The sequence below is a fragment of the Lolium rigidum genome, chromosome 6 (genome assembly GCF_022539505.1).
Source record: "Lolium rigidum isolate FL_2022 chromosome 6, APGP_CSIRO_Lrig_0.1, whole genome shotgun sequence".
NCBI classification, from domain to species: Eukaryota; Viridiplantae; Streptophyta; class Magnoliopsida; order Poales; family Poaceae; genus Lolium; species Lolium rigidum.
This window is the reverse complement of record NC_061513.1, coordinates 5061809-5133897: the sequence shown is the minus strand read 5'-3', so window position 1 is coordinate 5133897 and position 72089 is coordinate 5061809. Positions and strand designations below refer to the sequence as shown.

The window sequence follows — 72089 nt, the reverse complement described above, 5'->3', positions numbered from 1 at the left end:
CGGCCTGGGGGCGGTCGACCGGGCCTGGGGCCGGGCCAGTCCGGTTCAAACCGGGCCTGGCGCCGGATGGCGACCGGGGACGTGTCGTGTCTTGCAGTATAGCTTCCGGTTGGCATAAGCGCAGCGTCCGGTTGGCGCCGGGGCGAACCCGGCGTGCCGCCCAGTTGGACCGGGCCAGGGACCGGGCGCGCCGGCGTGGCGGCCGGTCTGACCGGATACTGGGCCGGCATGGACTTGGGCTTCCTCTCTCGCGCATGCCTCCCGCTCCTCCCTAGCGCGTCCATGGGATGTCTTCATATCCAGCTCCATGTCCAGCTTCACGTCCATCTTCACGTCCAGCTGCTCCTCTCCTCCTGGTGCGATGCTTGCTCCTTCTTCATACCTGATCATACATAAGTAACATTACTTAGGCAGTATAAAGTTCTCATCAATCAAAGTATCATTTAGGAACAAGTTCACCTGTTGTTTAAGTAGCTTCGCACGAGCCCTTGTAATAGGTCCAATCCTAACTTCATTGTACTTGAGCTTCACAGCAGCTTCATCTTCATCTTGCAATGACGGAGGTAGTTGTGTAGTAGGAATGTCCTCATCATTACTTTACGGTCTTGCATCAGAACACATCCAAGTCCATTATTGGAACCGTCACAGTATACCGTGTAATCCTTTTCAGGTTCTGGAACTGCTAACACTGATGCTATGGTTAACTTCCCCTTGAGTTTCTGAAAACTCGCTTCACATTCCTCACTCCACACAAATGGAGTGTTTTCTTGAGTAACTTGGTCATTGGTCCTGCAATCTTTGAAAATCCCTCGATGAATCTTCGATAGTAGCCTGCCATTCCAAGAAATCCTCTTATTTCCTTCGCATTCTTGGGTGAATTCCACTCCAACACCGACTGAACCTTGCTTGGACTTACAGCTATCTCTTCTTTGGTTATGACATGTCCAAGAAATTCGACACTATCCAAACAAAATTTGCACTTGCTAAACTTAGCATACAACTGATGTTCTCTCAGGATTTGCAAAAGTATCTTCAAATGCTTTGCATGTTCTTCTTTATCTTTGGAATATATCAGAATATCATCTATGAAGACAATCACGAACTTGTCCAAGTACTTCATGAATATCTTGTTCATCAAATTCATGAAAATAGCTGGTGCATTTGTTAGTCCAAATGGTACAACCAAATATTCATGGTATCCATACCTTGATACAAAAGCTATTTTTGGAACATCTTCCTTTTTAATCTTGATTTGATGGTATCCTGACCTCAAATCTATCTTCGGGAAGACTCCTGCTCCTTGAACTTGATCAAAAAGATCTTGGATTCTAGGTAAAGGATACTTGTTCTTGATTGTTACATTGTTGAGATTCCGGTAATCTCCACACATTCTCTTGCCTCCATCTCTTTTATCCACAAAAATGACTGGTGTACCCCATGGTGATACACTTTCTTGGATAAATCTCTTCTGTTCCAGTTCATCAATCTGAGCTTTCAACTCTATTAACTCCTTTGGTCCCATCTTGTAAGGTGGTTGAGCTATTGGTGCGGTGCCTGGAATCAGGTCAATAGTGAATTCTATCTCTCTATCGGGTAGCATACCCGATAACTCGTTGGGAAATACATCTTGAAACTCATTTACTACATGGATTTTTTTTCAATTTTCGCCTCCTTCAAGCTATTAAGCTCCAATCATATCTCTTATTGAGTATATTTGTCCCCCTGAAACACTATCTGCCCTCCAATGGAATTGTGGAGTGATACTGTTTTGTCTCCACAGTTGATCGCTGCTCCATTCTCCATCAACCAATCCATCCCTTGGATGACTGATATATCTTTCATGGAAATGATGAAAAGGTCCGCGAAATAAACACAGTCACATATGGTCATGACCTGTGCCTTTTTCACGTGGGTTACTAAGATCGTTCACCCCGCAGAAAAGACAGTTATGGGATACTCTAGCTTAGAACATCTAATCCCGTATTTCTCCACAAACTCCCGTGCAAGAAATAATGTAGTGGCTCCCGTATCAAATAATACTTTTCCAGGATGAGTAAGAATGTTGAGCGTACCTAGGACTGCTTGATCCGACAAAAACCTTGTTCCAAGGTTGTTTCCACCTCCGGCTCGTCCTCCTCCTAAGTTTTGTCCACTCCACGATGCCTTGTTCGGACAATCTGGCTTGATGTGTCCATCCTTCCCGCAACCGTAGCATATGATCCTAGGCTTCTGACAGTCCTTCTGCACATGTAGCATAAGATAACCCACGGTGTTTGCAAATACTCCCCGAGATATTGAAATTTTTCTGGTTGGCGCCCGTGGTTTTCTCCCCTCTGTTGGAGGGATTTTCCATGTTAAATCTTGTGTCTCCGCTGCGATTTCCTTTTTGTTCTTCGTTATTTGCTTGTCGCGTTTATAACACTCCCATTACTACATTTTTTCATATCCTCTCGCGAATAATCTAGCGAGCTCATTACCCCTAGATTTTTGCTCCACAGTTTTCACCTGTTAAATGCAATACATTTTCCTCTATCATAAGGATTCCTCTCACGTCAAGATGAAGATCTTCTTGTTGCTTGCCTTATTCATATGGCCGGAGCGTCAAGTTTCGGAAGGCTTCGCTGGTGAACTCCATTGGGCGTATCATGCCTGGAACTTGTTAGATCGGATGAGATTCGGTCATGCTCACCCGTGTTTTTTCCGGCCGTTTGGTTTTAAGAGGGAGCGGCGTGAAGCTCTGCTATCATTTGCCATCTTGGGACATATCTTCTACATTCGATGGTGAAGTTAGCTGCGGAGAATGTCATGAAAGCTGAGATCCGAGGACTAGTAATGGTGGTTTAAGTCTTCGCGGCGATGAGGAATTTACTTGGTGATTCAGAACTCATAACAGCAGTATGGAAGTGAGGGCGACAACATAGGAAAAGTTCAAAGTCTGACTTTTCGAGCTGAAAATCCAAGGTCTGGCCTTAATTGGTTGTGTCTGATAATGGCCTTGTTGAAGGCATCGTTTTGAGACTATGAACTTTCTCAAGAGTGAAAACCTGTGATTTATGATCGCGCGACTACGGTGTTTGTGCACCGTTTCCTTCTTGAAGGCGTCGCTTTTGGAGAATTTGGATTTTATGTGTTATCTTGATGGTGTTTGTACTGCTGCTACAAGGAGTAGATCACTGTAGCACTACTTTCCTTTGTAAAAGTTTTTAGACTGTGTGCATCCGTAGTGCTATATTAATATGTTTTCTTTACCCCAAGAAGAGTGCATGCCTGCAGCCGATGCTTCATTTACAAATGCTGGCCTTGCACACTCTCAAATTGGATCCGACAATGAAACACAGGTTGCTCGCTAAGCTGGAACCATGCCGTGCCAATTTTGTATTTTCCTGAAAAGGTAGACTTTGTCAAAACCTAAAAGTAGGCCGGCCCGCATTACATCCTCCAAATAATAGACATTTGGAAGTCCAAATGAAATGCATCCGTTGTACATAACACACAGTTCATGACACGTCCAACTTTCTAAATCACTGTTTGTTGACTTAGTAAACTAGAAGTTTTTGAAGAACCTAACTGCCGCTCTCCTTGTAGTGTGTGGACTATATGAAAACGACATCCATATATATTAGCCTGTTGATGTGTTACTAATTAAATTAAATTAACCTATAGAGAAGTGAACTGCATACTCACTCATCATTCTCTGGGTAGAGATCAGTTGTAAGTAGTAACCAAACAAGAGCACACCATCGTGCCTTAGCTAACCAAACAAGAGTACTCGATCAGCGCCAAAGTCCTTGCATCATTGCATGGCTTCCCACCTTGTACTTCTCTTTCTCTCCGCCGTCGTTGCCTTGCTCTGCGGCGCGGAAGTTTGTCACGGCGGCCGGCTGCCGTTCTGCTCGACAACCGGCAACTACACCGACGGAAGCCAGTTCAAGAAGAACCTCGAGGAGCTCCTCCACAGCCTCTCGGAATCCGCCGCAAGATCGAGCTGGTTCAACACCACACTGGTGGAAAAACAGGCTTCCGGGAAGCCCCATAAGTCGCGAAGGTAAAGGAACCGCGACTAATGGGGTCTTTAGTCGCGGTTCGTGTGGCGAACCGCGACCAAAGGCCTGGGCCCAGGGCGCACGGTGGCCAGGCTGGTGCACGTGGGGGGCTTTAGTCGCGGTTGGCCAGCCACAGCCGCGACTAAAGGTGCCCGAAGGCCTTTAGTCGCGGTTGGCCAGCCCAGCCGGGACTAAAGCCCCTCCCCTATATATACCCATCCAGCAGCCAACAATTAGCCATTTGGAGCCATTCTCTTCACAAACTTCACAAGTGAGTGTTAGGTTTGCTTTTGGTTCCTCTTATGCACATAAGGTGTTTGATGAAATGCCCCAAGAGCATGAAACAAACATGATATGAAGTGTTGGAGTCACACTTGAGCTTTCTCATTTATTTTTCCTCCTCGATCGCGGTTAGCAACTTGAACCTTTGATGTGTCATTGATAAAATATGCATGTGTGTGTAGTTCATTGTTTAATTTATATTGTTTGTAGCTAGTTAGTTTAACAAATGCATGATGGTTAATTATATATTTTATATTATAATAATGCGGATGAATCGGCAATGGATGTACGGTAACCGACTCTCCGGCGAGTTCAGTACGGGTTTGAAAGATTTCCTCGTAGTGGCTAATGCGAACAAGCAGGGGGTTTTGTTATCTGTCCATGTGTTAAGTGTAAGAATCGGAAGGGTTACTCTTCCTCAAGAGATGTTCACATGCACATGCTCGGCACGGTTTCATGCCAAGCTATAATTGTTGGACCAAGCATGGAGAAAGAGGGGTTATAATGGAAGAAGATGAAGAAGGGGATGATTTCAATGATGAAAGCTATCTTTCTCATTTCGGTGATACTTTCATGGAGGATGCTTTGAAGGTGAAGGGGAAGGTGAAGAAGAGGCACGTGATGATCCCGTTGATGATCTTGGTCGGACCATTGCTGATGCACGGAGACGCTGCGAAACTGAAAAAGAGAGGGAGAATTTGGATCGCATGTTAGAGGATCACGGGAAGGCGGCTGTACCCCGGATGCGACGATGGTGCGAAAAAGCTGGGCTGCACTGCTTGGATTTGCTGAGATGGAAGGCACGAGCAGGTGTAGGCTGACTCGGCATTTGAAAACTTGCTGAAAATGTTGAAGAATATGTTTCCAAAGAATAACGAGTTGCCCGCCACTACGTACGAAGCAAAGAAGGTTGTACGCCCTCTAGGTTTAGAGGTTACGAAGATACATGCATGCATCAACGACTGCATCCTCTACCGCGGTGAATACGAGAATTTGAATGAATGCCCGGTATGCATTGCATTGCGTTATAAGATCGAGGCGATGACCACTGGTGACGATGTTGAGGGCCGAGAAACCCGGGAAGAGGGTTCCCGCCAAGGTGATGTGGTATGCTCCTATAATACCACGGTTGAAACGTCTGTTCGGGAACAAAGAGCATGCCAAGTTGTTGCGATGGCACAAAGAGGACCGTAAGTCGGACGGGGAGTTGAGACACCCCGCGGATGGAGCGCAATGGAGAAAGATCGACGAGAGAGTTCAAAGATTTTGCGGTGACGCAAGGAACATAAGATTTGGTCTAAGTACGGATGGCATGAATCCTTTTGGCGAGCGAGCTCCGGCCATAGCACACTGGCCCGTGACTCTATGCATCTACAACCTTCCTCCTTGGTTGTGCATGAAGCGGAAGTTCATTATGATGCCGGTGCTCATCCAAGGTCCGAAGCAACCCGGCAACGACATCGATGTGTACCTAAGGCCATTAGTTGATGAGCTTTTACAGCTGTGGGGCAGAACTGGTGTCCGTGTGTGGGATGAGCACAAAGAAGAGGAATTTGACCTACGAGCGTTGCTTTTCGTAACCATCAACGATTGGCCTGCTCTTAGTAACCTTTCGGGACTGTCAAATAAGGGATACAATGCATGCACGCACTGCTTACATGAGGCCGAAAGTGTACATTTGCCAAATTGTAAGAAGAACGTGTACCTTGGGCATCGTCGATTTCTTCCGAAAGGTCATCCGAGTAAGAAAGAAAGGCAAGCATTACAACGGCAAGGCAGATCACCGGCCGAAGCCTGCGGAACCTGCCTAGTGCTGAGGTATTTGATATGGTCAAGGGTTTGAAAGTCATCTTTGGAAAGGGTCCTGGCGGACAATCGGTTCCGAAGGGAGCTGGCGGGCACGTAGCCATGTGGAAGAAGAAATCTATATTCAGGAGCTAGAATATTGGAAAGTCCTAGAAGTCCGCTCTGCAATCGACGTGATGCACGTTACGAAGAATATTTGCGTGAACATCCTAAGCTTCTTGGGCGTGTATGGGAAGTCAAATGATACAAAGGAATCACGGCGGGACCGAGCAAAGTTTGAAAGACCACGATGACAAGCATCCGGAACGGTTTCAAGGTCGTGCCGGCTACGCTCCGACCAAAGAAGAGAAGGTCATCTTTTTTGAATGCAGAGCGGTATGAAGGTCCCGTCGGGATTCTCGTCCAATATAAAGGGAATAATAAACATGGCGGAGAAAAAGTTCCAAAACACTGAAGTCTCACGGCTGCCACGTGATTATGACGCAATTGCTTCCGATTGCTTTGAGGGGCTCTGTCGGAAAAATGTTCGAGTAGCCATTGTGAAGCTATGTGCATTCCTCAATGCAATCTCTCGAGAAGGTAATCAATCCGGAAGTTCTACCACGGTTACGGAACGATGTGATCCAATGTCTTGTCGGTTTCGAGTTGGTGTTCCCGCCATCCTTCTTCAATATTATGACGCACCTCCTGGTTCACCTAGTCGATGAGATTTCCATTCTCGGTCCTGTATTTCTACACAATATGTTCCCCTTCGAGAGGTTCATGGGAGTATTAAAGAAATATGTTCGTAACCGTGCTAGGCCGGAAGGAAGCATCGCCAAGGGCTATGGAAATGAGGAGGTAATTGAGTTTTGTGTTGACTTTGTTCCCGACCTTAAGCCGATTGGTCTTCCTCAATCGCGGCACGAGGGGAGACTAAGTGGAAAAGGCACGATCGGAAGGAAATCAATGATATGTATGGACGGCCATTCTACGGCCGAAGCACACCACACGGTTCGACCAATTCCAGCTTGGTGGCTCCGTGCTTTGAGAAACACAAGAATATTTTACGCTCGGACAACCACAGGAAGCCTGAATCCTGGATTAGGAAGGCCCACATGGAGACTTTCGGCGGTTGGTTGAGAAAACATTTAATGAGTGACAATAAGGTTGTAGATCAGTCTGTACATGTTGGCCAAGACACCATCTTCGACTATAACGACTTTCCAAGGGTACGAGATAAATGGGAATACATTTTACACGATCGCCCAAGATAAAAGAGCACCAACCAAAACGAGTGGTGTCCGCTTTGATGCGACAACCGAGAATGGGCAAAAGGTCACATATTATGGTTACATAGAGGAGATATGGGAACTTGACTATGGACCCTCCTTTAGGGTCCCTTTGTTCCGGTGCAAATGGTTCAAGCTAACGGGAGGTGGGGTAAAGGTGGACCGGCAATACGGAATGACAATGGTGGATTTCAACAATCTTGGTTACCTTGACGAACCATTCGTCCTAGCGAAAGATGTCGCTCGGGTTTTCTATGTGAAGGACATGAGTAGCAAACCGAGGAAACGGAAAGATAAGAAAACGATCGAGTACATCATGCGATGATCCAAAGCGCCACATTGTTCTTTCGGGGAAAAGAAACATCGTGGGAGTGGAGGACAAGACAGGACATGTCGAGAAGATTATAATATGTTTGCTGAAATTCCGCCCTTCAAAGTGAACACCGACCCAAGCATTAAGTTAAATGATGAGGATGCTCCATGGATACGGCACAATCGTAAGCAAGCGGGGACACAAGGGAAGAAATGATGTGTAATAATTTATTATTGTACCAAACTTTGTTGAATGAATCATGTGAATTATATTACCAGTGATGTGTTTAATTGGTGTCCATTTTCGAATGATTCAATTGACTCGAGATAGCAACGATGATACATGAAATTTGGAGTGACTAAGTCATACTCCTGCATACATGAAATTTGGAGTGACTAAGTCATACTCATGCATACATGAAATTTGGAGTGACTAAGTCATACTCCTGCATACATGAAATTTGGAGTGACGATTTAGTCATACTCCTGCCTAGGCGTATAATATGCATACTCGTAGTCTTCATAGCCGCCGCCGTTGTCTTGGTAGTCGTCGCCTTCTAAGTTGCCGGCGTCGTCGTCGGCTGTCTGTCGTCGGCTGTCGTCGGGCGGCGCTCGTGGCTCGGGCGAGGGTAGCGCGGGCGGGGGATATCGCCGGCCGTGATGTGGTCCATGACGCTGCGCGAGTCCGGCCGTGCCACCATAGCCGACGGCCGGCCTCGTGGAAGTTTCCGGGAGGCGGACCGTCCTCCTCATACCGGCGAGCGCCCTCTCACGCCGATTGATGAAGAAGGCGTCCCAAGTATGCTTGGTTATCGGGATGCCGGCGGGGGATTCATCCGCTGCTCGGCGTGAGGTCGAGGTAGTAGTGGTTCGTGATGGCCGCCGGCGCGCGGTACCACGAGGGACGGGAGGGACCGGCACGCCGCCGGCGCTTAGGCTCCCGGCCGGCGGGGACGCGGTAGCCGGTGGGCAAGGGTAGTTCGAGGCGCAAAGCTCCTCCACTCGCCTGGTAGGTTAGAGTGGGTGCGGTGGAAGCCATGAGAGAGTGATGAGAGATTGTATGTGATAATGTCGGCCAAGCCGGGCTACATATATGGAGTGACAAATGGCGGGAAAAATGGGAGCGGGAAGAAAGTGGCGGGGAAGAAAGAGGCGGGAAGAAAGAGGCGGGAAGAAAGAGGCGGGAAGAAAGAGGCGGGGAAGAAATTGGCGGGGAAAAAGCGGCGGGAAGAAAGAGGCGGGAAGACGGGGAAGAAATGGCGGGAAGACGAGGCGGGAAGAGGGGGTCGGCGGAAAGACGAGAGGCGGGAAAGAGGGGGCCAACGAACTTTTGAATTGAATTAGTTTTATTTTTATGAATTTTTGATAATTTGTATTTTTAAATTTTTGAATTGAATTAGTTTTATTTTTCTGAATTTTTTGATATATTATTTGTAGTTTTAAGATTTTGAATTGAATTAGTTTTATTTTTATGAATTTTTTGATATATTATTTGTATTTTTAAGATTTTGAATTGAATTAGTTTTATTTTTATGAATTTTTTGATATATTATATGTATTTTAAACATTTTGAATTGAATTAGTTTTATTTTTATGAATTTTTTGATATATTATATGTATTTTAAACATTTTGAATTGAATTAGTTTTATTTTTCTTAATTTTTTGATATATTATTTGTATTTTTAACATATTGAATTGAATTAGTTTTATTTTTATGAATTTTTTGATATATTATATGTATTTTAAACATTTTGAATTGAATTAGTTTTATTTTTCTTAATTTTTTGATATATTATTTGTATTTTTAACATTTTGAAATGAATTAGTTTTATTTTTCTGATTTTTTTGATATATAATTTGTATTTTTAAAATTTTGAATTGAATTAGTTTTATTTTTCTGAATTTTTTGATATATTATTTGTATTTTTAAGATTTTGAAATGAATTAGTTTTATTTTTCTAAATTTTTTGATATAATATTTGTATTTTTAAGATTTTAAATTGAAATGAATGCGAAAAAGCACCTTTAGTCGCGGTTGGTATCCCCAACGCGACTAAAGATCGTTCCGCGGGAAAAGCAAAAACGAGGCGAAAATAGCCTTTAGTCGCGGTTGGGGACACCAACCGCGACTAAAGGGTGACCTTTAGTCGCGGTTTGTGTCCCGAACCGCGACTAAAGGCCGTCGAGTATAAATACTCACGCGCCGTGCGCCCCACTTCATCTTCTTCCACTTCGAATCTGCGCGCCGTGCGCGCCCTCGGCACGCATCGATGCGCCGCGCGTGCCGCCCCTCGACGCCGCCGCATCGCCCTCGACAACGCCACCGCGCCGGAGGAGCCACCGCCGTTCGTCTCGCCGCGGCCCCCCCTTTCCTTCTCTCACCGCCCCTCCACGCGTACCGGCCGCCTGCGCGCGCGCCTCGATCTCCCTCGATCTCGGCCACTTCGCCGCCGCGCCCTCCCCGCCGCGCCCCCCTGCAGGCCACCGCGCCGCCGGCCACAGCCGCTCACCGCCGCGCCCTGATCCACCGTTTCGCCGCCCGCGCGCGCGCGCCCTTCCCTGGCCGGCCCACAGATGGCCGCGCGCGGCGGCGCCGGCGCGCACGTACGCCCGCCCGTCACACACACGTACAGAGAGAGGGAGAGGAGAGAGAAGAGAGAGGAGCAGAGATCTTTTTTTTAGTTTTTTTTTAACTAAAAATGTAACGGAAATTTGTAATTAAAGTGTAACTAAACATGTAATTTAAATTGTAACTAAACTTTGTAATTAAAAGTGTAACTAAAATTTGTAATTTAAATTGTAAAATTTGTAACTTAAAAGAAATCGCGACTAAATCGCCGTCGTCCTCGTGCCGTCGTCGACGTCGTCGCCGCGTCGTCCTCGCCGCGTCGTTGTCGCGCGCCCGGCCGCCCGGTCGTTCGTCTCGTCTCCGGTGCCGGCGAGATCGACGAAGGGACCGTGGCCGGCGCCGGCCCCTTTTTTTGTTTTTTTGGTTTTTATTAATTATCTCACATTTTGTTAATTAAAATTGTACACTAATCGAGCCTCCGCCCCGTTTGGAACCACCTACGTCACCGTCTTCCCCTCCATCTTTTTTTTCTGGCCCGACAATCTCATCCCCAAATCGAGCCGCCGCCAACCCAGCAGTGCGTCGAGCCATAGCGCGCCACTCCGCCTCCTCTCCTGCATATACACCGACACCGCCACCGCCACCGCCCTTTCGCCACCGCCACCGGTCTCTCGGTCACGCGGTCACTGCATGCGAGCGAGGTCGATCGTCCGCATATACACATCTAATACACTGCGTCCCCCTCTCGCCTCCCTCGTCGCCCTCTCTCTTTATATGTAGAAGAGATGTGATAATGTCTGGCATATACACAATTAATTTGTTTTGACTACATGTTTTCGGGATCGACATATGGCGGGCGATAGAGGCTGACCCGATTCCGGACAACTATGATCCGGACGCTGAAGACCATATGTTCGGCATCATAAAAGGCGATATTCCTTTTGTGCCGACCGGAGAAGAAGAAGATGATATCGCTTCTTATCTGAACTTTGAGTGTGAAGATGAAGGGCGCCGTCGACAAGCAGATGATGCCGAAGAAACGTCGATAAACGACGATCTTCAATTGGAAGTAGCAACCACCTCCGGCGCCGAGGTATATATATATATACATATTGAGCGTATGGTGATACAACTAACTGATTTGAATAAATGTGTGTGTACTAACGCGCGCGACTCTCTTTCTTATTTTAGCCCTCGGCCGGATCGTCGAAAAAATCGAGTACGTCGTCGTCAAAGCGTGGCGCAACCAAGACGATGAAACCAGGAGAAACATGCACCATCGATGTTGTCGACGAAGAAACCGGCGAGGCCGCGGAGCCCAACAAGAACGCCACCAAGTTTGTCGGCCAATGCGGAGCCGTTGTTAGAGACAACGTCTCGATCACCCGCCAGGAGTGGAATGAGCCAAAGAAGGCACGTGTTGGTTTCACTTTTGTCGAACGAGAGAGAAAAAAAAGATTGCTTCAAAAAGCTTATGGAACATTTCGTTCTACCTCCGGAATACCGCAAATACGATGAGGAGGGTAACAAGATTGCGGAAAACAAGAAGAGGCGCAAGCTAGTCAAACGATTCGCTCTTTCTAGGATGGCCAACGCATTCCGGAAATACAAGCAAAATCTAGCCCATGACTTTGTCAACCAGGGCAAGACTCCGGATTTCAAAGGACAATATGAGAACTGCAACATGATTGGCCAGAATTTGTGAAGCAAAAGAAATCGGAGCGAGTTCCTTGAACTATCGAAAAAAAATAAGGAAAATGCGGCCAAGAAGGAGTACAATCATAAAATGGGGCCAGGAGGGTATCGCTTTTGGCAGCCTAAGTGGGAGAAGATGGAGAACGAGGCGAGGGCGCGAGGAATCCGTCCGGTACGGAGGGATGGGACCCAAGGGCCAAAAGCTGGTGGTACGGGCATGGGGGATCGGCTGAACCCGGAGACGGGGGAGTGTGTTTACCGGGGCAAAATAATTACACCCACCCAAAACCTTATTGAGGCAATGAGGGATGCTCAAGAGGGGAGGATCGGGTTCAACGAGAGAGAACGACGCCACGACAAAAGCCCTCGGGAATCACGAACACGGAGGACGTGTACGAGGCATGCCGGGGACATTTCGTGGAAACTAGGGTTCCCCCGAGAAAGATGACCCGTACGGTTACGAAGCCGTAAGAGAAAGATGGATCGGGATGCGGATGTTGTGGCGAAGTTGGTAACGGAAATGGATGTGATGAAGAAAACCGTGAGTGTACTAGTCGCCGAAAGAGATGCGGCTCGGGCGCGAGCATGAAGATCATCCAATGGATCTCGGAAGCCGACGGCGGAGAAGAAGCGGCGTGGCTTCCACGGAGGCCTCACCGGGCTGGTGCACCGACGATCGAAAGTGCTGCACCGGAGCCTCGGCTGGTGGTCGGGGTGCTGCACGGAGCCTCCTCGCTACCCCGTGGACGATATAAAGGAGATGAAAGCATGTCATCTGTATTATCCTATCGGGAACATGTCCATGAAGGTAGCCATCGGCGGTGCTTTACCACCGGAGCACTCCACCACAACAACCCCATTCAAGATGGCTATGCTCGTGTCACGGTGGAGGAGATAGTCCAAGGGTTTGAGGACCTGGACATTGACATTGCTACACCGAAGGGGTGAAAAGACTTGGAGATGTCAAGCGCCGAGTTCATTCTATGGCAGAGAAGAAATTTATCAAGTTTCCGGGCGAGGCGCCAACAAGTCCACCCCCGTACGGTGGTGGTGGTGGCGGTGGCGGTGACGGTGGCGGTGGCGGTGGCGGTGACGGTGGCGGTGGCGGTGACGGTGGCGGTGGTGCTTCACCTAATACACCTCATTCACGTCGGCGGACGCCGCCCCCCGGTCCTCGTCCGGCGGGTGATCGGACACCGGTACCGCCCCCAATCCACCTCCGGCGAAGAAGCGAAGCAGATCTGGGTTATTAACCCGGACCCTTACGTACCTAAGAAAACAAAGGTACCGGAGGTATCACTGAAGCCTCTCCCCGGAGGTCTTGGGAAAGTAGTGCCGAGGAAGTCGAGGCGGGCGCGGCTGCTGATTTAGAGAAATGGAAGGCAAGCGTCCGAGAAGAAAATAGAGGGCGAGCCCAAGCCGGTATATTCGACAAGGAAAAGCGGTGGGCTAAGTCATTTTTGAACACACCGTCCCAAGCCGCGAAGAATGCACGACGACTATTTACGTGAACTTCGTAGGCAAGCACTCGCGTTCAAGAACAGGAAAGAGTTGGCGGAGAAGAAAGCCTTGAAGGACGAGGCCGAGTCAAAATTAGAAAGGGGAAAGAAGTTGCCCAGCTCGGGGAACAAAGTAAACAATCGATCGCCCCGCTCATAGTGCAAGCCGCCGGTCCGGATGCCCCCGATATCATAGCAGCTGCGGCAGCATATGGATTGACTGTAGAAAGTGCCGGAAAACAAGCGGCCGACTTAGGTATCACTCTTCGTGCGGTGTTAGGCCTTGATGAGGCGCCAATGAAGGACGTAGTATTTTCATATGTGAAGAATGGCCCTCTCATCGAGCACTGCGCGGGAAGAGGATCTACCTCGACAAATGAAAGGTCTGCTAAATTGGTACAAGGCTTACATAAAACATGAAAACGCCAAAGACTATATCTATGCGGAAGTTAAATATGTGCATCACTTCAAACGTTACTGGGTACAAATTCCTCTGAGTGAATTGTTCCAGCTGTTCAATCTGCGCGAGCTCGACAAATCTATCATCAGTTGCTACGTTACGTAAGTGATTTATTAATTTCTACCCCATCTCGTTCATTGCACGCACTATATATATATATATATTGTCCTAACTATCTTGTTGTGTACGCTATATATTATGCAGAATGAAGAAGCGGGAAATGCGAATAAGGAACATCCATGATGTTGGGTTCATTGACCCACACATCGTTAATTCATATGTGTTAGAATACCACCCCGCCGACGTGGAGGAAGACCTGTGGCGGTTTATTAGAAAACAGCAAGAGAAAAGTGATATTCTATTTCCTTACCATTTTGGGTGAGTGTTTCGTCTTGAGCACATTCTCTTTTGTTTACTCCATGCATGGTATGTGGCTAATCGATGAGTTATGCATGGTTGTGCATGTATCGTGTCCGCGAGTTCCACTGGATTCTTATGGTAATTAAAGTTCAGACCTCCTCGGTTCTCGTCCACGACTCTACGAATATGGATCCGGCGCTTTGGGGCGACATGAGAAAAATGATGCAAAAGTAATTATTTTCATTCATTTGCGCTCTATATCGATCGGCCTATTTCGTTCATCATTTCCTTATATCAAGTAACTAATTAATAACTCTCTTGTTTATTTAATTTTCTTTGCCTCGTAGGGTTTGGAGACGGTTCGTAGATACCAAGGTCGGTGAATTCAAAAAGAGCTACATTTTAAAATGGCGGTCGCCGACGTGCGGGGATACTCGGCCACCGGGGACCAATCTATGTGGATACTATGTTTGTGAGAGGATCCGGAGATACTGCAATGAGCGGGACCGGACGTGTGAGAACAACATCCGAGGAATAACCTCCGGAAGACGCTTAGTCCGAAGCTCGCTTCCGACCACTTCAAGAGGAACTAGGCCTGGATGGTTGGCGAGGAAGTCATCGATCCTAGAGGAGAACACTATTACGATGACGTAGATCTTTATACGCACCGGAATTTGTAACTAACTTGTTCAAAATTGTATATGGTCATCCGATATTGAATATATATTGTATATGGTCATCCGATATTGAATATATATTGTATATTACTCTTGAATTCTTTTTGGTTCTAATTTCAAATTTGTTTGAAATTGTACATTCATATATGCATGTATGTATACAGTACCGTAGAATATGTGAAACTCCTTCAAAATTAAAACCCAAAAGAAATAAAATAATACAAATTAAAAAGAAACCAGATTTAGGGGGAGGGGGGGCTAAACCCTAAACCCTGCGGAGGCCTTTAGTCGCGGTTGGCCAGAAGAACCGCGACTAAAGGTCCTCCGCCCTGGCGCTCGCCTGCGGCCCACGTGGATGGGCCTTTAGTCGCGGTTCGTGAGGAACCGCGACTAAGAGGAGCCTTTAGTCGCGCTACTTTGGTCGCGGTTGGGCCACCGCGACTAATGGCAGTTGCCAACCGCGACCAAAGCCCCTTTTTCCACCAGTGACCAGCACCGTCGGGACGGGCGGCGACCAGGTGTTCGGCCTCATCATGTGCTACGCCGACCGCAACGCCACCGAGTGTCTGGACTGCCTAGCCGCGGCGCCGGAGAGGACGGTGACGCTGTGCCGGGGCAGCCGGAACGCGAGCGCCAACTACGACGCGTGCCTGCTCCACTACTCGGACACCCGCTTCTTCGCTTCAACCGACTTCACCTACGGGGCCGACGACGCCGACGAAATGATAATGTCGTCGTCTCCCAACACCACGGACGTGGAAGCCATGAGCCCCGTGAGGTCGCAGCTGATGGAGGAGCTCATGGAGAAGGCCGGCGACAGGCCAGAGCGGTTCTACAACTACAGCCTGCCATACAGGGACGCGGTGCTGGGCACGGACGTGATCAGTGGGCTGGCGCAGTGCACGCGGGACCTGGCGCCCAGCGAGTGCAACCGGTGCATCTCCGGCTACTACTACCCTTTTGTGCCGACCTTTTTCTCGAACAGGACCGCAGGGAGCATCAAGGGATACAGCTGCTACCTGAGGTACCAGCTCGGCGCGATCGACATCACCCCGCCGCCGGCGCAGGCAACGCTGGCCCTGCCGCCCCCGCCTGTGCCTGCGTCCACGTCGTCTCCAACGCCAGGAAGTAAGTCTTCCCGGCCCCAACTGATTCCATGCTCTGGTCATGTCGCTCGCTGCATAATCTGGAGGCTGGCTCTCGCATCTCGTATGTAATGAAAATTGATCCACGAGACCTAAAATCATTCCTAAACCAGGGCTTACGATCGAGCTGTACGTCGGTTCGGCGTCCTTCATCGTGATCTTCTTCGTGATCTGGCTCCTTGTGCGGCGATGGAAAACCCAGGCTAAAATCCATGTCGATGATATGCTCTCGGATGACGAGCTGGCCCTGGAAGACGACTTCGAGAAAGGGACCGGGCCAAAGCGGTTTCGATACAAGGAGCTGTCCCTTGCAACCGATAACTTCTCCGACGACAGGAAGCTCGGGGAAGGTGGCTTCGGATCCGTGTATAGAGGATTCCTCGGGGAATCAAAACTTGAGGTTGCTATCAAGAGAGTGTCCAAGGGCTCAAAGCAGGGGAAGAAGGAGTACGTCTCTGAGGTGAGTATCATAAGCCGGCTTCGGCACCGGAACCTCGTGCAGCTCATTGGATGGTGTCATGGCGGCGGAGAGCTGCTCCTCGTCTATGAGCTGATGCCCAACGGAAGTCTTGACACTCATCTATACCATTCTGAAAACATACTGCCGTGGAAAGTGAGGTATTTATTTAAGCATTCATTCATATCCCCTGCATCCAAATTAGTACTAGCTCTGTCTATAAAAGGATATCTTAGATTTGTATTTATACAAATTAACTCTTATACTCATGCTTTTAATCTTTTTCTTACAAGTGGTTCCTATTAATTTTCCATGTAGGTATGAGGTTATTCTCGGACTAGGCTCGGCCCTCGTCTACCTGCATCAGGAATGGGAGCAATGTGTTCTGCATCGGGACATCAAACCGAGCAATATAATGCTAGATGCACCATTCAACACCAAGCTTGGCGACTTTGGCTTGGCAAGACTCGTCAACCACGGACAAGGACCGTACACTACAGGTCTTGCCGGAACTATGGGCTACATGGACCCCGAGTGTGTGGTCACCGGGAGGACAAGTGTGGAATCCGATGTCTACAGCTTTGGTGTCGTCCTCCTAGAGATCGCCTGTGGCAGGCGGCCCGCGGTGTCTCGGGAAGAAGCCGGGGACGCAATCCATCTTGTGCAGTGGGTTTGGGATTCATGGGAAGGTGGAAGGACCCTAGAAGTCGCCGATGTGCGTCTCAATAAACAGTTCGATGACCGTGAGATGGAGTGTGTCATCACCGTCGGCCTCTGGTGCGCACATCCTGACCGTAACATGAGACCATCCATTAAGCAGGCGGTGAGCATGCTGCAGTTCGAGTCCCCACTGCCAAGTCTTCCCCTAAAGATGGAGATTAATGCAACCTTCAAGCCGTCATTCCACACGCTTGTTTATGCTTCCCAACTGACGGGAGGCAGATGACATTATCTGCCAAGTCCTAGATTGTTGATAATGAACCCATATGTTAGATGTCATATTTTTTCATAACGATGTAAATTCTCATTAGTTTAAAATTTGAAATTATAGTGCAATGTTGAAGTTCACAACAATGCACCTCAATAGGTAAGGCAAGATCTTTCTAAACACTACTAGTACTAGTAAAATGTTCGTGCGTTGTGGCGGGTCCTTCAATTTTTCCTTACCAGTTTAACATAATGCATGGCAAAATCCTACTCAGTTGTATAGAAAAGATTATAACCACTGGTTTGTCTCAGCCGCTAGTGGCACTCAACTGTGTGTTTCACGTGCAGAAAGAAAAATGATTAAATTAGGTCGGACTCATGATTCCAAGAAAAAATAACTTGAAAACATTAAGTGAATATTGTGAATGCAATTTTTGAAGTTACCAAATGCGTCGGGCCGCTAGGCTGCCCCCAACCCATACAGGCAAAGGTGGTCAGACGGCCATTTTAGTGTCCGCGAACAAACCTAAACGAACCAAAAAAGATACATCAGGTGTCCGAAATGGATCGAACCGCTGGAGATGCCCTTAGAGCCATTTGGAGCTCAAATTTGGGCCCACGACTGAGCCATGGAAGACACAACACGCTTCGTGCGCGTTCTCTCCATGCTTCCCCAGGCGCAACTGGCATCGACTGCTTCTAGCGTAGCCTTCTGCACACCGTTGTGGTTTTCTGCGATGCGTTTATGGCGTCGCTTTGTTTTTTTTTCCGCATAAGTGCTGACGCGACAATGCTGTGGGCTTCCGTGCCAGACATTGATGGCAAGTGCACTCCTGTGCTTATTAAGGGGTGTGGCCGCCCCCACGCCATCGCCATTGCCCCTCGTCCATTTACACATAACTTAGAGCAGGGTCGCCATGGGAAAGTCGTGGTTGTTTCAAGAATGAACAACCACGAAGCTGGATCGTCAAGCTAAAGGCACCGCCGTAAGGAGAGGTATATGTGGTATGTCCCTGCAGTGGACTATGACAACCAATTGTTCATGGAAGGGAGCCCTGTGCCGTGTCCGGACGTCAACCTGCCTTGGTGGGCTTCTCAATTCGCCGAGGGTGCCGTTGGGGCCCTTGTCGCGCGAGGGAAGAACACGGTGCGACGAGAACCATCGTCACCATTTCATCCTTCCGCGCAATCTGCGGTAGGACCCATCATACATGCTGGACTCGTTCACGTGAGAGTTTGACTCGCGCCGCCACTCGGGGTAACTGGCGACTTGGCCTGCCTGAGTCGTAAATACGGCGGTGGCCACCAACGACGAAGAGGACAAGGTGATGGCGGTGATGATAACCACTTCGAAAACAATGATGAATCGCTCGATGCTCTTGTCATTAACGCTGGTCTTCAACCTCCCGATCCGAGCAAGGAGGAGGCCATCGAGTTGGCCAAGGCCTAGAGCGAGCTCGACGAGCTCACCAAGTGGGATGGCCTCGTCGTCCAGCTACGGCCTGCTGGCGTAGTCGGTGACGCCTCCATGCACTCCTTCGTACAGCTAGGCGTGCTCGGCACCGCCTCCGCGCCAGTTCCTATGCCGCCCCCACCTGCGACTGCAAATGCGCTAGCAGCTGGACCTCCTTCGGCGTGCCGTACTGGCCCTGGCCATATGGGAGCTACCGGTCTTCATTGACCTCAGCGATGATGACTAGGCGGCCACGACGCGAACCCTAGTTAGCTAGGGTTTTATCGATTTTATTTTACTTTAAAAAAATAGCCCTATGTAAATTACATTTTATTACTAATATATATTTTGAAAAAAATATACTTACGTCGAGCCGTTGGGCAAACTCTCACCGAAAAAGATAACCACCGAGTTTTGCCCGATTTTTCTGTCCACGAGCCCATCAAAAGGAATAGGGCAAAGCTGAGCGTCCCCCGGGGATCTAACTCCTTGATCCTCCGCCTCTAGAGCCGTCCGATTGAGGATCCTCAACCGCTGGATGGCCAACTCGTCCGTCCCGTGTTGTCTCTTCTACCTTATCCCACACTTTTCTCCTCCCACCGTTCACACATGAAGCCGAGGCGCAGGCGAGAACGCATCCACCAGATAGCATCGGCCACGAAGCTCCTCGCAGCAGCGACGCGCGTCAGCGACTCGGCGGAAATCGCCCAGCAGCCCGTCTCCCGTAGCAATTCCTTGCAGCAAAAAGCTGAAGCAGAAATCATAGAGTAAATCCCCTCACGCACGAGGAGCCCGGCCGTTAGCTGGCGTCAATGAACGGCTTGCAGCAGCGATGTCGCTGAAGGCGAGCTTGCAGCTCCGACGGCGCAGCAATTGTGGCAAGGGTTTGTAGCAAATCCGCCGGCGGCTGCTTGGAGTAGCAACTCCGGCGGCGCTTGCAGCTCCGTCGATGCTGCCTGTAGCAACGGCAGCCCTGTTTTGTAGCAACCGCGTCGGCCGCTTGCAGCAGCGCGCGGTGACGCTGGGAGCACGACGCCTCGCCGATGGGAGGACCGCCTTGCCTTTGTAGCAGCGTCACTGTGCTGTGGTAGCAACACGACTTGCCGCTGGCAGCTAAATGCGTCGTCCCTGGTAGCATTGACCTTCTCCGCCGCCCTTCCGTTGAAGTGCCCCATCCCTAAATCCATGGCCACAGCTGCTTCAAAGGGTGCTAGGAGATGCAGCAAAGCAGAAACGCCGCTGCTGCAAGTCGGAGACGACCAGAGCTCTTGCCGGATTTGACAGCGTCGCTTGAAGCAGCGTCCGAGAGGAATCTGCTAGAAAGCCATGGCGGCAGGATTTGGGACGGCGGGGAGGTTCAACGGCGGTGTGCGCGCAGGATTCGCAGGGGACGGCGGCGGGCGTGGCTCTCATAGGACGAGTGGCGATGGGGAAATCTTCCGAGCGAAACCAGAGGAAGGAGAGAAGGGAAGCGACTGTGGGACCCAGCATGAAAATGTGGCGCAGTTCGAAACGTTTCTTTTCCCTGGGCCTGTGCACGTGGCACGCGCGGAAGGAGGACGATGTGGACGCGCCATCGTCCGGGGGAAGGTAAGCATTTTCCAAAGGAATATGTTTGGTTTGTGATTTGCGGTCGGGCCGCTGATATACCGTATCAAATTAGTGATGCAGCAGAAGCTGAGACGGAGCGAAAAGTAAAACCGGAAGAAAAAAAGTCAGAAACGGAGTCATGGAGGCGAGGGTTGCAGCAGGAGCGCCCGGAGTAGACGAGGAGTCCGGGCTGCTCCCCCGGCCCCGCGCTCCGGCAGCCGGCGGCCGGCGCCCGCCTTCCTCCTCCGCGCGCCGCGCGCCTCCTCCGCCGCCGCCGGCGATCTGGGCGACGGTGGACGGGCCCCTGGGGATGCCGCTGGAGGACGCGGAGGGCCACGCGCGGCGCTTCTTCCTCTGGGGCTTCGCGTGCCTCCCCTTCCTCTGGGCCATCAACTGCTGCTACTTCTGGCCCGTCCTCCGCTCCCCCAAAGCCTCCTCGCCCGCCGCCTTCGCCCCCATCCGCCCCTGTAAGCTGACCCGATCCCCTTCCCCGTCTCGCCCGTTCTTCTCGTGTAGGAGTGGGAGATCTCATCTAGTTTTTTACTATATCTGCATTCGTCTATTTGTTTGAATCGACCTATGTTGCTATCGAACTAGCATCCTTGGTGGTTTACCTACTAGAATGTTTGGTTGCTGAAATTACCGAATTCTCCGTGAGAGTGCGCTACAGTAATGCGGTCTCTGGTGCTGCTTAGCCCGTTAGTTATTTTTTGAGGATTAAACAGTGTACTGTAGTTCTAGTGATATGGATAATTGGGTGCTCGTTGTATGAGTCGGAACTGGGAACACTGTGTGGTCAAACGGGAGGCTTCTCTGGTGGTGGAGAATTGGTTGTTAGCGGCAGTAGGTTAGTAAATCTCAGGTCAATCGTATGGACCAGTCAGGCTTAAGGAGCACGAACTAGGATGTCTTCAGCCAATGGAGTTAGTTAATATTGATCTCAAGGCGCAGAGTTATCCACTGGGAGAACCCTACAAGTTCTTCCTTTGGCCTTCTTTCAGATAAACAATTGTTCCATGTGTCTTAAATCTGACGGTAGTGGACGTTTATAATTCATTGGCAGTTTTGAACTACAGTCTACATTGTAAACTGCCTGGCCTTTCTGGAAACGAAATTATCCCAGAATAACTAGAGTGTAGTTGGTCTGGAAGTAACAAAGACCAGAAGAAGTAATGGAACAAGTCGCCATTCTTGAGATCAAATTTTATCACTTTTTAATTCAGGGAAACTTCCATCATATCTTACTCTTTTCTGTACCCAACTCTAATTTGCTTTTGTACATAGGCAAACATAACAGAGTAATCTAATATCTATGCATGGAAAGAGAGCTTTCTCTATGCTTTTGTGTATCTCATAATTCTGCGATTGCCCCTTTGGGAATCCAAGAAAGTATCACTGCTAGAAGCGAATGAAAGCAATTGAATTCATACGAGAAAAAAAACTGAAGCTGGGGCCTACGAAATAAGACTAAAGTAAGAGTACTTGAACTGAACTGACACTCTTCTCTCTAGGACTGAAACCTGGTAATAACTTATAACCTGTAGGATTCCCCTACTTTTCTAATGGAACCAGGAAGCGAGTGGGATGGGCTTTAAACCGAGAGTCAATTCATATTCCTTTTCCCTGTGCGGCAGCAGGTATTAAATCCAGTTCCACGCAAATGAAACAAATATGAATTGACTCCCCGTGTAAAAGCCACCCTGCCCGCTTCCTGGCTCCTTTAGAAATGTAGCTGGATTCCTTTTGTGTATCTTCTTATAATTCATATTCCCGCTTCCTGGCTCCTTTAGAAATGTAGCTGAATTCTACAATTTATTACTTATAACTGGATTTCGGTCCTAGTGGGGAGAAGAATGCCTATCCGATTCAGATACTGCTACTTTAGTTCTTGATCTTGTTTTACAGATGATCGATTCAATTACTTTCATTGCCAAAAACAAAGTAGAGAGTTGGGTACTGGATTTCCAGTTCAGGTGGTTAGATGATAAATATGCCCAGTTCCCAGTACTAGATTTCCTTAACACGGGCATCCAATTCTTGAAAAAAATCACGCTCCTTTCTCTTTCTGCTTTCACTTTCATGCCCAGTTCTTTTTCAACTTGCAATCGTAGCAATTTATGTAATGTCTGCTGCTCCGGATAAACATGCTTGATACATTCTAGTAAACTATGAAGAGAAGCTAGAACGGTGGAAGCCTGAATCCAGCGAGTGCCCATTCTTAACAAACTTGGGAATATGAGCTCCTATGGTTTCTAGAGTGAGTGAGTGAAACACTATCCTTTTTATGAGCGGATATAGAAAGCTATATGGCACAGTCAGTAAGTGAGATGCTGTGGGCGAGAAAACTTCTGTCACAGCAGAGGTGTTGTTTTTAAATTTAAGTTGGACTAGCTTCCTCCTCAACTGATATTACTGAAAATCTAGAAAGTGTACAGTAAATTCGAGATGAACAGCTGAACAGATTCAGGGGAAGTCCAGAACGGCAGTGACATGTACACGGTTATAGTTAGTTGTATTTACATTGATATATAAATGTACTAATGTTCGTATATGAAGGATTTCTTGAAATAACAATATGTTCTTCTACATTCATACACATATTAATGAATCTAAGAAATAACTATTTTATTCATTTTATCTTTACAATGATATTTTTTATTATGGCCATGTAGATAATCAGGGCATGACATGAATATTTTTGAGCTTCTTTTCAGAAATTGAATAAAATAAGTTCTTGTTTGTTGGAGGTGTGGATGGCTCCATCTTTGAGTCAGTTTGTAACTAGCATATTCCTTGATGCTAGTAGTTTGTCATTAGACTTCATCTCGATGTATATTCCTTTTAGAGATGAGTTACACCTTTTTCTTTCACGTTTATACCTGTCTGTTTTGAGAGCGGTTGCTGTCATATGTGTGATAAAAGAAACTACTTGAACTTCTTTCATGCTGAGGTTCTCACTTAGCATGTCCATACTTCCTTTATCTGCACTTGCACTTGATTTCCTAGACAAGTTTTACCACTGACACGTTTGAACATTGTCTTGCGGCGTTCATGTCATTTGCATCTCGTAACAAATTCTCATCAATCCCCTGCAGATGTTGTTAAATCCGCAATTGGCTTCACCATCTTTGCTGCGGTTCTCCTCACCTGGGCCACGACTTTCATCGTCGGGGGCGAGCGGTTGTTCGGGCCAGTGTGGAACGATCTCGTGATGTACAATGTCGCAGACAAACTCGGTCTCACTGGATTCATGGGGTAGATTCCGTTGCAGGCATCGCTTTGTGAAGAGGTCCAGAAGCCGACATGCTTACTCCAGTCATTTGATTGTCTGTAATATCAGCCACTGGTCAGACTGAAGCCTGTAGAAGCCCGTATTTAGTAATTGAGGATTTTATATGTATAGTTGGGTCAGCCCAGCCCAGGATCTGCCGAACCTAGGGAAAAAAAATCAAACTGCTCTTAAATATGGTCATACACTTTCTTTACTTAACATATTCTAGGCCCACTTTTAGGGAACATAATCTATTGCTCGGTAATCCTCAGTGTTGTAAGTTGTAACTCGGATGTGGTTGTACTAAACAGCTCTATGGCCGTCACTGGAACTAAAGCTGATCCAATCTGCCCTGAAAATCTGAAAAAGGAAAACCTTGAGAATGTTGCTGGTATGGCTGGAAAAAGTTTGACAAAAAAAGGAATGCAGGGCACGTTTGGTTTGACACCGAAATATTGGCTTGCCCAGCTCATTCAGCTCACATGCAGTTCATTTTTTTGCCAATGATTTGGCGTGGCGTGGGAGGCTGATTGCTCCGCCAAAAAATTGGCAGCCAAAAGTTGGTAGGGCTAGTTGGGGCAAAAACCAAACGTACCCGCGTGTTGCCTTGCCCAGCAGCACCAGTCTGGTAGCCGTCAAGTCAATATCTGAGAATGCTTTTGCTACACGACAGGCTAGAAATGCTGCCGGTGCAGTTTGATTTTGGTTCTGGAGATGCCAGTCTTCTCCAGTTCCTCCAGAGTCCAAACCATGATACGAGACCTGATAATCTGTAATGGAACTCACAGACTCCTGAACCGGCCACAGGTCAGCTGTTGGTTGTGGTTTGAGGAGTCAGAGAGGCTGTGTTTAGTGTTTACCAAAAACTATTTTAAATTTTGGTGCTTGTTATTCATGGTTTGATCATATCCTCCTAGTTTTTGTTAGAACAATGTTACAAGCGGCCCCACACACTAAGGAGAACCACCATCCCGAGGCCGAATGGGCAGATCCTGCACCACATGACGGGGGAGGGTACTTGTTCAAAAAAATAGAAATATTTATATTTTAAAAAATTCAAATTTGTTTTTTAATCAATTAGAAAAAGAAGAAACAGAAAAAATAAAAAAAGCAGAAAAGTAAAAAAAAACGAAAGCCGAATAAAACTAACCAAATCGAAGAACCATAAAAAACGAAATAACCGCGCGTAAACAGAAAACCCATTCTAATGGGCCGCAGCCCAAGTCGCCCCGTTAGCTGGCGGGGCGTATTCCCCGCCGCTAACGGGCGATGTATAGGATTTGCCCACTCGCTCCGACACAAGCGGAATCATGGGCGGCGCCGGAGGAGGAGGAGATCGCCTCCGCCGCCGCGTGGACACCGTCGCCATCGCTTCTCCATCCACTTCAGTCGAGGTGCGTCCGCTCCCTAGGATGATCCGACCACCTTCCCGCCCCTCCCTCTAATTAAGTACCCTGGCTGGATAATCTGATCGACGCAAGAACCCTAGAACTAGGAATTGAAGCATGGAACCCAACCATGATACACTTTTGGGTCTGGATGGAGCACTTCAGCTCTTCAGCCTGTATATATGGAATTACCGTGTACTAGGGTCGGTGACTGTTGTTGATCTGAAACCCAAGGGATTAATCCGTATGGTTCTGCAATGTTTTAGTATTTCTCACGTGATAATAGAAGAATAACTAGTATGACTATGACATTCAAGTAGGGTGGAAATCATTGCTGTAGCCTGCATATCTGACAAGATTGAAGTAATTTGTTCAGGACGGAACAGTAAATTAGACTTTAGACTGCTGTGGAGGCTGGATGCATTTTTAGATATACTGTCGGACCATTGGTGTCCAATTATCGATGCAGTATTAGAACCAGCGTAGTCCGTGAAAATTCCCATCATATCGATGTTTTTCTGGAAAATGTTGTATCACTGGTAACTTTGTACTATCTTAGTTTGTTCCTGTGCTCACAGCTAGGCTAGTACTCCGTACATATCAGAAACAATACAAGCATGAGCCATATTTTTTTTTTATATCGGTGGTTTCTATTGATCTGAAACCCGATGGGACTAACCCAAAATAGGATGCATATAGTTTTTGGTCAAAGTCAACAAATTTAAAGGTTGACCAACTATATAGAAAAAATTATATACATCTATAATATCAAATGAACACCATATGAAGATATATTTCATAATTGTTCTAAAAATGCTGATTTGAGATAATAAATGTCAATACATTTTTCTATATAGTTGGCCAAGATTTTAATAGTTTGACCTTGACCAAAAACTATATGCATCCTGTTTTGGGATAGAGGGAGTATGGTTTTGCAGCATTTTACTATTTCTCACGTAATAATAGAGCAACTGGTATGGAATTTCAATGTGATGGAAATGTAGCATGTATATATGGCTTTTTATTTATTTTCGTTTCGTCTGATGGGATCACCATCTCTTTGAAGTAATTCGCGATGTGCTTAGGACGGGACAGTAGATTAGAGTTTAGACTGCACGGTGGAAGCTGGAGGAATTTTAGATATACCGTCGATGTCTGATTATCTATTCCATATCAGAACCAGCATAATCCATAAAAATATCCCATCGTACCAATGTCTTGATGGTATGTTGTATCACTAGTAACTTTCTACTAGTTTAGTTTGTTCTCTGCCATAGTTAAACTAGTATATATATCATGAACCATACATGTAGTCCCTCCGTCCCTTGAACCAAATTTAGACAAAGTTAAGACATGTTTCATGGGACAAAGGTAGTACAAGGCATTTTTTTATATCGGTCAATCTTTCCCTTTTAGTTCTAGTGCATTCTCGTATTGTGCGTCTTTTGATTAATAACTTGCTACAGGTCAACCTGTCCGCGATCCATGCAATGTATGAGCTTCAAGGTTGGGCAGATCTCCCTGATGGCCTGCTTCACTCAATCGTTGCTCTGTTGTGCTCCTTCCCTGACCTTCATGCCTTCGCTTCTACCTCCCGCTCTTGGCGTGCTGCCTTTTCCTCATACCCGTCCAAACAAACATTCTCGACACTTTTCCCACCTCTTCTCCTACAACATGATATCCCTTGGTGCTCTCCTTGTCCTTACCCTGTTAGCAACAGCTTTGTACCTCTCCTATGTCATGTCACTGATATAACGAACGAAGACACCTACTGTTGCTGTCAGATTCCCCTTTTTGCTCAGATAAATACCCCACCAAGTCCACTGGATGAGTTCTGTTTCAGGGGTTCTTCTTATGGTCATCTCATTTTGTCTAGCAAAACATCATGTCTCCTTGTTGATGTGTTCACAGGTGTTACTGTTTCACCTCCACAATTACCAGTCAACCAAGCGACTCATATCTACTATGGCGCCCTGACAGCCCCTCTAGCATCACCCGACTCACATCTCATTGTCTCGACTGATAATCACAATTTCTTTTGGCATGTTGGTGATCGCTCTTGGTCAGGACGTTCTCTTCCCAATGGAACGCTCACCCAGATCGTGGTTTTCGAAGGCAAGGTCTTTGGCATGGATGCTGAGCACAATATCTTCACGGTGCACTTGTCACCCCTGATTCACATACAAGAAATAGCAGTTTCTTTTGAAGAGTGTGTCATCAGGTGGCGTCTTGGCATCGCATGGCTGGTGGCGTGCACTGACATGCTTCTCTTGGTTGGCTGTCAGGGATCATCTCATGTAAGAACAGGGCAAACCTTTGAAGCATTCCGTCTTGACCTATCAACTGAACCTACAACTTGGGTGAAGGTTGACATTTTGCAGAATAGGGCGATCTTCCTTGGCAGTGACGAGAGAAGCCGGCCATTCTGTTGCATGAACCCAGAGAGATGGGGAGGAAAGAGCAATTGCTTATATTACTATACTAACAATCGAAAAAATTGGACTGCAGTTGAGTTGGGTGAGCCGCTGAAGGGACATGCATCAAATACAAGCATATTTATGTTCACATCTTGTTTCACTATGCTGACACCTATGTGGGTTGTGCCCAGCAAGTTCTCTTCGTGAATGTGATTGGCTCATCGTCTTGATGCATCGTTTGTGTTGCTCGCCATACTAACTTTGGCTGTACGATTACAAGATATTTCGACTCTCTGTAGGCGTGGACTGCCAAGTTCAAAAGTTTGATATGTGCGATCATATTGGCACTACTCATATTTATTTGGACTATTATGACAGCGAACCTGTTGACCTCTTGGTTCAAGGAAGCTTTTGCAGATGGGAGCAGTAGTACTGAAGCTTTTGTAGTTAGTTTCATCCTTCAGTTAGTTCACGTCTTGATGCATGACACTGTTGTGGTTTGTTTCTTCTTTCAGTTATTTGTGCTGCTTAACTACTTATTGATTCTTCTTTTGGTCGGACCGCGGACCGGCAATTTCTATGTGTCTTTTCTATCTCCATATGAGATTCTGGTAGCAAGACATGTATGCTTTGGTTCCATCTGGCATCAAACTTACTCAATGATTGCAAAGGAAAAAAAAAACAGAGCAGAATTTTAATGCTTATGCTTTGGTTCCATCTGGCATCAAACTTACTCAATCTTTCTGTAGTTTCTGTGCATCTGCTCTTGACTTAAGAGAAAATTGTTCTTTGTTCCAATTTTTTGTTGTTGTGCGTTTTTTTTTTTAAAACTAGGCATAAGCAAACCGTGCATGATTGTGTTCCGAAAAAGTTGTGTTGTGGAGTTTTACTCGTACCATTGTGCCTTTATAGGGTAGATAGATAAATTAGATTAGGGCTAGACTTTTCTCGAGATTATGTTTGTGAGGAAATGCTAAATTGTATTCTTTGGCACATAATTCTAAATTATGCATGCATTTGTAACGAAAAATGATCATAGTATTCTTAAGGTATTAAAATGTTTTTTTTATTTGACACTGCATATGTTGTTTAGGGTAATCACCATCATATATGTTCATAAAAAAACATTGACCAACGGGGGACGCTAGGATGATAACCCGATTAAAGTTTGCCCATCCCGCGAAATTACCGCGAAATGGGGATTCGAACCCAGGTGGGCTGGCTGCGCACTCGCCTTGCCTTGCCACTGAGCTGGAACTCACTATTCCAGGTTGAGAAATCATGAGGCATGAGGAGAACCCAATTTCTAATCGTTAGGAGTTTGCGAAACAAATGTGCCGTTCTCTGTATTGGTCATTCATGTTTGGAGAAATCGGTCCCAAACAAAAATCAAACAGCACAGCATCAGGTTTTATGCATTGTCGTTGATCTCATGTTGCAAGCATCCTCATGCTCTGACCAAAGGAATTCCAGTTACGTCTGCCGGAAGGCTCATCGTGTAACCACACAGGTTGATGGCTAGCAGTGTAGAACTCGAATATGGTGCATCTGAAAGTAGCATGAAAACCTATTATGTATGTATATATGGGCGATTGCAGCACTGGGTTCACATGTCAAAGAACTTCTCTGTGTTTCAGGATAATTTCCAAGAGTAATAAAATTGATTTTGTTATGAAAGTATTTTGGCACAAATCTCTACACACATGACTTCCTTACATGCATTAGTGGTCACAGTTTGAAGAGTATGGTGCATTGGCGATACTAATCGGATTTGCAGAGCAACACAACAATTAAATAAATCCAATCATAATATCATGAAAGAATAATAAGATGGACCAAATACAGGTACGCCAATGAATTAACTGAAAACTAACACCGCCAGTTAAAAGTAGAAGAAAGTAATGTCTGAACTAAGGAAGAACTAGTAGGATACAAGTTTAACTGTTTAAGCCTAATAACATGTAGCTGAACCTAGAGGACGGACAGACGGCGGCAGGATGGTGCGCTTATTTCTCGACGGCGATGGAAACTCATGGCTTCTAAATTTAAGCATCATCATCATCATCCTCATCATGGACGGTGATGGAGACGTTGGTGCTGAGGGTTTTGTCTGAACTAATATGTCTGAACTATGGAAGAATTGGCTAGTAGTATACGAGTATATATAAGCCTAACATATGCATGTAGCTGAAACTAGAGGACGGACGGCCTTGCGCAGGAGGGTGCGCTAGACGTTGGTGCTGAGGGTTTTGTCGGCGATGGTTGGCAGCTCGACGTTCTTGGCCTTCTTTGGGGTGGACTTGTAGTAGCATCCGTATAGGATGAGCTGGGCGATGCTGAAGAGCACACCGAGGCCATTGGGGATGGTGATGTAGAGGTCGAACTTGATGAGGGCGTAGGCCGTCCAGCAGCCTCCGTTGAGCAATCCGACGAAGGAGAGGTAGAAGGGCATGTACTCGACGCTCTTGGTTTTGATAACTTTGCCCATTACGCTGAGCGGGGCTAAGTACATGCAGGTGTTGGCGATGACGCAGAGGATTCCGACGATCATGGACCTCCTGTCGTGCGTGTGGGCTCCGAGGAGCACGCCGGTCACGAGGGCGGCCATGAGGACGGCCTCGGCGGCGAGCACGGCGAGCACCCAGAGGCGCTTCCTGTTTGGCGCGTACAGCAAGAAGGTGACGAGGTAGGCGGCCTCGATGGCGAGGCCGATGCCGTTGATGGTGATGACGAGCGTGCTGTTGGGGTGGACCAAGGGGAGGCCGTAGAAGACCCAGAGCATGCAGTTGAAGATGGTGGCGAGGTACGGCACCGGGCTGAACTCCTCCACGTCCTTCTTCTTGATGATCCCCCAGAACGTCGGCACCGGCGACAGGAAGAGCCCGAAGGAGATGACGTTGCCGACGATGCCGACGACGCTCCGGGCCACGTCCGCGGACACCATCTTCAAAGCTTGATTCCGGCGAGTTGCACACGTACGTAGGTGGCTGGCTTGATTTGTGGATAGATCGATCTATCGACTTTTGTGATTTTTGTGATCGCTAGCCCAGCCCTTTATACGCACCCACCCCACCCACCTACCCTGAACCCTACCAGGACACACGCACGTACACGCAACGGATTCCTCCTCTTGTTGTCTACGTACAAATACAATTACAAACGGATAGAGATACCGGATCGAGTTGCCGCGGCGCTTTGAAACCAGATATATCCCTAAAATTAACTTGTTCTGTACGTAATTTTCATGAAGATTCGAACTTTGTTTGCGTTGCCAAATCTCGCTTCGTCTGCCGGGGTCACGTACGGCCGCATCCAAGTTACAATGGGTTATATGGTCACCGGATTCGTTTTGATTTTGAAACAAACATGGATATTGTAATGGATATAGATCCGTATCCGGATATATTATGTTAGCCAACTTTTAATATTTCTTCTCCGATATGCCAAATATATTTACCCAACCTAAAAAAAAATAACAAAATGGTCAAATGTAAATTTCTCAAATTGGACTTGAAATTAACCACTGTGTAAACATCTGATCCGCATCCATATTCGAGTAACATCCACATCACATTCGTAATCCACCACATCCCTCTTCTCATCCATAGTTACCTACGAGTGTGGGAAGGACATCATCCGATCTATTTTCATCCCTACTTACCGCAGATGTTTGTCACTTGCACGGCGGCGCTGCACCTGCACCTGCACGGCGGCGCTGCACCGCGTCGGGCGGCCACCGTTCCTCCCTCCCCGACCTCCTCTCCCGCTGCCACCGCCCAGGGCGTCGCCGGGCAAAGTCCGAGTGGCGCGGCGGCGGTCTTCCTCTGTCGTAGATCGGGGGGTGCGGCGGCGACCGATCCTTCTGGATATTGCAGTTCGTCGAACTTTTTATAACTGTCGGGTAATTTGAAATTAGAGGGCACTCGAGTCCTGCAAACCCTTCGGGTAAAGCAAGGGAGTCTCAGAGTTCTTCACTATCTTCTATTGTTTGGCGATTTTCTTGGCTTCTGTTTTCTCGGCCTCTTTCTTCCCTTGCTCTATCGACCCGATCCCGAGCCATGGTATTTCTTGCTTCACCTTCTCTCTAGATATCTCGAGTTGCTGCCACTGTGCGTCGTGGACTATTACGGCATGGAGGATCTGTGGGTTGTACTAATTCTCGCCCAGCTATCGCTGCTCCCATGACACCAAATCCTGCAATGGCAGTTTGGTACAGGGTATATCGAGGATCTCCCTGCGGTGGCCTGGTTGCCATCATGTATGCATGTGCTGCCATATATCCTGCTTCTGGCGTTTTGGGTATTATATGCCCTCTCGAATCTATCGACATAAATGACATGTTGAGATTTTGGACCAGATTTTCGCGTTCAGCTTTAGGTATACCCGCTATGCGAGATCAATGTGCTCTGCTGTTATTTGCCGAGTTCCCCGATTGCGTACTGAGGTTTGCTCTGCGCTCGCTGGATGCATCCGCCGCGTGCCTTCTTTGATCTAACTTTTCTTGCATCTTTTCGAGTTTGCGCCTCATGCGATTGAGTTTATACTGATACGCTGTTAGCTCTTCCGATGTGGCTTGTGGCCCTGTCCCATGCAGCTTGAGAAAGTTGCACTTGCTCTCTTGGCTGGGTTCCAACATATTTGCTTCCCGTTCCCCTAGTGAGATCTGCGGGGTCGACTAGGGGATTACCCAATGGATTGAAGGCCTCCGATTGCTCATCTTCTTGCACCTCAGGACCCAATGCTCTGATCACGTAGATTTGATGATATGCTGAAGTGGCACTATCGTCGAGCTCATAGTCTTGAACTGCCGGGCTCCTGCTGCGTGACGCTAAGTTTAGCGCCCGCGCATTGTGCGTAGGGTAGGTGACACCGTCGTATAGATCGGCGAAGACCTCCTCGCTATCGATGGAGTTGAATGTGTTGGTGAAGTCAAAATTGGTGAAGCTCCTGAAATCGCTATCTTGATATAGATCGGTTTCTGTGACCGGCCCAAAAGTCATCCCACCGAAGAGATCGGCGAGTTTTCCGCTGTCAACGGGCTTGGTGAAGCGTGATGGCGAAATCTCCTCGTCGCCTGATTCAACGGAAGATGCTGACGATTCCGAGTGATCAGGCTCGACCGCCAATGGTCCCAAAAAAATCGGTGCCGAAAAACAGTGCGATCCTTCTCTCCCGACGAGAAAGCGGAAGCTCCCGACCGTCATCTCCATTGCTTTTTCCAGGTTGACATATGCATGCAAACGGGCAGGAGGGTGAGGAACAAAATCAACATGACCAGATTGGATCTGTTTACCTCCGTCCATCGCGTTGATTGCTACCGATGATGATGATCTTGATGATGTCATCGATATCAGGACCTTGCAACCTTCAATCCTCACTATCGGCGCCAATTGACGAGGGATTAACTCGTTAATTCCTATAAGATGTAGACTTGGGTTTTCGTCGAGAGTTGAGGGCAAGTAGATCTCGAAGGTTGTCAGACGAACAAAGGCGTCCAACTCTACAAAACACGGTGGCTAGGTTACACAATGCTTAGATCCCTTTCTTTACCCTCGACTTCCCCTTTATATAGGAGGTGAAGCCGAGGTCTTTCCATGTCGTACAAGTACAAGTTTATCGGGCCGCATTGGGCCTTTCCTATATTGATTACAAGTTTCCTATAATAACCTTACTTTCCTAATCCAAACATTTTCATCCTTCTGGCTTCTTTGAGTCCATGGGCCTTCCGCTCTAATAATAAACCAGGGGTGTGTATGCGACATGCCCCTTAGGCATGCCTATGTCATCTTGTGCATCCAAGATAATCAACCAAAGCATGACATAGGGCCGTTAGCCGAAGGGCAGCCTAAACCTGGGTAAAAAATGGTCATGTGTGCTTTGTGTATGTTCTTGCTCCACCCGGGAATGATCCTAAGGCGGGGTTGACGCCGAAATGCCTTTATGCCCACTAACCATTAAGAAATGGGGGTGTGTTCATCCCCGGTGTCCGCGTAGGCGAGACACGACATCTGGTGCGCCAGGTAGGGGGCGCTTGTGTGTCGGCATCAACAATCTTCACCATCTTCAGCAACATTCGTGAACACCATCGGCTTCACCACCGTGGTCCTCTTTGGCTGCCTCGACATCAGCCATGGCGCCAGGGAGGAACGCCGTGGTAGGGGCCGGTACCGTAGCGGCGGGCACGCCCACAGACGGGACTCGACCTCATGGCCCTGCTATGGCAGTAGGCCTGGGAGCTGAGCCCCGCGCTCGGCGCGCTAACACCGTGGGGGATGCCGACCCGCACGCCGGACCAAGTGATGTGGATCCACATCCACCTCCGCCACATCCTGCGGTCGAGGCTGGCGCTCAGGCCGGAGGAGGCGCTACCGAGCACGAGGTCCCTCCACCCGACGACGCAAGAGGCGTCAACAACAATGATCAACTTCCCGGAGGCGCAGGAGGCGCCGCCAACCCTGATGCTCCGTCCGGTGGTGCAGGAGGCGCCGCCGGTGGGGTTGTCCCTTCTGGAGATGTACCCTCTGGGGAAGCGGGAGGAGGTCCCGTGCCGGGGTCCCGGGCGCGCCCGCAACCATCATCCGCCCCGTATCTCGCCAGGGGTCGGCAGGCCGCTCCTAGTGCTGGCCGCTCATCCCAGCCCCACCGTTATGGGAACTGTACCTTGGCGGAGGCCTTGGCTGCCGCTAGTGCCATGACGCGGTACCCGCCACTGCTGTGGAATCAATAGTACGAGGCCTGGAGGGAGGAGCTACACGCTCACTTAGAGTTCGCTAGAGGAGCCGGAGGACACTCCTGTCCGCAGGCGCCGCAATGGCGGCGGAGGCATCATCATCCGCGAGCGGTGCCAGCCATCTCCGCCGCGCCTGCGCAAGTGGACGCCTCCGCCGAAGTACAAGGAGGCGGCCTCCATCGTCAAGGCGGAGGATGACCCGGAGGAATTCCCTAGCCCGTGCCAAGCCCAGCTGGAATCCTTCGCGCCGACGGACGAGTTTGCCGAGGCGTAGAGCGCAGCCGACCACCACCGCATGGAGGGGGAGCGCCGCCGTTGCCTCAGCCTCATCATCAACCTGGACGGCGACGATGACGTTGGCCAGTCCAGCAGGCCACACGGGAGGCACGGGGACACCGGGCAGGGCTGCGGCTACATGCCGCAGCCGAAGAAGGAGGAGCCCGACGACGACGAGGAGGAGTACGTGGCGGCGATGTACCGCCGCTTAGGGCTAGGCCGTGGCGGCGGTTATTAGTTTTAGGGTTTTTTTTACTATGTTTTTAAATTTGTAAAAGTTGGCCAAGTATGGCCAAACTATCTATGAATATATTTTTTCTTCGAATTTTGTTATATTTGTTTAATTTTTTTAATATAAGAGCCACGTCTGGTAGCAGTCCGGCCCTTATTTTAGTTTTACCGCTGGAGTCCAGATCCTAAAAAAATCTATATGGGCGGACGAGTGGTGATGCTCTCAGACCTAAGGAAAGGAATTCCAGCTACATCTTCTGGTAGGCTCATCGTGTAACCACGAGGGACAGAGCCAGGAATGGAAGAAGGGGGGGGGGGGGGAAGCATCAAAATCGTAGCTTTTTTTTGGTCTCACAACACAGTAAAATTGAATAGGTCTAGATAATCAAAATATGCCTTTTTCTGAAATATGAATGAACTTACATATCTATCAGTTTGAACTCGGCTTTACGAGCGCGAAGATCGAATGTCTCAATAATTCTTACCGTAAAAATCTCTCAACCATTGAATAATCAGATGACTTACCAATCTTAATTATTCCCCTTTGTCAAATCAGCAAGTGATTTGCAATTTTTGATCTCCGGATGGTTTGATGTATCAAGTTTGAACCAATTAGCTTGAAAAAATTCTGAATTTCGGCTCTTTTGCTCTTCATGTCTACACAAGCGAACAATACAAAATCCCTAATTAATCTAATGTACAGGGATAAGTTCAAAAACAAAGAGATCACCAAATCCAGGAGATCTGGAGATGGTCAAACAAAATCCAGGAAATTACATACGGTGATACGGGAGTAGACAACCTTTCTTCCTTCGCTGATTTCCCCCATCATCGCTCAAACTGTGCAGCCGCCGGTGACTCCTGACTCGGTGGCGGCCGGCGGGATGCGAGGCGTCGGCCAGTCGGCGCGTCAAGTCCATAATGAAACGATCGCCTGGTCGTGCGTGCTAGGCTGCTAGCACCTAGCGCTGCTCAGGATTGGGGCCAGCGATTCGTTAGGGGGGGGGTTCTCGCCCCCGCCTTTCCTCCGTCCCTGGTAACCACACAGGTTGATGGCTAGCAGCCTAGCAGGGTCGAACTCGAGTATGGTGCAGCTGAAAGTAGCATGAAAACCTATTGTATTTGGGCGATTACAGCACTGGTTTTACATGTCAAAGAACTTATGTGTTTCGGGATTTCTAATCCGGCCTGCAACTTTTTGTCCAGCTATTTTTTTTTCACTACTAGACAGATCAGACTTTCTAGTCTCAGATCAGATCAGACTTAGCCCTTATCTTACGCCCTCCTCTAATCCCGTTCTCAGATACTTGAAGATTTGGACACCAAGGTCTTCTAGTACTACTTAAATTTGACAAACCCTTTCTATTACAGAATAATTTCCAAGCTTAATAAAATTGATTTTGTTATTAAAGTATTTTGGCACAAATCTAGACACATGACTTCCTTACATGCATTAGTGGTCACAGTTTGAAGAGTATGGTGCCTTGGCGATCGTAATAGTATTTGCAGATCAACACAATAATTAAATAAACCAAAATCATAATATCATGAAAATCGTATATAGACAAGAATAATAATAAGGACGAAAGACAGGTACGCCTATGAATTAACTGAAGACTAACACCACCAGTTAAAAGTAGAAGATACTAATATGTCTGAACTATGGAAGAACTGGCTAGTAGTATACGAGTATATATAAGCCTAACATATGCATGTAGCTGAAACTAGAGGACGGACGGCCTTGCGCAGGAGGGTGCGCTAGACGTTGGTGCTGAGGGTTTTGTCGGCGATGGTGGGCAGCTCGACGTTCTTGGCCTTCTTTGGGGTGGACTTGTAGTAGCATCCGTATAGGATGAGCTGGGCGATGCTGAAGAGCACACCGAGGCCATTGGGGATGGTGATGTAGAGGTCGAACTTGATGAGGGCGTAGGCTGTCCAGCAGCCTCCGTTGAGCAATCCGACGAAGGAGAGGTAGAAGGGCATGTACTCGACGCTCTTGGTTTTGATAACTTTGCCCATGACGCTGAGCGGGGCTAAGTACATGCAGGTGTTGGCGATGACGCAGAGGATTCCGACGATCATGGACCTCCTGTCGTGCGTGTGGGCTCCGAGGAGCACGCCGGTCACGAGGGCGGCCATGAGGACGGCCTCGGCGGCGAGCACGGCGAGCACCCAGAGGCGCTTCCTGTTTGGCGCGTACAGCAAGAAGGTGACGAGGTAGGCGGCCTCGATGGCGAGGCCGATGCCGTTGATGGTGATGACGAGCGTGCTGTTGGGGTGGACCAAGGGGAGGCCGTAGAAGACCCAGAGCATGCAGTTGAAGATGGTGGCGAGGTACGGCACCGGGCTGAACTCCTCCACGTCCTTCTTCTTGATGATCCCCCAGAACGTCGGCACCGGCGACAGGAAGAGCCCGAAGGAGATGACGTTGCCGACGATGCCGACGACGCTCCGGGCCACGTCCGCGGACACCATCTTCAAAGCTTGGTTGATTCCGGCGAGTTGCACACGTACGTAGGTGGCTGGCTTGATTTGTGGATAGATCGATCTATCGACTTTTGTGATTTTTGTGATCGCTAGCCCAGCCCTTTATACGCACCCACCCACCTACCCTGAACCCTACCAGGACACACGCACGTACACGCAACGGATTCCTCCTCTTGTTGTCTACGTACAAATACAATTACAAACGGATAGAGATACTGGATCGAGTTGCCGCGGCGCTTTGAACACCAACTTCTTGTTGAGTTCGTATATATCCCTAAAATTAACTTGTTCTGTACGTAATTTTCATGAAGATTCGAACTTTGTTTGCGTTGCCAAATCTCGCTTCGTTTGCCGGGGTCACGTACGGCCGCATCCAAGTTACAATGGGTTATATGGTCACCGGATTCGTTTTGATTTTGAAACAAACATGGATATTATAATGGATATATCCGGATATGAACACCAACTTGTTGAGCACGTACATAATTTCCATGCACATCTTAATGTTTGTTTTGGGGGCGACCGATGATCGTCTGGATCGCTCCCTTGCTTGCCCCATTTTGAACCATCATCCATGCACGTTACATCCCACCACCATCATGGCTTGCTACATGAAGCCTACCACCACTAAGGCTAGCTACGCTGAAGCCCACCACCACCCAGGCACCAAAAATATGTATCCACGTTTCTATTACGAAATGATATGGAAAATGCCAGATTTTTCTCGATGTTGCATACCTTTTTTTTGTAAATTACGCGCACTAGTTTTGTAGAAAAAGCACATGCAAAATGTTGTAATGTATGTATGGGTGTTTGCCACAAGTTTGTGGATTTTGCTGTAATTGTTTGTGTTTTTCGTTCAAATAGATGGTGACTTTTATTGTCATTCAATTTGTACCAAAATAAAATATTGTTAACCACTTTTCCATCGCTACAAAAACATATGATTTTTTGTTGTAAATATCCAAAAAAATATTGATATTGCAGTTAACTATTGTTGTAAACGTCTGATTTTTTTCTTTATTTAGTTGTTAATAATAATTGCTAATAACTTAATTATTTATTTTTGTTGTAATCAATTGTAATTTTTGTAGAAAGAGTTGATAATTTTTTTGTTGTAAATCAATCTGGATAAAAAAAAATTGTTGGTTAGCTATATTTTTAGTTGCTACAAAATATGTGGTATTTTTGTTGTAAATATTTCTTATTTTTGTAGATTTTACAAGATTTATTTTGTTGTAATCAATCTGCAGCAAAATAATTTTTTGTTAAATCATTTTTATAACACTCCCTTTTTTGAAATTTATTGTATTAATTTATTGTAATAGTATATTTTTTGTACGTAGAGAGACTGATTTTGTTGCAATACTCTGTAGCCTCAGGTATGTCCTTCGCTGTAAATATCTCGAAGGTTCGGGACAAAAAGGATACATACTTTCGGTCATGTGGAGAAGACTAGGACCGCGGGTTGTCATCAAAATAGAAAGGGGCCAAATGTAAAAGTTCTGCTGTGGCTGATTCTAAGCGTCGGATCGCGATCGAACGGTCCGGAGAACGACCGATTTTTGCCCAGAAATCCGGCGATCGACGCCTACCGCTTCCCTTTGTTTTGCATTGCCAAATCTATCCGACAACATCCAGCCCGGAACGCACGCAGCACGGGCTTCGCTAGCCGGGTGCAACCAAGGTACAACACGATTCTCTCTCAGGGTTACGCCATCTCCAGCTGTCCGATGTAAAACTGTCAGTTTTGATACGTTTGGTAGGGCCATAGTCGATAATAAATCAGCCGCGCCACCTCTCTTGTCCTTTTCTGTCGGTGTTGTAGATGGGATTGTAACACACATTGTATTACTTGAGTGCAACGCACACATATATAGGTACAATGGGAGGTCTCCACATCTTCAGAAATAAAAGAGAGGAGGGCTCTAAGTGCTAATGTACTAGACACAATATATATACTTATAGGAGGGCTCTAAGCGCTAATTTATTGTAATAGTATATTATTTTGTACGTAGAGAGACTGATTTTGTTGCAATACTCTGTAGCCCCAGGTATGTCCTTCGCTGTAAATATCTCGAAGGTTCAGGATAAAAAGGATACATACTTTCGGTCCTGTGGAGAAGACTAGGACCGCGGGTTGATTCATCAAAATAGAAAGGGGCCAAATGTAAAAGTTCTGTTGTGGCTGATTCTAAGCGTCGGATCGCGATCGAACGGTCCGGAGAATGAACGATTTTTGCCCAGAAATCCGGCAATCGACGCCTAGCGCTTCCCTTTGTTTTGCATTGCCAAATCTACCCGACAACATCCAGACCGGAACGCACGCAGCACGGGCTTCGCCGGCTGGGGTGCAACCAAGGTACAATACGATTCTCTCTCAGGGTTACGCCATCTCCAGCTGCCCGATGTAAAACTGTCAGTTTTGATACGTTTGGTACGGCCACAGTCGACAATAAATCAGCCGCGCCACCTCTCTTGTCCGTTTGTGTCGGCGTTGTAGAAGGGATTGTAACACACGTTGTATTACTTGGGTGCAACGCGCACACATATAGGTACAATGGGAGGTCTCCACATCCTCAGAAATAAAAGAGAGGAGGGCTCTAAGCGCTAATGTACTAGACGCTGGTTCATTACCCTTTAGATACTTAGGTATTCCTATCCATTACAGAAAACTTAGAAATTCTGATTGGTATCCAGTGGAAACTCGGTTTGAAAGCAAATTGGGATGCTGGAAAGGAAAATTGCTATCCTATGGGGATAGACTTGTCCTTATCAATTAAGTTTTAACTAGCTTACCTATGTTTATGTTATCTTTTCTAGAGATACCTGTTGGGGTAAGGAAAAGGTTGGATTTTTATAGGTCTAGATTCTTCTGGCAATCTGATGAAAATAAAAGAAAATATAGACTTACAAAATGGAACATTGTATGTCGGCCCAAAGATCAAGGGGGATTGGGTATTAAGGTTCTAGAACTCAAGAATAGATGTTTATTGAGTAAGTGGCTTTATAAACTGCTTAATGAGGATGGGATGTGGCAAGAATTGCTACAAAATAAATATTGAAGATAGAAGATGTTATCAGGGGTACAAGCTAAGCCCACAGATTCTCCTTTTTGGAAGGGATTGATGAGGGTGAAGGATGTTTTTTTCAGTAGACGGTGTCTCAAGGTTGGTAATGGTGAAGCTACTCGTTTTTGGGAAGATATATGGCTAGGAAAAAGATCATTAGCTGAACAATACCCATCATTATATAATATTGTGCATCACAAGAATGTAACAGTAGCTCATGTGTTATCCCAAACACCTCTGAATATCGGTTTCAGAAGGTTGTTGGTGGGAAACAAATGGACTTTGTGGTTACATTTATGCCAGAAACTAATGATGGTTACTTTGAATGATGCGAAAGATCGTTTTATTTGGAATTTAACACCCAACGGTCTGTTTACAGTAAAATCAATGTATGAGGATCTTATGAATGACCACACCCCTTTTCTGCGAAAATACCTATGGAAAGTTAAAGTTCCTCTTAAGATAAAAATATTTATGTGGTTTATGAGCAATAAGGTTTTACTAACGAAAGATAATCTAGCTAAACGACGATGGAATGGGTGTACAAAATGTGTTTTCTGTGGAGAACAGGAGACTATTGAACACCTCTTTATCACTTGCCCTTTAGCTAAAATACTTTGGCGCACGGTCACTTTCACCTTTGACCTTCCACCTCCAACCAATATTGCAAATATATTTGGTAATTGGTTAAATGGAGTTGATAGGCAATCTAAGGCTTTCATCCGGGTTGGAGTCTCGGCCTTATGTTGGTCTATATGGAGGGCGAGGAATGACATTATTTTTAACAAAAAAAATCTTTTCACTTTTTGCAGGTTATCCATACATTGGCACATTGGGTTCAGTTGTGGGCTCTTCTGTCACCGGAGGGACAGCGGGATGCTATGGTTACTGGATGCACACGACTCCTGACGGTCGCTCAGGATATCTTGTGCCAGGCTGGCTGCTGGCACAATAGGCGTCTACATTGATGGCTACATTGATCTGTACTCTATTTGTGTTTTGTTTCTTTCGATGGTTGATTCTTGTATCAATCCTTGGCGACGCGTGACATGTATCAAATTTTGTAATACTCGTGAACTTAATAAAAGGCCGTGTGCATCATCATGATGCAGAAGCCGGGGTTTTATTCCCCATTTCGAAAAAAAACTAGTAGAAAATGGAGCAACCGTCTAAGCCTTTAGTGCCGGTTCCCTTACGAACCGGTACTTTAGTGCCGGTTCCCTTACGAACCGGTACTAAAGGGGTCATTTGTACCGGTTCAGGTGCTTAGGTGGGCGAGGAGCTTTCGTACCGGTTCGTGTTAGGAACCGGTACGAAAGGTCTTCGGCCGAATTTCAGGCACGGGGTAGGGCCAGGGCTAGACCTTTGGTACCGGTTCATCTAAAGAACCGGTACTAAAGGGTGCCTCTATATGATCCCTGCCCCCCACCCGATCCTTTCTCATTTTTTTTCCTCTCTCTCTCTCTCTCTCTCTCTCTCTCACACACACACACATTTCTAAAATTTTTGCACCTCTCACACTCCAACAAATCTTCATGTTTTCTCCACCATTTTAACAAGATTAACGACATCTATCTATCCAAGGGTTAGCAATATCATCCTTTCTTCCGGCGTTCCTAATTTAGCTCATTTCTTTGCTAGTTTAACTCGTATTATTTTTCTAGTGCTAGCAAGGTGTTCGATGAAATTCCTAAGTTAGGGATTTTATTTTTATATGCAATTTGAGCTGAAATTATAGTATGTTTTGTAGGTTTTAGTATCATCCCCGTCCTCACCGCCGTCGATTGCCAGCGTCGTTCCCTAGCCGGCACCATACCACCTCGGTGAGCCTCTTCTTTTTTATAAAAAAACTTATTTTTATGTGATGAACTTGAATATTAAATAAGTTGGTCACTCATATATCGATGGTGTTGTGTAATTAATGATTTTTGATATACATATATAATGCAGATGATTCGACAGTGGATGTATGGTGATCGGTGCCATCCCGACTTCATTAATGGCATGCATTATTTTCTCAACGTGGCTGATGGCGTGTAGTTGACACGTCCGTTGGGAACCCCAAGAGGAAGGTGTGATGCGCACAGCAGCAAGTTTTCCCTCAGTAAGAAACCAAGGTTATCGAACCAGTAGGAGCCAAGAAGCACGTTGAAGGTTGATGGCAGAGGAGTGTAGTGCGGCGCAACACCAGGGATTCCGGCGCCAACGTGGAACCTGCACAACTGTTGGAGATATGCCCAAGAGGCAATAATAAAAGTGGTTATTATATATCTTTATGTTTATGATAAATGTTTATATACATGCTATAATTGTATTAACCGAAACATTGATACATGTGTGATATGTAAACAACAAAGAGTCCCTAGTATGCCTCTTAACTAGCTTGTTGATTAATTGATGATTAGTTTCATAATCATGAACATTGGATGTTATTAATAACAAGGTTATATCATTATATGAATGATGTAATGGACACACCCAATTAAGCGTAGCATAAGATCACGTCATTAAGTTATTTGCTATATGCTTTCGATACATAGTTACCTAGTCCTTATGACCATGAGATCATGTAAATCACTTATACCGGAAAGGTACTTTGATTACATCAAACGCCACTGCGTAAATGGGTGGTTATAAAGGTGGGATTAAGTATCCGGAAAGTATGAGTTGAGGCATATGGATCAACAGTGGGATTTGTCCATCCCGATGACGGATAGATATACTCCGGGCCCTCTCGGTGGAATGTCGTCTAATGTCTTGCAAGCATATGAATAAGTTCATAAGAGACCACATACCACGGTACGAGTAAAGAGTACTTGTCGGAGACGAGGTTGAACAAGGTATAGAGTGATACCGATGATCAAACCTCGGACAAGTAAAATATCGCGTGACAAAGGGAATTGGTATCGTATGTGAATGGTTCATTCGATCACTAAAGTCATCGTTGAATATGTGGGAGCCATTATGGATCTCCGGATCCCGCTATTGGTTATTGGTCGGAGTGAGTACTCAACCATGTCCGCATAGTTCGCGAACCGTAGGGTGACACACTTAAAGTTGGATGTTGAAATGGTAGAATTTGAATATGGAATGAAGTTCGAATATTTGTTCGGAGTCCCGTATGAGATCCCGGACATCACGAGGAGTTCCGGAATGGTCCGGAGAATAAGATTCATATATAGGAAGTCATTTTATAAGATTTAAAATGATCCGGAAGGTTCTAAAAGGTTCTAGAAAAGTCCGGAAGAAACCACTAAGGAAGGCGGAGTCCCGGAGGGACTCCACCTCCCATGGCCGGCCAACCCTAAAGGTGAGGAGTCCCAAGTGGACTCCCCAAAGGGGGCCGGCCACCCCCCCACATGGAAAGGGGGAATCCCACCCCAAGTGGGATTCCCACCTTGGGTAGGTTTCCCTATCACATGGAAGGTTTTTGGTTCAGGTCTTATTCGGAGACTTGTAGTCCAACACTTGGGGCTTCCACCTATATAATGAGGGGCCAAGGGGAGAGGGCCGGCCACCCCAACACCACAAGGTGGCCGCACCCCTCAAGTGGCCGGCGTCCCCTCTCCCCAAACCCTAGCCGCCCCACTCCTCCTTCTTCCCAGCACGCTTAGCGAAGCTCTGCCGGGATTCTCCACCGCCACCGACACCACGCCGTCGTGCTGTCGGATTGAAGAGGAGCTACTACTTCCGCTGCCCGCTGGAATGGGGAGGTGGACGTCGTCTTCATCAACAACCGAACGTGTGACCGAGTACGGAGGTGCTGCCCGTTCGTGGCGCCGTGATCAAGATCTTCTACGCGCTTTTGCAAGCGGCAAGTGAACGTCTACCGCAGCAACAAGAGCCTCATCTTGTAGGCTTTGGAATCTCTTCAAGGGTGAGACTCGATAATCCCCTCATTGCTACCGTCTTCTAGATTGCATCTTGGCTTGGATTGCGTGTTCGCGGTAGGAAATTTTTTGTTTTCTATGCAACGAATCCCTACAGCGGTATCAGAGCCGTGTCTATGCATAGATGGTTGCACGAGTAGAACACAATGGTTTTGTGGGCTTTGATGCTCTTGTTATCTTTAGTTGAGTACTTTGCATCTTTGTGGCATAGTGGGATGAAGCGGCTCGGACTATCTTTACATGACCGCGTTCATGAGACTTGTTCCTCGTTCGACATGCAACTTGTATTGCATAAGAGGCTTTGTGGGTGTCTGTCTCTCCTACTATAGTGAAGATTTAATTTACTCTTCTATTGACAACATTAGTATCAACGTTGTGGTTCATGTTCGTAGGTAGATTAGATCTCTCGAAAACCCTAAACCACGTAAAATATGCAAACCAAATTAGAGACGTCTAACTTGTTTTTGCAGGGTTTGGTGATGTGATATGGCCATAATGCGATGATGAATATGTATGAGATGATCATTATTGTATTGTGGCAACCGGCAGGAGCCTTATGGTTGTCTTTAAATTTCATGTTGAGTAGTATTTCAAAGTAGTTGTAATAGTTGCTACATGGAGGACAATCATGAAGACGGCGCCATTGACCTTGACGCTACGCCGACGATGATGGAGATCATGCCCGAAGATGATGGAGATCATTGACATAGGCATCCCAAATGGGCCTGCCAAAGATGGTACCCGGGATTTAATGAAGGCCCACTACCCGAAGAATAAGAAGGTTCGAGAGCCCAAGATATATTAAGGAAAGTAGAGTTGTAATAGGAAGTGTTGTTTGTAATCTGGCGGGATGAGTTAGAAACCGTCCCGACTCGTAACTTGTACAAAACGAAACCCTCGGCTCCACCTCTTATATAAAGGGGGAGTCGAGGGACGAGGAGATCATCGAATCATTGTTCACAAACCCTAGTTTTCATAATCGTCGAGTACTTTTCGGCTGAAACCTTCGAGATCTACTTGCCCTCTACTTCTAACTAAACCCTAGCCTATAATCCGTAGGCATTGACAAGTTAATCCCTTGTCAATTGGCGCCGTCTCGTGGGAATTAGAGGCGTAAGGATCCGATCTCGATGGCACGTTCAAGATCTTCGACATCGTCAACCGGAAGCAACACTATGGATCGAGGTAAACAGATCGCCGCCGGTCTTGTTGATTTTGTTCCTCACCCACCCTCCCGTTTGGATGCATATGCGTATCCGGCGGAGCCCATGGAGATGACGTTCGGAAGGTTTCACTTTCGCGTCGAGAAGGAAGGATCGTATCGTGTCGAAATTCCGATTTCGTCGGGATCATCGGCGGTCGATTCCGATTTTTCAAGCTATGCATCGTCAACCGAGTCGAAGAAGAAACTTCGGCAACACGTTACGTCGCATCGTAGCAAGAGAGAAACTCGCCAAGATCTTCAGCCGACACATCGTTTGAGTCATCTCACGGACTCATATATAAGCGATGGCTCAAGCGATGTCGACAGCTACGACTTCATCGACAAATCCATCACAAGGGCAAGGTCTTCATCAATCTCAACAATGATGTCACCAAACCCAACATAGATCCGAGTACAAAATATCATCAGCATTTATGCTATCGAAAATCAAGAAGAAACATCGGAGGCTTTCGACGATTTGGGTAATCCATATGTCGATCCCTCGTATCTAAGGAGAGGTATGGGCACTAAATATGATCGGGCCCACACCACGTGTCGAGTTCAACTTCCACAAGCAGCCTGGGATAGAGCTGCAAAATCCCTAGATGGTTCGGAGCCAATGACGACAACAGCTACAGCTCAAGAACCGCAAGCTTATCAATATAGGCTCGCACGAACCGCCCGAGAAATAGAAAAACAGATACACTGAGTTGAACAGAGAAAGGAGGCAGCTTCGCATCCAAGCAGAGAAGGGCAGATCTAAGTGGACAATCTAGAGTTTCGGATGATAGCCATAGGGAGGCTCGAACAGAGGAAGATCAAGGTTACAACACATACCCGAGCGTAAAGAGAGCACTTGGTTCAAAACCTCGACATGTCCTTTATGTCGATAGATACAAGAGGAAATATTATCCCTAAGACACCAGAAGCTGGGTATATGGCGACACAAGCTTACATCCTCGCATCTAGGCCACCCCCAGGAGATCCAAGGGAAACATTATACAATATGGCGTTAGCAGGGGTTGGAGCTATGGGGACAGCGTTTGTAGCAACGCCTCCCGAAGGAGCGGCAAGGCAAAATAGTCCACGACCTGCAGCAGCAACGGCGGCAGTTCCCGAAGGACCAAGCGGAGCAAGAGACACAGGAGCACAAGCAAGGGTCGATAGAGCGAGGCAAAGCAGTAAGGGATCATCGGCAATCCCCGGAGCTTAACGACGAGGATATGTGCGGCCTGCCGTGCTTCACAAGGAGAGTACGAAAACTCGAGTCCCGTCGGGATTTAAGTTGCCCGATCACTTCAAAAATTCGACGGCTTGCAAGATCCGTAGGATTGGCTAATTGATTACCTCGAGACGGTGAAGTTAACCGGAGGAACTAGAGCAACAGCCATGCAAAGTATTCAGGTGCACTTAAGTGGAGCCGCACGATCTTGGATCAAAAAACTTCCGCCAGGATCTATCGACAGCTGGGAAAGTTTCGAGGACGTATTCGTCAAAAACTTCAGGTCCACGTGCAAAAAACCCGCGTCGTTAGAAGAGCTGAGAGCGTGTCGACAAAAGCCAGATGAGTCAATGAGAAAATACATCCAAAGGTGGAACATCATAAAAAACTCGGCAGAAAATATATCTGACGAGAGAGCAATAGATGCGTTTGTCGCAGGAATTAGGCGTGGAGATTTTGTCGAGGACTTGGGAAGGACCAATCCAAAGACAATATCCGCGTTGATGGAGATAGCAAATAGATGGGCAGACGGAGAAGACGCTGTCCACAATAAACGACACAGTCGCCGCAGGAGGACCGTGGACGAAATTATCAATCGAGGCGACGATTTCCTCGGCAGCATCCGAACTATGACGCCCCAGGGCAAATTTCGGCAGGATTTCGGGCAAACACAGGAGGAAACAACAGAGATGATTATCAGAGAAGCAATGAGCAGCTAAGCGATAATAGGGACGACTCCCGCAACAGTGCAAAATAGTGGGCCAAGGTTTCCAAGACCTTTCGTGTCCCCCGAAGAAATGTTGAACGGACCGTGCCGTATGCACTTTTTCCTCGACAAAGAACGGGAAAAGACAAGCCAGGGCACCCGCAGAAAGACCGTCGAAATTTTCAGTGCAATGTTCGGATGTGCGTAAAACGCTCACGCTCGAGCAAAGACAGAGAAATCCTCGGGAGCCCAGGAGCGAAGTTCACCTACCGCCACCTCCCGCGATTACGTACGACAATCGGCATCAGCTCGGAATAGCGGCAGCACCTCCACCACCACCTTATGTCGATCCTAACTCAAACGGAGCGGTGTCGATGATTCGAAGGGAAGGCCGTCCAACGTAACTCAAAAAGTAATCTCGAGACAGGTGTTCATGGCAGTAGAAAATGCCTCCACCAACAGCTTGAGTACCTCAATTGGTCGTGGCAAGACATCGGCTTCACCATAGCGGATCATCCGCAGCAAGTTCCTCGACCAGTGGCAGCCAGCACTTATTCTCGCCAGCCAGCTATTGCGGGATTCGATGTTTCTCGAGTATTCATAGATGGTGGCAGCAGCTTAAACCTTATGTATGCAGATACATTGAGGAAGATGAACATATCCTTAGCAAACTTGAAGCCAACAGTACACAAGGTTCCACGGCATCACACCGGAGAAACCAAGTTACCCATTGGGGAAGATCAACCTCGACGTTCAGCTTTGGAACCCGAGAAAATTATAGAATCGAGAAACCGGAGTTTGAAGTCGTGGATTTTCCATCGCAAGCACCACGCTTTGTTGGGACGACCAGCATATGCTAGATTTATGGCAGTACCACACTATACATACCTGTTGTGGAGATTGCCCGGACCCAAGGGACCAATCACAGCCAAAGGGAGCTTCGCCTTAGCTGATAAGTGCGACAAGGATTTCCATCGGTTATCGAAACTTTCGGGATGCAAGCCGAGTATTTGGCGTCGAAAAGTATGACCGATTACGACGTACCGCCGTACGTTGGAAGGCCAAATAAAGAATCAACTTTCAATACAGAGAAAAATTCTAAGGAGGTGCAGATTCACCCGACAGCACTCGAAAAGACGACATCCATTGCAAACAACATGGATATCGCATAGGAAAGCGCGCTCGTCGAGTTCCTCCGTGAGAACCGGAAAATCTTCGCATGGTGTCCAGCTGACATGCCAGGAGTACCTGTGGAACTTGCCGAGCACCACCTAAATTTGGATCCATCAGCCGAGACCAATCAAACAACCTTTGCGGCGTTTTTCGGAACCAAACCGCAAAGCTATGCCGTCGTAAATCAATCGACTACAAGAAGCTGGTTTTATCAAAGAGATATTCACGTAAGCCACATGGGTAGCAAATCCCGTGATGGTGCCAAAGAAAAACACCAAGCTCCTTCGCATGTGCGTCGACTTTACGTGTCTCAACAAACATTGTCCAAAGCATCACTTCCCCTCCCGAGGATCGATCAAATTATCGACTCCACGGCTGGATGCGAACGTCTTTCCTTCCCGGACGCGTATTCTGGTTACAACCAGCATCAGGTTAAAAGAAGAAGATGAAGTAAAGACTGCGTTCATTACACCTTATGGCGTGTTTTGTTACGTAACAATGCCCTTTGGTCTAAAAAACGCGGGAGCAACATATCGAGGATGATGCGTAGTGCTTGGCGACACGATTGGGAAAAACGTGCAAGTATACATCGACGACGTCGTCATAACATCAAAAGAAGGATCAACACTGATAGAGGACCTCAAGGAAACGTTCGACAACCTCAACAAATTCTGCCTGAAGTTGAACCCGACGAAGTGTTCCTTTGGTGTCCCAGACAGGAGAACTCTTGGGGTTTCTAGTCTCAAGCAAGAGGGATTGAAGCAAATCCCGATAAAATACAAGCTATTGTAACAATGAGAAAGCCAACAAAGTTGAAAGAGATACAACAGCTAACTGGGCGAGTCGCAGCTTTGAGCAGATTCGTCGCCAGGCTAGGAGAAAAAGCGTTACCATTCTACGCTTTGATAAAACAAGGAGACAAATTCCAGTGGAACGAAGAAGCCGACAGAGCTTTCGAAGATTTGAAGCGCAAAATCTCGACACCACCAATCTTGGTGGCACCGAAGGAAAAGGAACCTCTCCCGTTATATATCGCAGCCACGCCCCAAGTGGTGAGCACGGCGCTGGTTGTCGAAAGAGAAGAAGAAGGAAAACTCCACGGAGTACAGAGGCCAGGTTACTTCGTCGAAGTTTTATCGCCGTCAAAACAAAGGTACCCTCGCACCGTAAGCTAGCATACGGAGTGTTCACAACAAGCACGAAAATTGCGCCACTATTTTTCGGCACACCCGATCATAGTGGTCAATGAGGCTCCTTTGTCAAATATACCGAACAATCCAGAAGTTACGGGTCGTGTCTCCCTTTGGGGAATAGAACTTTCCCTCGGGACATCACGTATGAAAAAGAAAAGCAATCAAGTCGCAAGTTTTGCCGGACTTCATCGCAGAGTGGATGGAGCCGCAAAACACAGGACCCCTGCACTTGTCGAGAACCCGGACCATGAATTTTGACGGGTCCAAGAGAGTAGAAGGAGCCGGCGCAGAGTAATACTTATATCACCCGAAGGCGACAAATTGAAGTATATCCTTCGGATGACGTTCCCTAACGCATCTAACAATGAAGCAGAATATGAAGCCCTCATACACGGGATGAAGATGGCGAAAGCATGCGGTGCAACTCGACTAAAAATCTTTGGCGACTCACAATTGGTGGCCCAGCAAGTTATGAACCAATGTGATGCAGCTCAATGATAGCATGGTAGCATACAAGGAGGTGTACAATGAACTCGAGAAGCTATTCGATGGATGCGAGGTAAACCACATCAAGCAGATTGAGCAACGATGAAGCCGACGTCCTCGCAAACATCGGGTCGCAGTGGCCTCCCGGTCCCGCCAGGAGTGTTTTGGGAAGAAATATCGGAGAGATCTACAAAGCCAAAAAAGGTGCAGAAAAAAGAAAAAACTTCGACACCCCTCGCAGAAACCACGGAGGATGAAGATGAACAAGAGCTTGTGATGATGGTACAGGTTCCTTGGATGCAAGCATATGTATCATACATCCTCAGGAAAGAAATACCCGACGATCCAGTTGAAGCAAGGCGAGTAATTCGACGGTCTAAAGCTTTCACGGTGATCAAAGGAGAACTGTACAAGCGAAGTATTTCAGGTGTTCTGCAAAGGTGTGTAACACCCGAAGAAGGAAGAGTAATTCTGAAGGATGTGCACGAAGGAATATGCGGCCACCACGCGAGTAGTCGAGCCATCGCAGCCAAGGTTTTTCGGGCAGGATTCTACCGGTTGACAAGCAATCGAGGACGCCAAAGAAATAGTAAGGACTTGCGATGCGTGTCAAAGGTTCGCCGCAAAACCTCACTCTCCAGCAGCATAACTAGCACCAATACCTTTGTCGTGGCCCTTTGCACAATGGGGACTCGATATGGTGGGCAAGTTACACAAATCATGGCCAGGAGGAAAGGAATACATGCTAGTAGCCGTCGACAAATTTACAAAGTGGATAGAAGCGAAGCCGATAAATTCGCCGCATGGAGCATCCGCAAGAAAATTCATAAAAGGCCTCGTCTTCAGATTTGGAGTGCCTCATAGCATCGTCACGGACAATGGCAGTAACTTTACATCCAACGAATTCAAAGATTACCGCAAAGAAGTGGGTATCAAGCCGCACTTTGCGTCGCTTGCACATCCTCAAACCAACGGGCAGGTCGAGAAAGCCAATGGCATTATCTCGCAATGGCATCAAGAAACGCCCGTTGGGACCACTAGAAAAAGCTCGACATACCCGGCCCGAAGAACTACCAAGTGTGTTGTGGAGCATCCGAACAACACCAAATACGGCGACACAAGAAACCCCATTTTTTCTCGGTCCATGGCGCGGAGGCAGTACTACCAATAGAAATAGAGCACGACTCCCCGAGAGTCACAGCATATGATGAAGAAGCTTCAAGGACAGCATTGGAAGACGACGTAGACGCACTCGACGAAGCTCGAGACGAAGTATTATCAAGGGTCACCAAATATCAACAGGACTTGAAGAATTACCACAGCCGACGTTTGCGGCCAAGATCCTTTCAAGTGGGAGACTTAGTTCTTCGGCTCACGCAAAAAAGTCATGAAAAACTCGAGTCACCATGGCTTGGTCCCTATATCGTCACTGAAGTAATCGGAGGAGGAGCATACAGGATAAAGGACAAGAAGACAGGGTGGAGGAGCAAAACCCCCGGAACGTGGCGCAACTCAGAGCGGTTCTACGCCTAGAGCTAAAATATAGTCCTTGTAAAACTTCAATGTACCGAAACGCCCACGAGTTTTCGCACGCACTCTTTTCCTTTTTCGGGGCACCGAGTGGGGCCGGGAAAGGTTTTTAATGAGGCGGGCTCGTGGTGCTGCAATATAATAAAGATAGTGGAGATATACTTCTTATTTTTCGACACGCCGGGGGCTCAACGCCCAAGTCTCAAAATACATACAATATAGATTCACCGAAATATTTCGCCTTGGTACATTAATACCTCGCCAAATATAAAAATCGGAAGCCAGCAATCATAAATATAGTGTACACATCAAAAATCTTAAGTGCTTTGGTCTAAGAACCTCGCAATATAAATATAGAACTTCGACATCAAAGATACTCGAAGATTGGCAATCCATCCAAGGGAAAACAAGGATGTCTTATTACAACAGAAAAGATAGATTTCAAGGAGAAAAAATAGTACAACCTTCGCCCAGTTAGGCTCGGGGGCTTCAACAACATAGAGGGCCTCGGCAATATACAATAAATTCCTTCGGAAATATAAAAAAAAGAGGAGGGAAATCAAAAAAGAGTGAGATACAAGGTTTCCAATATAATACAAGTCAGTTAAATCCCAAGATACTATCTACGGACAAGCCTCTGGTTGTTTTATGTTCAGCATAAGAACCCTTGATAAAGAACTCTGAGTCCATCCGAAGAAGTTCATCTATCATCGATTCGGCCACGGGAGCTACCATCGCATCGATTGAGTCAATATCATTTTTCCGACGCGTTTTCTTGGCCAGGCAACCAAGCAACAATCTTCGTCAGTCTAACTTTGGATAACCGTATGTTTATCATAATCATGGCGAATCTCGCTCCAACAGAGAGTTGAGCCCGCACAAAGTTATGAATGCGGGGAGCATCTCTCGAATACCTCTAATAATTCAGAAGAGTTTTTGGAACCTCGTTTCGAGGAAATAAATTCCTATAGACAAGGGTTAATGTCGCCGTGCAAAAACTGAGAAAGTCGCGCACTTGGCAAGCACGATCTTGGAACCTAACAATTTGTTGGGTTCGCTCAGAGTGGCCCGTAACAAACAGCCATGATTAAGGGAAAGATTGACAAGAAGATTTGTTCTCTCATTCACTCTCCGATCTTCGGCAGCAGAATCAAGAACTCGAGCCTCGTTAAAGCGACAGGGCAAGAAATTGGAAGAAAGGCACAAGAAAATAAAGAGAAGGCATCTTAAGATCGCAAAAACGTACCTAACATATCCGTGCTAGCTTCCAAGCATTAGCTCAAGCATACTATTTTCTCGGGTCGTGGCTCCCTTTGCTTCTAATACAAGCAAGCATCCTTAGCAGCCATAGCTTCTTGGGCTTGTTGAAGAGCAAGTTGTTCTCGTTCGTATGCTTTCCGAGATTGTTCCATCATGGCCAAAGTTTGTTTCTTCATAGATTGAAGTTGTTGTCGAAGTTCTTGCAAATCTTCCGACAAATGTCCGCTTGATGAACTCTCGAGGGGATTATGGTCGACTAGTACTTTCTTCGAGAAGGAAGATGCAGTGAAGCAACTGCAGTAACAAGGAGTGGTCGAGTAATTATCAAATATTAACTGGAAAAGAAAGGCCCAGGATCAATGAAAAGCACGAAGAGGAATTTCATTACTTTCTAGAAAATTTACACGGACATTACAAAAGAAAGTTCTCCAGAGGGACTAACAGAGTAATTGTCGCCAAGGCTAAAATGGCGACAAGAGCAAAAGAAACAGAAAAGAAAAAACAAGGAGGCATGCAACTAGACCTCCGGCCTCGAGGAGCTAGGAGTCGAAGCCGGCTTGATCCCGAGATACGCCAAGATCTTCTTCGTGTTGGGCTTGGCTGCCTTAATCAGCGACCTCCATCTCGACCGCTCTATCCGATCGGTGTCGCCAACCTTCATCCAATCAAGCGTCCGTTGGCTGTCGCAACTAGGGCAACAAGTATTTTCGAGACAGCAACCTTCATATTTTCCTGACGCATCTTCAGTCCAAGGTCTTCTGATGAATTGAAAAGCTTGGCAAGGGCAAGGAAAGTCGAAGGTTCCTCTTTCTTCGGGAAGAAGTAGGGGAACAACGCCGACAAACCTGCACTAGCATTTGCCACGCCTTCACGAATTTCGCGCCCATGAAACTCCGTAAGAGAAAGTGCGTCAAGGAGAGGGTCATTGACGGGATTATCCGGATCAAAATCCTGGTCTGTTTGGGCTGCCACACGAGACAAAACATTAGTCAAAAACCAAGAAACAGAAGTACAATAAAATAGAAGGGATTGATGATATTACTCGCAGTACGTCGACTTTGCGACTTCGTACGCTTGAGGATCCCTTGCTCACGAGCAGCTTGTGCAGCTTTCTGCTCGTCTAAAGCAGTATTCAAGCATCTTTAAGCCTTTTCTCAGTTCCTCGACACTAGCAGCCTTTGCTTTGGCATCATCAGCCTCGGCTTTAGCTTCGCTAGCGACAAGTTCGGCTTTTTCGCGAGCCGCCTCACTTTGCTCCAGTTTGTGAGCAAGTGCGTCGGCACGCTTATTGGCCTCTGCAAGTTTCTCTATCAAGATAAAAAAGGGGGAGGAAAGATCAAAAAATCGCGACAAACAAAAAGGAGCAAAATCCAGGAAGAACGGCAAATATAAAGGTTATTACCTTCGGTTCTGCTGGCATACTCGCGGTACCCAATAAATTGGGATCCGATGCGGATAAGATCTTTGATCATGGGCTGTCAAAGAAGAAGAACGCAGGAGAAAACATCGGCATTAAAAAAAGCGAGGGCCTAAAAGAGCAAAATAGAGGAAATATAGATATCGACAAACTTACATCATCCAAGAGTTGCGACGAAGAACCGCTCAATGGAGGAGGAGGCTCAATGATCATTTCAACCCTTGCCCTTTTTGGTGAAGGGACAAGGGGGCTCGAAGGAGGAGTAGATGTGTCAACATTTTGTTGAGGAGGCGACGATTCTTCTCCTTCAACGGGCTTCTCCGAAATAACTAAAGTATGTGACGTGCTCGTCCGAGGAGCTACGTCACGAGTTGGTACTTCTTCCTCGTCATCACGGCGAGTGAGGATCAATAGCATAAAAAGCAAGACAAGGAAAAACTTCGACTACGTAAATAAGGGGAAATCAAGGTAACTTACGAGCCGACGAGGGATTCAATATAAGGATCATAAGCCGCCTTCGGATGAGAAGGAACAACTTCTTCGGCTTTGGATGTGCCGGAATCTTCGGCATTACTCCTCTTCCTTTTCTTCTCGTGGAGAAACGGCGGGAGGAGGAGATTGGACCGACGTAGTGTCTTCGGAAGATCCCGCAGATTTTCGAGAATCCACGGGATCATTCACAAAAGATGGAGCTTCTTGATTGTCGTCGTGATAATGCCCATTTCTTCGACTTCTCCATCCTCGTGAAGAGGAGGAAGGGAAGCCATAGTAGGATGACTCTGCAGGAAAATAGCGGCAAAAGGAAAATAAGAGAGATATCAATATAATGAGATGCAGGGAAAATTCGGAACAAGATAAAAATTCGAGAAGACAAAATACCTCGGGGAGAGGATTGGTGGAGCTGTATGGCTCCACGCGACAAGAGGAAGGAATAGGATCCCTCTTGCTCAGCCGAGGTAATTCTTCGAATAAGCTTCTCCAAGTCCTTCACGTAAAGATCATTGGAGAGCCTATTGGCGTCATTGACACCGTAATACGTCCAAAGGGGATTTTTGCGAGCCCGAAGAGGCCGCACTCTAATCCTAAGAAAGTAGGCAGTGATTTGGACACCGTATAACTCTTTGCCTCGAGTATTTTGGAGCCGATGAATACGAGACATAAGAGCTTCGTCGCCTTTTTCTCTTCTTCGGAAGCTTCAACATCCCAGGAGTAGCGGCGTTGAATTTTTGCGTTTCCGTCGAAAGGGACTATGTTGTGTTCCACGGAATTGGCACTTTCTTCGTGTATATAGAGCCACCTTTTGCGCCATCCTTGGACAGAGTCAGGAAATTTGACGTCGAAATAATCGACGTCGGTTCGGACACAGATAACAACACCGCCTATGTTGTAGGTGGCGTTGTGAGCGCCATTGCGGCGAAGGCAGAAAATGCGTTTCCAAAGAGCCCAATTTGGAGCGACTCCAAGGAAGCATTCGCAAAGCGTGATAAAAATAGAAATATGAAGGATGGAATTGGGGGTCAGCTGGTGCAGCTGAATTCCATAGACAAAGAGAAGACCGCGGAGGAAATCGTGGATTGGGGTAGAAAGGCCGCGGATGAGATGATCAACGAAACTAACCCGGTACTCCATTGGAGGGTTGGGGTAGCTTTCTTCGCCGGGAAAGCGGATGGCGTCTTCCTTCTTCATCAGGCCAAGCCTCTTCAACGATATTGACATCTTGGTTGGAGATTTTGGATCTCTCCCACTCAAGATCCTCGCCGGCCATCTTGGATTCTCGGAGTGCCGTGGCGGGTGAGTCGCGTGCGCGGTGGCATCAACAAGACCGGAAAAGCAATGTTCGTGCGTGCGGAAGATCGAAAGAGTTGGGCGCAGGGGAGTTTTTGCAGAGGGGAGCAGATAGCGGCGCAAGCGAAGGAGTGGACGGAGGTTGAAGAAAGGTTTATATAGGCTTCGGGAGAAGTAATGAACCGTCGGATGAAGAAATCGTGTGGTGAAAAGAGATCCAGTAGATAAGAGGGTAAAAAGGTATTTTTACGGAGATGGAATGGAACATGCGTTACCGAACGTGCGCCAGAAAAGCGGAGGACGTGTGTCCCCCACTTGCACGACGTGTCAACGTGGTGGGAACAATGGACCCACAAGGCAGAAAAATCTCGACTATTAATAGAGCTGAAGAGAATTTGACAAAGGAAAATATGTCGACAAGAAAAATAAAAGGAGAATGGCGACAGGAGAAGTTATTTGAATATTTCGGGAGCCTTTGGTCAGAAACAAGTTTTTGCCCAAATGCTCGGGGGCTACTTCGATAAAAGTAAAATTTCGACTATGGCAAATATAGAAATTGTGGGAGCCTACAACCAAGCACAAGTTCTTGGCTGTAGCCTCGGGGCTACTCCCATCGGGAGCGCCGTTCGCGCACCCGAGATATAAAAAGAAGAAGAAAGAAAAGAGAGAATATCGGGAAATAATGGCAATATAGCGACAAGGTGGACTAAAATGTTGAGCCTACAACCAAGCACAAGTTCTTGGCCGTAGCCTCGGGTTACTCCCATCGGGAACGCCGTTCGCGTGCCCGATGAAATTTAAAAAGGAAAAAGAAAGAAAGATAGAAAAGCAAGAGAGTATATTTCGAGTTATAATTAACTCTGCATATACTCCCATCGGGAGATTAATATAAGTCATATTTGACTCGATAAAATGTGCCATTCCAACAGCCGGAAAAGCACTCGACAATATATTCTCGTAACGCCAAAGTTGCGATCAATTTCTGAATGCCGCAAATTTGCGAAGGTAAGACCCCGCATCCATTCTCGCCGGGCGTGGCATCGCCGAAGACCGCGCTCTGCTACTTTTATCCGTATCAACGTATACGAAGAAAAATCCTAACGGACGCGTTAGGTACTCGATAAATTTGACCGGGACTCGACAGAATGGTAAGACCTTAAGCGGCACCCGTCGAAGTTTACACCAAGCATCCCGAGATCATGTCCAGGGACGTGATCTTGAAGTAGGTTTTTGCGGATTGCCACTAGAGCAGTTAACTAGTACCTGATCCGTCAGATGAACTAGCCCCAACTACCAATATCCCGGTACAATATAGAAATTTATATAAAGAAATATAGAAAAGGTTAAATTGTCGAATAAAAATAAACAAAGGAGATTTTCCCCGACTCTACGATTCAAGCAAAATCTCGGGGGCTACTGACATAGGCATCCCAAATGGGCCTGCCAAATATGGTACCCGGGATTTAATGAAGGCCCACTATCCGAAGAATAAGAAGGTTCGAGAGCCCAAGATATATTAAGGAAAGTAGAATTGTAATAGGAAGTGTTGTTTGTAATCTGGCGGGATGAGTTAGAAACCGTCCCGACTCTGTAACTTGTACAAAACGAAACCCTCGGCTCCACCTCTTATATAAAGGGGGAGTCGAGGGACGAGGAGATCATCGAATCATTGTTCACAAACCCTAGTTTTCATAATCGTCGAGTACTTTTCGGCTGAAACCTTCGAGATCTACTTGCCCTCTACTTCTAACTAAACCCTAGCCTATAATCCGTAGGCATTGACAAGTTAATCCCTTGTCAATCATGTCCGTGCTTTGGAGATGAAGATCAAAGGCGCAAAGACAAAAGGGCCATATCATATCACATATGAACTGCATGTGATGTTAATCCTTTTATGCATCTTATTTTGCTTAGATCGCGACGGTAGCATTATAAGATGATCCCTCACTAAAATCTCAAGATAATAAAGTGTTCATCCTTAGTAGCACCGTTGCCAAGACTTGTCATTTCGAAGCATCTCGTGATGATCGGGTGTGATAGAATCAACAAGTGCATACAGCGGGTGCAAGCCAGTTTTTTTTGCACATGTGGATACTAAGGTGGCCTTGACGAGCCTAGCATGTACAGACATGGTCTCGGAACACGTGATACCGAAAGGTAGATCATGAATCATATGATTGATACGATGAACACTTTGAGTGTTCGCCATTGAAATTACACCTTGTCTCGTGATGATCGGACTTAGGTGTGGTGGATTTGGTTCATGTGATCACTAAGACAATGCGAGGGATATTGTTTTGAGTGGGAGTTCACCTAGATTTTTAATTATGTTGAATTAAAATTTGAACTCATTTTGTCATAAACTTAGTCTAAACTATTGCAAATATATGTTGTAGAGATGGCGTCCCCAATCAATTTTAACCAGTTCCTAGAGAAAGAAAAGCTTAAGAGCAACGGTAGCAACTTCACCGACCGGTTCCGTCATGTGAGGATCTTCCTCTCCGGCGGAAATCTGCAATATGTGCTTGATGCACCGCTAGGTGACCCTCCTGCGAAACTGAAACCGATGAAGTAAAAGCTGTTTACGAGACTCGGAAAACTCGGTACTCTCAAGTTCAGTGTGCCATCCTGTGCAGTCTGGAATCCGATCTTCAAAAACGTTTTGAGCACCACGATCCTCATGAGTTGATGAATGAGCTGAAAGCTATATTTGAGACTCATGCGGCCGTGGAATGCTATGAAGCATCGAAACATTTCTTCAGCTGTATGATGGAAGAAGGCAGCTCCATTAGTGAGCACATGCTCGCCATGACCGGGCATGCAAAGAAACTCAGTGACTTGGGAATAGTGATTCCTAACAGATCGGGGATTAATCGTGTCCTTCAATCACTGCCACCAAGTTACAAGAACTTTGTGATGAACTACAATATGCAGAACATGAACAAGGAGTTACCTGAACTCTTTGGCATGCTAAAAGCTGCTGCGATTGAGATCAAGAAAGAGCACCAAGTGTTGATGGTCAACAAGACCACCAGTTTCAAGAAACAGGGCAAGTCTAAGGGAAAATTCAAGAAGGGTAGCAAGAAAGCTGCCACGCCTCCTATGAAACCTAAGAACGGCCCTAAGCCTGATGCTGAGTGCTATTACTGCAAGGAGAAGGGACACTGGAAGCGTAATTTCTCCAAGTATTTGGCGGATCTGAAGAGCGGCCTTGTCAAGAAGAAGAAAGAAGGTATATCTGATATACATGTTATAGATGTTTATCTCACTCGGTTCTCGTTCTAGTACCTGGGTATTTGATACTGGTTCGGTTGCTCATATTTGTAACTCGAAACAGGAACTAAAGAATAAACGAAGACTACTGAAAGATGAAGTGACGATGCGCGTTGGAAATGGATCCAAAGTCGATGTGATCGATGTCGGCACACTTCCTCTACATCTACCTTCGGGATTAGTTTTAAGCCTAAATAATTGTTATTTTGTACCCGCGTTGAGCATGAACATTATATCTGGATCTTGTTTAATGCAAGACGGTTATTCATTCAAGTCTGAGAATAATGGTTGTTCTATTTTTATGAATAATATCTTTTATGGTCGAGCACCCGAAAAGAATGGCTTATTTCGTTAGATCTCGATAGTAGTGATACACATATACATAACATCGATGCTGAACGAAAAAAATTAAATGATAATTCTACATATATGTGGCACTGTCGTCTTGGTCATATTGGAGTGAAACGCATGAAGAAACTCCATACCGATGGATTACTTGAATCACTTGACTTTGAGTCACTTGATAGATGCGAAGCATGTCTAATGGGAAAAATGACTAAGACTCCATTTTACGGTATGATGGAGCGAGCTACCGACTTATTGGAAATCATACATACCGATGTGTGCGGACCAATGAGTGTAGCATCGCGCGGTGGCTATCGTTATGTTCTAACCTTCACGAGATGATCCGAGTAGATATGGGTATATCTATTTCATGAAACATAAATCCGAAACTTTCGAGAAGTTTAAGGAATTCCAAAGTGAAGTAGAAAATCAACGTAACAAGAAGATTAAATTTCTACGATCTGATCGCGGATGTGAATATCTGAGTTATGAGTTTGGCATGCATTTAAAGAAATGCGGTATACTTTCACAATTGACACCGCCGGGAACACCTCAACGAAACGGTGTGTCCGAACGTCGTAATCGAACTCTCTTAGATATGGTTCGTTCTATGATGTCTCTTACTGATTTACCTTTATCTTTTTGGAGTTATGCATTAGAGACAACCGCATTCACTTTAAATAGAGCACCATCAAAATCCGTTGAAACGACACCGTATGAATTATGGTTTAATAAGAAACCTAAGCTGTCGTTCCTTAAAGTTTGGGGTTGTGAAGCCTATGTAAAGAAGTTACAACCGGACAAGCTAGAACCCAAAGCGGAGAAATGCGTCTTCATAGGATACCCTAAGGAAACTATAGGGTATACTTTCTATCACAGATCCGAATGCAAAATCTTTGTTGCTAAGAACGAAACCTTTCTTGAGAAAGAATTTTTCACTAAAGAAGTGACTGGAAGAAAAGTAGAACTCGATGAGATTGATGAATCTATAATCGTTGATCAGAGTAGCGCAGTACCGGAAGTTGTACCTGTACCGCCTACACCGGCAACGAGAGGAAGCTAATGATAATGATCATGAAACTTCGAACGAGGAAACTACTGAACCTCGCAGATCGACAAGGGAACGTGCCACTCCTGATTGGTATGATCCTTGTCTAAATGTCATGATTGGGGACAACAATGATGAAGACCCTGTGACGTATGAAGAAGCGATGATGAGCCCATATTCCAACAAATGGCAAGAAGCCATGAAATCCGAAATGGGATCCATGTATGATAACAAAGTATGGACTTTGGTAGACTTACCTGATAGCCGCAAGGCTGTCGAAAATAAATGGATCTTCAAGAGGAAAACAGATGTTGATGGTAATATTACTCGTCTATAAAGCTCGACTTGTCGCAAAGGGTTTCCGACAAATTCAAGGTGTTGACTACGATGAGACTTTCTCACCTGTAGCGAAGCTAAAATCTGTGAGGATTTTGTTAGCAATAGCTGCATTTTTCGATTATGAGATTTGGCGAGATGGATGTCAAAACGGCGTTCCTTAATGGAGACATTGAGGAAGAGTTGTATATGGTACAACCCAAAGGTTTTGTCGATCCTAAAAATGCTCGACAAAGTATGCAAACTTCAGCGTTCAATTTATGGACTGAAGCAAGCATCGAGAAGTTGGAACCGACGATTTGATAAGGTGATCAAAGACTTCGGGTTTATACAGTGCCATGGAGAGGCCTGTATTTACAAGAAAGTGAGTGGGAGCTCTGTAGCATTCCTGATATTATATGTAGATGACATATTACTGATTGGGAATGATATAGAACTATTAAGAAGTGTAAAAGGTTATTTGAATAACAGTTTTTCAATGAAAGACCTTGGTGAAGCATCGTATATATTAGGCATCAAGATTTATAGAGATAGATCAAGACGCCTAATAGGGCTATCACGAGTACATACCTGGACAAGATTCTAAAGAAGTTTAGAATGGACGAAAGTAAGAAAGGGTTTTTACCTATGTTACCGAGCAAGGTCTTGAGTAAGACTCAAAGACCGGCTACGGCGAAGAAAGAGAAAGGATGAGTCGGATCCCCTATGCTTCGGCGAGTAGGCTCTATCATGTATGCCATGCTATGTACTAGACCGGATATAGCACATGCTCGTTAGTTTAACCAGCAGATATCAAAGTGATCCAGGAATGGAACACTGGACAGCGGTCAAGAATATCCTGAAGTACTTGAAAAGAACTAAGGATATGTTTCTTTGTTATGGAGGTGACCAAGAGCTTGTTGTAACAAGTTACACCGATGCAAGTTGGAACACTGATCCTGATGACTCTAAGTCACAATCTGGGTACGTGTTTATATTGAATGGTGCTGCAGTAAGCTGGGCAAGCTCGAAGCAGTGCACGGTGGCGAAGTCTTCAACAGAATCGGAGTACATAGCGGCTTCAGAGGCTTCATCAGAACCAAGGTCATTGTAGAGCTCGGTGTGGTTCCTAGTGCATTGGACCCACTAGTCATATACTGTGACAACATGGGTGCCATCGCCAATGCACAAGAACCAAGGTCACACAAGAGGCTGAAGCATATCAAGCTGCGTTACCACTCAATTCGCGAGTACATCGAAGATGGAGAAGTAAAGATTTGCAAAGTACACACTGATCCGAATGTAGCGGATCCGTTGACTAAAGCTCTCCCTAGGGCAAAGCATGACCAACACCAGAATGCCATGGGTGTTAGGTACCTTACAATGTAATCTAGATTATTGACTCTAGTGCCAGTGGGAGACTGTTGGAGATATGCCCAAGAGGCAATAATAAAAGTGGTTATTATATATGTTTATGTTTATGATAAATGTTTATATACCATGCTATAATTGTATTAACCGAAACATTGATACATGTGTGATATGTAAACAACAAAGAGTCCCTAGTATGCATCTTAACTAGCTTGTTGATTAATTGATGATTAGTTTCATAATCATGAACATTGGATGTTATTAATAACAAGGTTATATCATTATATGAATGATGTAATGGACACACCCAATTAAGCGTAGCATAAGATCACGTCATTAAGTTATTTGCTATAAGCTTTCGATACATAGTTACCTAGTCCTTATGACCATGAGATCATGTAAATCACTTATACCGGAAAGGTACTTTGATTACATCAAACGCCACTGCGTAAATGGGTGGTTATAAAGGTGGGATTAAGTATCCGGAAAGTATGAGTTGAGGCATATGGATCAACGAGTGGGATTTGTCCATCCCGATGACGGATAGATATACTCCGGGCCCTCTCGGTGGAATGTCATCTAATGTCTTGCAAGCATATGAATAAGTTCATAAGAGACCACATACCACGGTACGAGTAAAGAGTACTTGTCAGGAGACGAGGTTGAACAAGGTATAGAGTGATACCGATGATCAAACCTCGGACAAGTAAAATATCACGTGACAAAGGGAATTAGTATCGTATGTGAATGGTTCATTCGATCACTAAAGTCATCGTTGAATATGTGGGAGCCATTATGGATCTCCAGATCCCGCTATTGGTTATTGGTCGGAGTGAGTACTCAACCATGTCCGCATAGTTCGCGAACCGTAGGGTGACACACTTAAAGTTGGATGTTGAAATGGTAGAATTTGAATATGGAATGGAGTTCGAATATTTGTTCGGAGTCCCGGATGAGATCCCGGACATCACGAGGAGTTCCGGAATGGTCCGGAGAATAAGATTCATATATAGGAAGTCATTTTATAAGATTTAAAATGATCCGGAAGGTTCTATGGAAGGTTCTAGAAGGTTCTAGAAAAGTCCGGAAGAAACCACTAAGGAAGGCGGAGTCCCGGAGGGACTCCACCTCCCATGGCCGGCCAACCCTAAAGGGGAGGAGTGCCAAGTGGACTCCCCAAAGGGGGCCGGCCACCCCCCCCCCCCACATGGAAAGGGGGGATCCCACCCCAAGTGGGATTCCCACCTTGGGTAGGTTTCCCTATCACATGGAAGGTTTTTGGTTCGGGTCTTATTCGGAGACTTGTAGTCCAACACTTGGGGCTTCCACCTATATAATGAGGGGCCAAGGGGAGGGGGCCGGCCACCCCAACACCACAAGGTGGCCGCACCCCTCAAGTGGCCGGCGCCCCCTCTCCCCAAACCCTAGCCGCCCCACTCCTCCTTCTTCCCCGCACGCTTAGCGAAGCACCGCCGGGATTCTCCACCGCCACCGACACCACGCCGTCGTGCTGTCGGATTGAAGAGGAGCTACTACTTCCGCTGCCCGCTGGAACGGGGAGGTGGACGTCGTCTTCATCAACAACCGAACGTGTGACCGAGTACGGAGGTGCTGCCCGTTCGTGGCGCCGTGATCAAGATCTTCTACGCGCTTTTGCAAGCGGCAAGTGAACGTCTACCGCAGCAACAAGAGCCTCATCTTGTAGGCTTTGGAATCTCTTCAAGGGTGAGACTCGATAATCCCCTCGTTGCTACCGTCTTCTAGATTGCATCTTGGCTTGGATTGCGTGTTCGCGGTAGGAATTTTTTTGTTTTCTATGCAACGAATCCCTACAACAACACAATCACAGAACTTTGCCCCAACGTAACAGCGAGGTTGTCAATCTCACCGGCTTGCTGTAAACAAAGGATTAGATGTATAGTGTGGATGATGATGTTTGTTTGTGAAGAACGAGTAAAGAACAATTGCGATAGATTGTATTTCGGATGTAAAGAATAGGACCGGGGTCCATAGTTCACTAGTGGTGTCTCTCCCATAAGATAGCAGATGTTGGGTGAACAAATTACAGTTGGGCAATTGACAAATAAAGAAGGCATAACAATGCACATACATATATCATGATGAGTGATGACGCGTAAAGCACACGCCCGTTGGGAACCCCAAGTGGAAGGTGTGATGCGTACAACAGCAAGTTTCCCTCAGTAAGAAACCAAGGTTTATCGAACCAGTAGGAGTCAAGAAGCAAGTCGAAGGTTGATGGCGGCGGGATGTAGTGCGGCGCAACACCAGGGATTCCGGCGCCAACGTGGAACCTGCACAACACAATGATGTCTACGGGAGCTTCTATTCTTGTAGACAGTGTTGGGCCTCCAAGAGCAGAGGTTTGTAGAACAGCAGCAAGTTTCCCTTAAGTGGATCACCCAAGGTTTATCGATCTCAGGGAGGAAGAGGTCAAAGATATCCCTCTCATGCAACCCCGCAACCACAAAGCAAGAAGTCTCTTGTGTCCCCAACACACCTAATAGGTGCACTAGTTCGGCGAAGAGATAGTGAAATACGGGTGGTATGAATAAGTAGTAGCAACGGCACCGGAAAAGTGCTTTGCCCAGGACGAGTAAACAAGCAGTAGTAATGCAGCGGTAGTAACGCAGGAAAACGAGTAAACAAGCAGCGATAGCGATATTTAGGAACAAGGCCTAGGGATTAGACTTTCACTAGTGGACACTCTCAACTTTGATCACATAACAGAATAGATAAATGCATACTCTACACTCTTGTTGGATGATGAACACATTGCGTATGATTACACGAACCCTCAATGCCGGAGTTAACAAGCTCCACAATTCAATGTTCATATTTAAATAACCTTAGAGTGCAAGAAAGATCAATACGACTAAACCAAGTACTAACACGAGCATGCACACTGTCACCTTCACACTATGTAGGAGGAATAGATCATATCAATACAATCATAATGATAATTAACTCCACAATCTACAGAGATCATGATCATAGCATATGCCAAGTACTAACACGGATGCACACACTGTCACCATTACACCGTGCAGGAGGAATAAACTACTTTAATAACATCACTAGAGTAGCACATAGAATAGTAGTGATACAAAACACATTGCAATCATAAAGAGATATAAATAAGTACTTCACTACGCCATTCATAACAGTGAGTAAGTATTCTGTGAAATATAGCCTAAGAGACCCACACGGTGCACACACTGTCACCTTTCCACACGTGGGCCAAGGAGTCTCCGGAGATCACATAAGTAAAACTCTCTTGACTGGCATAGTGACATCTAGATTACAAGCATCATCATATGAATCTCAATCATGTAAGGCAGCTCATGAGATTATTGTATTGAAGCACATAGGAGAGAGATGAACCACATAGCTACCGGTACAGCCCCGAGCCTCGATGGAGAACTACTCCCTCCTCATGGGAGACAACAACGTTGATGAAGATGGCGGTGGAGATGGCAGCGGTGTCAATGGAGAAGCCTTTCGGGGGCACTTCCCCGCTCCGGCAGGGTGCCGGAACAGAGACTCCTGTCCCCCAGATCTTGGCTTCGCGATGGCGGCGGCTCTGGAAGGTTTTCCGTATCGTGGTTCTTCACATCAGGGTTTTCGCGGCGGAGGCTTTAAATAGGCGGAAGGGCAGCGTCAGAGGGTCGAAGAGGCGGCGGCACCATAGGCTGGCGCGGCCAGGGCCCAGGCCGCGCCACCCTATCATCTGGGGCCCACAGGGCCCCCCCCTGGCGGCTCTCGGGTGTTCTGGATGCTTCCGGTGAAAATAGGAACCTGGGTCTTGATTTCGTCCGATTCCGAGAATATTTCGTTACTAGGATTTCTGAAACCAAAAACAGCGAGAAAACGAACAATCGGCACTTCGGCATCTTGTTAATAGGTTAGTTCCGGAAAATGCACGAATATGACATAAAGTGTGCATAAAACATGTAGGTATCATCAATAATATGGCATAGAACATAAGAAATTATCGATACGTCGGAGACGTATCAAGCATCCCCAAGCTTAGTTACGCTCGTCCCGAGCAGGTAAAACGATAACAAAGATAATTTCTGAAGTGACATGCCATCATAACCTTGATCATACTATTTGTAAACATATGTAGTGGATGCAGCGATCAAAACAATGGTAATGACATGAGTAAACAAGTGAATCATAAAGCAAAGACTTTTCATGAATAGTACTTCAAGACAAGCATCAATAAGTCTTGCATAAGAGTTAACTCATAAAGCAATAAATCGGAGTAAAGGTATTGAAGCAACACAAAGGAAGATTAAGTTTCAGCGGTTGCTTTCAACTTATAACATGTATATCTCATGGATAATTGTCAACATAGAGTAATATAACAAGTGCAATATGCAAGTATGTAGGAATCAATGCACAGTTCACACAAGTGTTTGCTTCTTGAGGTGGAGAGAGATAGGTGAACTGACTCAACATAAAAGTAAAAAGAATGGCCCTTCAAAGAGGAAAGCATCGATTGCTATATTTGTGCTAGAGCTTTTATTTTGAAAACATGAAACCATTTTGTCAACGGTAGTAATAAAGCATATGAGTTATGTAAACTATATCTTACAAGTTGCAAGTCTCATGCATAGTATACTAATAGTGCCCGCACCTTGTCCTAATTAGCTTGGACTACCGGATCATTGCTATACACATGTTTTAACCAAGTGTCACAATGGGGTACCTCCATGCCGCCTGTACAAAGGTCTAAGGAGAAAGCTCGCATTTTGGATTTCTCGCTTTTGATTATTCTCAACTTAGACATCCATACCGGGACAACATGGACAACGGATAATGGACTCCTCTTTAATGCATAAGCATGTGGCAACAATTATTATTCTCATATGAGATTGAGGATATATGTCCAAAACTGAAACTTCCACCATGAATCATGGCTTTAGTTAGCGGCCCAATGTTCTTCTCTAACAATATGTATGCTCCAACCATAAAGGTGGTAGATCTCTTTTACTTCAGACAAGACGGACATGCATAGCAACTCACATGATATTCAGCAAAGAATAGTTGATGGCGTCCCCAGAAACATGGTTATCGCACAACAAGCAACTTAATAAGAGATAAAGTGCATAAGTACATATTCAATACCACAATAGTTTTTAAGCTATTTGTCCCATGAGCTATATATTGCAAAGGTGAATGATGGAATTTTAAAGGTAGCACTCAAGCAATTTACTTTGGAATGGCGGATAAATACCATGTAGTAGGTAGGTATGGTGGACACAAATGGCATAGTGGTTGGCTCAAGTATTTTGGATGCATGAGAAGTATTCCCTCTCGATAAAAGGTTTAGGCTAGCAAGGTTATTTGAAACAAACACAAGGATGAACGGTGCAGCAAAACTCACATAAAAGACATATTGTAAACATTATAAGACTCTACACCGTCTTCCTTGTTGTTCAAAAACTCAATACTAGATATTATCTAGACTCTAGAGAAACCAAATATGCAAACCAAATTAGCAAGCTCTAAGTGTTTCTTCATTAATGGGTGCAAAGTATATGATGCAAGAGCTTAAACATGAGCACAACAATTGCCAAGTATCAAATTATCCAAGACATTTTAGAATTACTACATGTAGTATTTTCCAATTCCAACCATATAACAATTTAACGAAGAAGAAACTTCGCCATGAATACTATGAGTAGAGCCTAAGGACATATTTGTCCATATGCTACAGCGGAGCGTGTCTCTCTCCCATAAAGTGAATGCTAGGATCCATTTTATTCAAACAAAACAAAAACAAAAACAAACCGACGCTCCAAGCAAAGTACATAAGATGTGACCGAATAAAAATATAGTTTCAAGAGAAGGAACCTGATAATTTGTCGATGAAGAAGGGGATGCCTTGGGCATCCCCAAGCTTAGATGCTTGAGTCTTCTTGAAATATGCAGGGATGAACCACCGGGGCATCCCCAAGCTTAGAGCTTTCACTCTTCTTGATCATAGTATATCATCCTCCTCTCTTGACCCTTGAAAACTTCCTCCACACCAAACTCGAAACAACTCATTAGAGGGTTAGTGGACAATAAAAATTAATATGTTCAGAGGTGACACAATCATTCTTAACACTTCTGGACATTGCATAAAGCTACTGGACATTAATGGATCAAAGAAATTCATCCAACATAGCAAAAGAGGCAATGCGAAATAAAAGGCAGAATCTGTCAAAACAGAACAGTCCGTAAAGATGGATTTTATTAGGCCACCAGACTTTCTCAAATGAAAATGCTCAAATTGAATGAAAGTTGCGTACATATCTGAGGATCATGCACGTAAATTGGCTTAATTTTCTGAGCTACCTACGGGGAGGTAGACCCAGATTCGTGACAGACAAAGAAATCTGGAACTGTGCAGTAATCCAAATCTAGTACTTACTTTACTATCAAAGACTTTACTTGGCACAACAAAACATAAAACTAAGATAAGGAGAGGTTGCTACAGTAGTAAACAACTTCCAAGACACAAATATAAAACAAAGTACTGTAGCAAAATAACACATGGGTTATCTCCCAAGAAGTTCTTTCTTTATAGCCGTTAAGATGGGCTCAGCAGTTTTAATGATGCTCTCGCAAGAAATAGTATTTGAAGCAAAAGAGAGCATCAAGAGGCAAATTCAAAACACATTTAAGCCTAACATGCTTCCTATGCATAGGAATCTTGTAAATAAACAAATTCATGAAGAGCAAAGTAACAAGCATAGGAAGATAAAACAAGTGTAGCTTCAAAAATTTCAGCACATAGAGAGGCATTTTAGTAACATGAAAATTTCTACAACCATATTTTCCTCTCTCATAATAACTTTCAGTAGCCTCATGAGCAAACTCAACAATATAACTATCACATAAAGCATTCTTATCATGAGTCTCATGCATAAAATTATTACTCTCCACATAGGCATAATCAATTTTATTAGTTGTAGTGGGAGCAAATTCAACAAAGTAGCTATCATTATTATTCTCATCGAGTGTAGGAGGCATAGTATAATCACAACAAAATTTACTCTCCATAGTAGGTGGCACCACAAGACCACTATCATTATAATCATCATAAATAGGAGGCAAAGTATCATCAAAGAAAATTTTCTCCTCAATGCTTGGGGGACTAAAAAGATCATGAAACCAGCTTCCCCAAGCTTAGAACTTTCTATATTATTATCAACAATGGTGTTCAAAGCGTTCATACTAATATTACTACCAGCATGCAAATAAGATTCCATAGGTTTTTTAATTTTCGCATCAAACAATCCATGTTTTAAATCTGGAAATAGAATAAGAAGCTCATTGTTGTCCATTATGCCAAACTAGTGTAAACAAGAAACAAAAAGATGCAATTGCAGGATCTAAAGGAAATAGCTTCGAGCACACACACAACGGTAACGAGAAAAGTACTTTACCCGAGACCGGAGTATGAGAGCCTTTTACCTTTCCTCCCCGAGCAACGGCGCCAGGAAAAGTGCTTGATGTCTACGGGAGCTTCTATTCTTGTAGACAGTGTTGGGCCTCCAAGAGCGAGAGGTTTGTAGAACAACAACAAGTTTCCCTTAAGTGGATCACCCAAGGTTTATCGATCTCAGGGAGGAAGAGGTCAAAGATATCCCTCTCATGCAACCCTGCAACCACAAAGCAAGAAGTCTCTTGTGTCCCCAACACACCTAATAGGTGCACTAGTTCGGCGAAGAGATAGTGAAATACAGGTGGTATGAATAAGTAGTAGCAACGGCACCGAGAAAAGTGCTTTGCCCGGGACAATAAACAAGCAGTAGTAATGCAGCGATAGTAACGCGATAGAAACGAGTAAACAAGCAGCGATAGCGATATTTAGGAACAAGGCCTAGGGATTAGACTTTCACTAGTGGACACTCTCAACTTTGATCACATAACGGAATAGATAAATGCATACTCTACACTCTTGTTGGATGATGAACACATTGCGTAGGATTACACGAACCCTCAATGCCGGAGTTAACAAGCTCCACAATTCAATGTTCATATTTAAATAACCTTAGAGTGCAAGAAAGATCAATACGACTAAACCAAGTACTAACACAGCATGCACACTGTCACCTTCACACTATGTAGGAGGAATAGATCATATGAATACAATCATAATGATAATTAACTCCACAATCTACAAGAGATCATGATCATAGCATATGCCAAGTACTAACACGGATGCACACACTGTCACCATTACACCGTGCAGGAGGAATAAACTACTTTAATAACATCACTAGAGTAGAACATAGAATAGTAGTGATACAAAACACATTGCAATCATAAAGAGATATAAATAAGCACTTCACTACGCCATTCATAACAGTGAGTAAGTATTACGTGAAATATAGCCTAAGAGACCCACACGGTGCACACACTCGTCACCTTTACACACGTGGGACAAGGAGTCTCCGGAGATCACATAAGTAAAACTCTCTTGACTAGCATAGTGACATCTAGATTACAAGCATCATCATATGAATCTCAATCATGTAAGGCAGCTCATGAGATTATTGTATTGAAGCACATAGGAGAGAGATGAACCACATAGCTACGCGGTACAGCCCCGAGCCTCGATGGAGAACTACTCCCTCCTCATGGGAGCAGCAGCGGTGATGAAGATGGCGGTGGAGATGGCAGCGGTGTCGATGGAGAAGCCTTCCGGGGGCACTTCCCCGCTCCGGCAGGGTGCCGGAATAGAGACTCCTGTCCCCCAGATCTTGGCTTCGCGATGGCGGCGGCTCTGGAAGGTTTTCCGTATCGTGGTTCTTCACATCAGGGTTTTCGCGACGGAGGCTTTAAATAGGCGGAAGGGCAGCGTCAGAGGGTCGAAGAGGCGACGGCACCATAGGCTGGCGCGGCCAGGGCCCAGGCCGCGCCACCCTATCATCTGGGGCCCACAGGGCCCCCTCGGCGGCTCTCGGGTGTTCTGGATGCTTCCGGTGAAAATAGGAACCCGGGTCTTGATTTCGTCCGATTCCGAGAATATTTCGTTACTAGGATTTACGAAACCAAAAACAGCAGAAAACGACAGAATCGGCACTTCGGCATCTTGTTAATAGGTTAGTTCCAGAAAATGCACGAATATGACATAAAGTGTGCATAAAACATGTAGGTATCATCAATAATATGGCATAGAACATAAGAAATTATCGATACGTCGGAGACGTATCACACAACCAAAGTACTTTGCCCCAACGAAACAGTGAGGTTGTCAATCTCACCGGCTTGCTATAACAAAGGATTAGATGTATAGTGTGGATGATGATTGTTTGCAGAAACACAAAGGAAGATAAAGTTTCAGCGGTTGCTTTCAACTTCAACATATTTATCTCATGGATAATTGTGAACACAAAGCAATATAACAAGTGCAATAAGTAAACATGTAAGAAT

At 46.1% G+C, this 72089-nt stretch overlaps 4 protein-coding genes across 4 annotated transcripts; 2 read left to right on the top strand and 2 right to left on the bottom strand.

Moving 5' to 3' along the window:
• The first annotated feature begins 15508 nt into the window (after positions 1–15508).
• Positions 15509–17523, top strand: LOC124662094 (L-type lectin-domain containing receptor kinase IX.1-like). Its single transcript, XM_047199985.1, has 3 exons — positions 15509–16103; positions 16234–16738; positions 16896–17523. The coding sequence occupies exons 1-3, from the start codon at positions 15509–15511 to the stop codon at positions 17521–17523; spliced, it is 1728 nt and encodes a 575-aa protein (XP_047055941.1).
• A 3163-nt stretch (positions 17524–20686) lies between these two features.
• LOC124665162 (probable gamma-secretase subunit PEN-2) lies at positions 20687–24128 on the top strand. The gene is made up of 2 exons (XM_047202564.1): positions 20687–21014; positions 23643–24128. Exons 1-2 carry the CDS (start codon positions 20687–20689, stop codon positions 23804–23806), a joined length of 492 nt encoding a protein of 163 aa, XP_047058520.1. The 3' UTR covers positions 23807–24128.
• A 5722-nt stretch (positions 24129–29850) lies between these two features.
• Positions 29851–30567, bottom strand: LOC124662093 (bidirectional sugar transporter SWEET6a-like). Its single transcript, XM_047199984.1, has one exon. It carries the CDS (start codon positions 30565–30567, stop codon positions 29851–29853), a length of 717 nt encoding a protein of 238 aa, XP_047055940.1.
• Positions 30568–33827: 3260 nt separating this feature from the next.
• Positions 33828–37335, bottom strand: LOC124658835 (bidirectional sugar transporter SWEET6b-like). The gene is made up of 2 exons (XM_047196841.1): positions 36659–37335; positions 33828–33852 (listed from the first exon to the last, which is right to left on the bottom strand). The coding sequence occupies exons 1-2, from the start codon at positions 37333–37335 to the stop codon at positions 33828–33830; spliced, it is 702 nt and encodes a 233-aa protein (XP_047052797.1).
• Positions 37336–72089: the final 34754 nt, after the last annotated feature.

Coding starts and splice junctions, on each gene's coding strand:
- LOC124662093 (XM_047199984.1), bottom strand. CDS start 30,567: ATGGTGTCCGCGGACGTGGCCCGGAGCGTCGTCGGCATCGTCGGCAAC.
- LOC124662094 (XM_047199985.1), top strand. CDS start 15,509: ATGTGCTACGCCGACCGCAACGCCACCGAGTGTCTGGACTGCCTAGCC. Junction 16,104..16,233: donor GTCGTCTCCAACGCCAGGAA/GTAAGTCTTCCC, acceptor TTCCTAAACCAG/GGCTTACGATCGAGCTGTAC. Junction 16,739..16,895: donor ATACTGCCGTGGAAAGTGAG/GTATTTATTTAA, acceptor TTTTCCATGTAG/GTATGAGGTTATTCTCGGAC.
- LOC124658835 (XM_047196841.1), bottom strand. CDS start 37,335: ATGGTGTCCGCGGACGTGGCCCGGAGCGTCGTCGGCATCGTCGGCAAC. Junction 33,853..36,658: donor AAGGCCAAGAACGTCGAGCT/GCCCACCATCGC, acceptor CTCAGCTCCCAG/GCCTACTGCCATAGCAGGGC.
- LOC124665162 (XM_047202564.1), top strand. CDS start 20,687: ATGGAGGCGAGGGTTGCAGCAGGAGCGCCCGGAGTAGACGAGGAGTCC. Junction 21,015..23,642: donor CTTCGCCCCCATCCGCCCCT/GTAAGCTGACCC, acceptor AATCCCCTGCAG/ATGTTGTTAAATCCGCAATT.